Source organism: Primulina tabacum, chromosome 13 (genome assembly GCF_025594145.1).
Source record: "Primulina tabacum isolate GXHZ01 chromosome 13, ASM2559414v2, whole genome shotgun sequence".
Lineage (NCBI taxonomy): Eukaryota > Viridiplantae > Streptophyta > Magnoliopsida > Lamiales > Gesneriaceae > Primulina > Primulina tabacum.
In genome coordinates this window covers 3,378,216-3,445,016 of record NC_134562.1, presented here as the reverse complement: position 1 = coordinate 3,445,016, position 66,801 = coordinate 3,378,216, and the positions used below count along the sequence as shown (strand labels likewise).

The following is a 66,801-nucleotide window of genomic DNA, read 5'->3' as shown; positions in this document are numbered from 1 at the left end:
CCTCTCAAATCTCTCAAAGCATAATAAATAATCTTAAAAATCTTTAACTTAAATCATAAAGCTAATGCGAAATGTAGCGCTGGTCCTCGGGTTGTGCGCCTTCAGTCCAGTCAAATCACTCATCAAGTCCTCCCTCATACCACCTGCATCCTCACACCTAGTGAGTCTAAAGACTCAACACACCATAATCTTGATAACGATAATAGTAATACAGTCAACATATAACGGTGAAAAATACTTGTACTTAAAATATCGTTTTCATGAAGATGCATAAACATAACATTTCCGTAAACTACTTTTTTCATGACATGCAATCATAACATCTTAACTTTTTCCTTTTCCTCAACATGACTATGACATAAACCTTTAACTATCATAATCATTTCCTTTTTTTTTTCCTTTTTTTGAATTCAGATCGTTAATTGTGACTTTCCTGATCATGCTCATGATGGATCCACTACATAAAACCACAGTACGGGCGGCGGGGGACACCAGCAACACTCTCAACCGGTCAACTGGGCCCTGGCCTATCATGATTCGAATAGAAATACGATCGTCGGGGCTCTCCTCTGGGGCCTTTTCCCCCATAAATGGGCTCCATCTCTGGGGCCTTTCCCTCACGATATTCCCATTCTTTCCGTTACCACAAAACCGTTACCACTCGCAATGATGGAAACGACGATCGTCGGGCTCCCACTGGACCATAACCCTCACGACGTCGCCAACATTAACGAATTAGTCACAATTATTTCACATCCTTCACATTTTTCATTCACCACTTTAGAAAAATCATGAATATCATTACGTTTTTCATTTTTAAACCAAGCATCACATGTATTTAAATGTCTTCTTATCATAAAAATCCCTTAGACATTTAAAAATCATCATTTAATCATGAACAATCATAAACATTTAAAATAATCATATTTTCATAAAAATAGCATTTAGGGCACTGCCATGACCTTTACTAATTTCTAGGTGTAAAAAGACGTTTTACCCCTGGACGAATTTTACGTTTTCGACTTTTTTCTTGATTTCGACTCTAACATGTCCCAAATAATTATTTAAGCTTACGTGAATTTTTTCATAATTTTATTTGGCTTAAATGTTAGACTTTTTCATTATCTTTTCTTAATTATTTTGACGGTGTTTTAATCCCGAAAAATCCCAAACTTTAATATAAAATTCCTAATTCTAAATTTAGTCTTTTATATTATTTTAGCCCTTATGGACCCCGACTCGACCCCCGTGAGCCGTTTTCCAATTTTTTTCTTCTTTAAATACCCTATTTGACACCTAAACTTCGACCCGAGCCAACTTTCGATTTTCACGAGTTACCCCCGAACCATGTCGAGCCAAAAGGTGCCCAACATGTTAAATTAACCCACTGGACTCTAAATTTACCAAGAAACCACCCAAAACCCAAAAACAAAGCCCTCCCATGAGACCCATAGCTGGCCGAGAGTCCTTAACATACTAGGACTCTAGTTTCATGCACCTAAGGCCCTAGCCGTCTACCCGCACCCAGCCAACCCCTAGTGCTTCTTCCTAGGACCCTAATGAGTCACCCTAGCCCAGCCCACGAGCCCTGGACCGAGCCCCTATCCTATACTGATCGCACGAAGTCTGCACCTCAAGGTGCAGCTTCTCGGTGGGAGTCCTTGCTTGCAAGGACTCCTCCCTGCCCTTCCAGACCGAGTCCTAGCATGGCTAGGACTCTCCCCTTGACACCATCAGACCCTAGGCTAGCCATGAGCCCCAGCCCAGGCCAGCCCTCCCATTAACAAGAACACCGAACCCCTCAAGCTTCTTGACAGCAAAAAACCCGATTTTCTGTGTACAGCTTGTGTGTGCAGCAATTAACGTGGGTCTAGGACCTTCTAAATTCATGTAAAAACATCTCTTGATCATGTCATAACATCATGGCAGCCCCCTACATGCATTAAACAATTGTGGGATTCAAAGTCATGAGTTCAACATACAATAGTGCATAAATCCGAAAATTTCAGAAACTTTCTATATAATTTTCATGCATCCAATATTTAAGAGTTATATGATATGATGGATGGAAAAGGAGATTAAGGTGCCTTTGCGTAGTGTACGCTCGAATATACGTTGAGGACGAAGAACGGGACGCGACGATGGCTTGATCTTGCTTGCCTTTTCGAAATCCTCTCCAAATTGAGTGAAGTGCCGTGAGGTTGTGTGTGTGTGGTGGAGAGTTTCAGATTATTGAGAGTTGGTGGCCGATTATGATCATGAGTAGAATAGGGTTTTGATTTAATTAACACTTTAATACTAATTCATTAACTAAGTAGGCTTTAGGCCTATTAAGCCACAAATTCAAGCCCATTAGCTTTAATTAGGATTAATAAAATTTTAACCAAAGTTTTGATTAATTAAACATGTGAATTTATTAGCCGGGTTGCCAAAAAGTTTGTATTTTAGTTGAAAACCAACACCGATAAAATTTACGTCCCGGCGTATAAAATCACCTCAAAACCCTTAATTTCATAAAAATACTAAAAAGCATCGACCATCTTTTAAATAATTAAAAATAATTATTTAATAAAATATTTTACGTTTTCTTCAGCCCTCGGTCCCCGTTCCTCGATCGTCACTTGAATATTCCTAAAAATACATTTTTTTATGCATGATGACAAATAAATCTCATTTAGCATATAAACAAGTACGTCACATAATTAATTAGCAGCTAAAATCAATTAATTACTCAATTTTTCATAATTTCCTAGATTCGCATGCAGTTGGATTACGTCGTCTTAATTTTGGACCTTACAATTCCTCCCCCCTTAAATAAAATTTCGTCCTCGAAATTAGAACTTACCGAATAGATCCGGATAGCGACTCTTCAAGTCCCTCTCGTTTCCCAAGTAGCTTCCTCTTCCGAGTGATTCAGCCACTTGACCTTGACCATTGGAATGACTTTGTTACGCAATCGTCTTTCTTGTCTAGCCAGAATCTGGACAGGTCTTTCTTCATACGACATATTGGAGTTAGTTGAAGAGGTTCATAATTAAGCACATTGCGACGGATTAGACATGTACTTCCGCAGCATCCGAAATGTGAACACATTGTGAACTCCAGAAAGTGGCGGTGGGAACTGCCACTCTAGATAGCTAGTGTCCCAATCCTCTCCAAATCTCGAATGGGCCAATAAATCTAGGACTAAGCTTGCCCTTCTTGCCTAAGAACGCATAACACCCTTCATGGGTGCTATCTTACACAAACACGTGGTCGCTACTGCAAACTCCAAGTCCCTTCGTCTTTTGCCGCATAACTCTTTTTCTGGCTTTGTGCATTCTTCATTCTATCACGAATCTTTGACTACAAGCTCAGCTATTCTCTTCAATCACATCTGGACCAATGTCTCTTCTTTCCCCAACCTCGTCCCAATGAATAGGAGATCTGACATTTTCCTCCATAGAGTGCCTCAAAAGGAGCCATTCCTATTGGATGATTGATAGCTGTTAGTGTAGTGAACTCCACTAGAGGTAATTTTTGTTCCCAACTGCCTTGGAATTCAATAACACATGATCGCAGTAGATCTTCCAAAGTCTGTATAACTCTTTCTGACTGACCATCGGTTTGAGGGTGGAACGATGTACTGAACAATAACTTGGTCCCCATCGCTGCATGCAGACTTGTCCAAAAAGACGACGTGAACCTCGGATCCCTGTCAGAAACGAATGGATACAGGAATCCCATGCAGCTGAACTATCTCCCGAACATACAAGTCGGCATACTGAACCATGGTGAATGTCGTCTTATAGGTATAAAATACGCTGATTTCGTAAGTCGATCCACTATCACCCAATGGCATTGAATCCTTAACTGTCTTTGGGCAATCCCACAACAAAGTCCATGGTGATATTTTCCCATTTCCACTCGGAATAGGGAGTGGCTTCAATTTTCCCGCTGTCGCCTGATGCTCTGCTTTGACATTGCTGACAAGTCAAACATTCGGATACATATCTCATGATGTCTCTCTTCATGCCTGGCCACCAATATAACAACTGCAAATCTCTATACATCGTTGTATTGCCCGGATGAATGGAATATGGTGTGTCGTGGGCTTCCTTCATAATAAGATCTCTCAAAGAATCGTCACTAGGAACCCATAGACGGTCTCGATAACGGACTAAACCATCCACCACTGAATATAAAATTCCGGCCCTTGGCTTCATCTCTTGCTCTCCACTTTTGCATCTGCTCATCAGTAGACTGCCCATCACGAATTCTATCTCTCAAAGTCGACTGTACTGATAATGTGGCAAGATTAGGGTCTTGCCCCTAGCATACACTGTAAGTTCAAACCGCTGTATCTCGGACTGCAACGGTCTTGGAGTGATAAATGAGTGATAACTGCTGCTTTTCTACTCAATGCGTCTGCCACTACATTAGCTTTCCCCGATGGTAGCTAATGTCACAATCATAGTCCTTTACCAATTCAAGTCATCTGCTCTGTCTCATATTCAACTCCTTTTGGGTGAAGAAGTATTTCAAGCTTTATGATCGGTGAATATTTTGCACTTCTCCCATAAAGGTAAGTGTCTCCAAATTTTTAGTGAAAAGACTACTGCTGCAAGCTCAAGATCATGAGTAGGGTAGTTCTTTTCATGAATTTTCAACTGTCTTGACGCATAGGCGATAACTCGGTCGTTTTGCATCAGAACTGCACCTAAACCTAGCTTAGAAGCGTCGATATAAAGAACATACTCCCCTTGCCCTGAGGGCATGGATAACACTGATGCTGATATCAAGGGCTTGCTTCAACTTGTCAAAACTGTCTTGACACTCGGATCCCCAAATAAACTTAGCATTTTTCTTCGTCAAAGATGTCAAAGGCACTGCAATAGATGAACCCCTTGATGAATTTGCGATAATAGCCAGCTAGTCCCAAGAAACTGCGAATCTCGGTGACACTCTTCGGTACTGACCACTCTTTTACTGCCTCAACTTTACTCGGATCAACTTCTATGCCATCACTAGAAATGATGTGGCCTAAGAACGCCACTCTGTCAAGCCAAAACTCGCACTTGCTGACTTTGCATATAGCTTTCTCTCTTGTAATACCTGCAGTGCTGTCCTCAAATGGCGACTATGCTCCTCTCTGCTCTTGGAATAGATCAATATGTCATCAATGAAGACAATAATAAACTGATCCATATACGGCTGAAATACCGATTCATGAGATCCATGAAGATCGCTGGCGCATTGGTCAACCCGAATGGCATGACCATAAACTCATAGTGCCCATATCTTGTGCGAAATGCTGTCTTGTGCACGTCAGACTCCTTGACTTTCAACTGATGGTATCCAGATCGCAGATCAATTTTAGAAAAACATCGAAGCTCCTTGCACTGTCAAATAAATCCTCAATTCTTGGCATTGATACTTATTTTTGATAGTGACCCTATTGAGCTCTCGATAATCAATACAAAGACGCATGCTACCATCTTTCTTTTCACAAACAAAACCGGTGCGCCCCACGGAGAGTAACTAGGGCGAATAAAACCTTTGTCTAGCAATTCTTGAATTTGATCTTTCAATTCTTTCATTTCAGCGGGTGCTAGACGATAAGGTGCTTTAGATATAGGAACAGTGCCTGCATAAGGTCAATAGAGAACTCCACCTCACGATCGGGTGGGATGCCAGAAACGTCTTCGGGAAAGACGCTAGGATAATCCCTCACAACATCACATCCTCTAACTTCTGCTGATGGATTCATGTGTAGTAGTGACACAGGCTAAATACGCCTGACATCTATGCTTAATAAGCTTCCTCGCACATAGACAAGAGATAATGTGCGGCATTTGCTGGTTTCTTGCCGCCTCGAAAACAAAAGATTTACCACTTGGTGCCTAATAGATACTGATCGCTGACGAAAATCGATCGACGCTCCATTCGCTGATAACCAATCCATCCCAAGTATAATATCAAATTCGGGCATAGGAAGCACAATAAGATCTGCCCGAAACAACATCTCTGAATAAACGAAGCTCCAAATTCTTAACAATCTTAGATGTGAGCATCTGATCACCGGAAGGAATCGAAACTTTGAAACCCAAACCCATATCTTGAGGAGTAATATTCAGTCTTTTGATGAAGGTTTCTGATATGAAGGAATGTGTAGCTCCTGAATCTAGCAAAGCATAGGTAGCTACTCCTAGAATGATGATCCTCCCTGTGATGGAAAATGTCTTGTAAATCTTTTCATGTTGAAACTTAAGGATTTACTATCATTAATTCCCAAAGTTGAATGAAGATTTCGTGTTGAACTTAAACATTTCTTGGAGAAGTTTCGCTTTAGTCCCTCAATCTTTTAAGTTTGCATTATTGACCAATAATTTTCGAATTATTGCACTTAAGTCCCTTAAATTTTCGAAAATTGCATATTGGCCCCCTCCCCCAATAATTTCAAAACCCCCTTTTATGGTTTTCTTTAATTTTGGCCCTTAGAATTTTTATTCTGAATCATAACATCCTTCACATAAAAATAAGGCACAAAAATTCGAATCATTTTTCAATGGTTTCTAAAATCATCGCTTAAGTCCAACTAAGTAGAACAGGCAACCTAATTTATTCTAGGTTGAAACTTAATCACAATTCAATTCTAATAACCATTTAACATTTCATGCAGAAATAAGCAATATAAAAATGTTAAATGACTAGGTTACCCGTGATGAGTGTAGTGTCTGCCTCTTCCTCAGCTTCCTCGGCATTCATAACATAAGCTCGGGCCGTAGTAGCTGCTTTCCTCTTTGGGCAATCAATAGCTTTGTGACCGGACCTCCTTGCAGTAAGAACATTTATATGATCCCAACTCGCATTTGCCAGATGTAGACGGTTGCACTCCTTGCATGGTTGCCTCTCAGCAGGCTTGGTGCTCCCGATTCTGTGGCTTTGGTGGCGTTGGCTTCTTGACTTGACCTTGGGGCTTTTGAGGCCCTTGAGGTCTAGGAGGACCCGTATTTGGCTTCTTGTTGGGTTGATTGTTATTCTGATAGGTGCTGCCTCGTTGCGCTGAATCTCAAAGTCGATGTCCTTTAAGGACTGCTCATTCCTGAGATGCACAAGTAACTGCCATAGCATAATTCTCCCGCGGACTCATCATATAACTTTATCCGAGTGGTACGTAGGCCATCCTTGAAATGCCTAGAGTTTTCTTCCGCGTCCCCGGCAATAAGGGGTAACAAAGTGGGCCCAACCCCTATCAAACTTCTTCACCAAAATCAGCAACAGGTATGTTCTCCCCGACGGAGATTCATAAATTCCCTCTTTATATCCGGCTTCTGACGTCAGCAGTAAAGTATTTCTCATAGAATTTCGTCTGAACTGTGCCCAAGTGAGTGTAGCAGGTCAACACCAGGCTCGGCTCCTCCCACCATAAAGAAGCGCGTCCCTAAGCAGATAGTAGTGCACCTCACACGGTCGGCGTCTCCCATTTCAGATAGCGAAAATGTACCTCGAGTGATCGGATCCAACTCTCAGCGGCAAATGGATCGGTGGTGCCAGAAAATTCCTTCGGCCCTAGCCTCCGGAACTGCTCATAAATATCCTGCGGTGGCCTAGGTGGCTGCTGCTGCATCTGCTGTAACTGCTGCTGTAACTGCTGCTGCTGTAACTGCTGCTCGAAGAGGCGAGCCATGCCCTCTAATGCACGAGTAGCAGGATCCCCAGGTGGAGGAGGTTGGTGGTGGTGGTGCATTTCTTTTGACTATTCCCTCGGCGATTAACATTGTTCTCTGCCTGATTCTCGATAACGGGTACGCGTCTAGGAGGCATTTTATCTGAATGTTTTCCAAATTCTAACGTAACCAACATGCATTTAAATCTAAGTTATCTAATCATGTAACACATCCTGACTTAATTAGCATTTTATGCATGCAAGGCAATACTACTCAAAAAGCTATTAAACATGTATCATAAACATAATATCCATAACTTCATGCTGGTTAAATTATATAGAATCACATAAAGCAAGTAAATCTTACAACTTGAGGCTTGACGACTGATCTTCCCGGCGCTGATGGTGGCACAACCCCTTACAGGACCTTTGCTCTGATACCAACTGAAACGTCCTGCTCTTTTTATTGCTTTAAAAGTACTAGAAAATTTTATTTTATTTTTTTTAACCTCACTTAGCATCGGCCGAACCATAAAATATTTTTGACATCATTTTAAAAATAAACATCCAACTGCTATTTAAAAATCCAAAGGAAAATATTTTAAAGCATAAAATCGTCAAACATTTACCAAACCTAAAAAGCAATAATTTGAAAAGTAAGCACATACTAAACCTCTCAAAAATCTCTCAAAAGCATAAATAAATAATCTTAAAAATCTTTAACTTAAATCATAAAGCATAATGCGGAAAATGTAGCGCTGGTCCTCGGGTTGTGTGCGCCTTCAGTCCAGTCAAATCACCCATCAAGTCCTCCCTCAATACCACCTGCATCCATCACACCTAGTGAGTCTAAAGACTCAACACACCATAATCTTGATAACGAGTAATACGTAATACAGTCAACATATAACGGTGAAAAATATTTGTACTTAAAATATCGTTTTCATGAAGATGCATAAACATAAACATTTTCATAAAATACTTTTTCATGACATGCAATCATAAACCTTAACTTTTTCCTTTTTTACTCAACATGACATGACATAAAACATTTTGACTTGATCATAATCATTTTCCTTTTCATTTTCCTTTTCCTTCGTTGAATTCAGATCGTTAATTGTGACTTTCCTGATCATGCTTATGAAGGTCGATGGATCCATCTACATAAAAACACAGTACTGGGCGGCGGGGGACACCAGCAACACTCTCACCGGTCAACTGGGCCCTGGCCTATCATGATTCGAGTAGAAATACGATCGTCGGGGCTCCCTCTGGGGCCTTTTCCCCTCATGATATTCCCATTCTTCCTTTACCACAAAACCGTTACCACATATCCGTTACCACATATTCGCAATGATGGAAACACGATCGTCGGGCTCCCACTGGGACCATAACCCTCACGACGTCGCCAACATTAACGAATTAGTCACAATTATTTCACATCCTTCAACATTTTTCATTCACATCTCTTTAGAAAAAAAAATCATGAATATCATTACGTTTTTCATTTTTGAAACCAAACATGCAACATGTATTTAAATATCTTCTTAAATCATAAAAATCCCTTAGACATTTAAAAATTATCATTTAATCATGAAACAATTCATAAACATTTAAAATAATCATATTATCATAAAAATAGCATTTAGGGCACTGCCATGACGTTTACTAATTTTCTAGGTGCAAAAAGACTTTTTTACCCCTAGACGTAAATTTTACCTTTTCGACTTTTTCCTTGATTTCATGACTCTAACATGTCCCAAATAATTATTTAAGCTTACGTGAATTTTTCATAATTTTATTTGTCTTAAATGTTAGACTTTTTCAATTATATTTTCTTAATTATTTTGACGGTGTTTTAATCCCGAAAAATCCCAAACTTTAATATAAAATTCCTAAATTCTAAATTTAGTCTTTTTATACTATTTTAGCCCTTATGGACCCTGACTCGACCTCCGTGAGCTGTTTTCCAATTTTTTCTTCTTTTAAATACCCTATTGACACCTAAACTTCGACCCCGAGCCAACTTTCGATTTTCACGAGTTACCCCCGAACCATGTCGAGCCAAAAGGTGCCCAACATGTTAAATTAACCCACAGGACTCTAAATTTACCAAGAAACCACCCCAAAACCTAAAAACAAAGCCCTCCCATGAGACCCATAGCTGGCCGAGAGTCCTTAACATACTAGGACTCTAGTTTCATGCACCTAAGGCCCTAGCCGTCTACCCAGCACCCGAGCCAACCCCTAGTGCTTCTTCCTAGGACCCTAATGAGTCACCCTAGCCCAGCCCACGAGCCCTGGACCGAGCCCCTATCCTATACTGATCGCACGAAGTCTGCACCTCAAGGTGCAGCTTCTCGGGTGGGAGTCCTTGCTTGCAAGGTCTCCTCCCTGCCCTTCCAGACCGACTCCTAGCATGGCTAGGACTCTCCCCTTGACACCATAAGACCCTAGGCTAGCCATGAGCCCCAGCCCAGGCCAGCCCTCCCATTAACACAAGAACACCGAACCCCTCAAGCTTCTTGACAGCAAAAACCGATTTTCTGTGTACAGCTTGTGTGTGCAGCAATTAACGTGGGACTAGGACCTTCTAAATTCATGTAAAAACATCTCTTGATCATGTCATAACATCATGGCAGCCCCCTACATGCATTAAACAATTTGTGGGATTCAATGTCATGAGTTCAACATACAATAGTGCATAAATCCGAAAATTTCATAAACTTTCTATATAATTTTCATGCATCCAATATTTAAAGAGTTATATGATATGATGGATGAGAAAAGGAGATTAAGATGTGCCTTTGCGTAGTGTACGCTCGAATATACGTTGAGGACGAAGAACGGGACGCGACGATGGCTTGATCTTGCTCTCCTTTTCGAAATCCTCTCCAAATTGAGTGAAGTGCCGTGAGGTTGTGTGTGTGTGTGTGGTGGAGAGTTTCAGATTATTGAGAGTTGGTGGCCGATTATGATCATGAAGTAGAATAGGGTTTTGATTTAATTAACACTTTAAATACTAATTCATTAACTAAGTAGGCTTTAGGCCTATTAAGCCACAAAATTCAAGCCCATTAGCTTTAATTAGGATTATTAAAATTTTAACCAAAGTTTTGATTAATTAAACATGTGAATTTATTAGCCGGGTTGCCAAAAAGCTCGTATTTTAGTTGAAAAACTAAAACCGATAAAATTTACGCCCCGACGTATAAAATCACCTCAAAACCCTTAATTTCACAAAAATACTAAAAAGCATCGACCATCTTTTAAATAATTAAAAATAATTATTTAATAAAAAATATTTTACGTTTTCTTCAGCCCTCGGTCCCCGTTCCTCGATCGTCACTTGAATATTCCTAAAAATACATTTTTTTATGCATGATGACAAATAAATCTCATTTAGCATATAAACAAGTACGTCACATAATTAATTAGCAGCTAAAATCAATTAATTACTCAATTTTTCATAATTTCCTAGATTCGCATGCAGTTGGATTACGTCGTCTTAATTTTGGACCTTACAAAAGGAGTTGGGTGATCGTTGCTGGAAGGAAGAACGAGGAAGGAAAACTGAAGAATGAAAGAGAAAAAAATTCAAAACTTATTTGGCTTATAAAGAGGAATCGGCCGTTGTTCCTTCAATTCTTACGTGAATTTGTGTGTGTGTTTCGGGGTGTATGTGTAGGTCTTAAGGTTTTCTTTATTTTAAAAAACAAACAACACCTAATTTTACTTAATTAATAGACTTAATTAACCCTAATTTTTAATTAATAAATTAGCCCATTAAGATAAATAAAATTAATATGCCTCAATTTAAAAGATTTAAAACACCTATTTCCAAATAAAACTCGCTTATAAATTACATAAAATTCCTTGCCCCACAAATTAATTTAAATTTGACCTTAAAAAAACTAAAATTCTTAAAATATTTAAATTAAATATTTTCTTAACTATAAATAAAAATTTAACTTTTAAATCTTTAACATCTTAATCGTCTCCGATCCTTCGTCCCCGGCCAACCCTCGATATTCGCCTGAAAAAATCTTTAAATTATGAAATCAAGCAAAATTGCACAATTAATCATTTAGTCAATCAAAATATATCATTCAAGAATCCATAATCATTTAATTAAATTAATTTAGCAATTTAATAATTTTCATTCATGCGGTTTACATAACTGAATTTTTGGATTTTACAACTTCAGTGGTCAAAAGCGCAACTATTTTTGCAACTTAGATATTCAGCTTACTTCGTACCACCTCGTGTGAACACCATGTCGGCATCAAAAAAACCTTGTAAGCTCAAATTTGACATTCCGAAGCATAAAGATAAACTAGCAGTACCTTTCAAGTACATGAGAATCCATTTAACTGCTTCCTAGTGTTTTTTCCCGGATTGCTCGTAAACCTGCTCACAACTCTCACTGCATGTGCTATGTCTGGTCTTGTGCACATCATTGCATGCATGAGGCTTCCGACAACAGAAGCATAAGAAATCTTGTTAATATAAGCTTGGTCTTGCTCTGTCGATAGTTATTGTGCTTTGGTTAGTTTAAAATGACTAGACAAAGGAGTACTCACATGTTTAGCTTTATCCATGTTAAATCTGCTAATCACATTTTTCATGTACTCTCCTTGAGATTACTTCAAGATTCCATTCATCCGGTCTCTTAAGATCCTCATTCCAAGGATTTTCTTTGCAGCCCTCAAATATTTCATAGCAAATTCTTTTGATAACTCTTTCTTGAGTTTATCAATCTCCTTTAGATAAGCTCATGCTATAAACATATCATCTACATATAGCAATAGAATGATAAAAGAACCATCAAACTTTTTCACATCAAACTTCAGCGCCTCGAATCTCCTCATCGATATGCTCACCTGTATCATTCACATCTAGTGAGTCTAAAGACTCAACACATCATAAAAGTTATACAAGTACATATACATAACATGCAATAGTGAAAAGTACTGTAATCAACATACATTTCATGATCTTAAAAACGTTAACTTAAGCATATTGTAACAAAGCATAACTTGTCAAAACATATCTCAACATATCATCATATACATGTTTATTTTCTTTAATTGAATTCAGTTCATTAGTTGTGACTTTCGTATCAGCTCTATCGTATCATCTCTATTCGATGGATCCATCTACGTATAACTATGATACCCGGCGGCGGGGACATCAGCGATAGCATTACCCATCCACTGAGCCATGGCCTTATATGTCATCTATTCGTATTAGTAACAATCAACTCACATCCTTCAAAACATGTCATCATATTCATCACTTATAAAAATCATACATATACATAAATTTTCCTTAAAATCAAGCATGCAGCGTATTTTTCATATTTACATAAAAAGTCGGGCTCATGATAACATATACATTAAAAACGTGTAGTTTTGTGATCGGGGCACTTCCAGAACTGCTAACTCGACTCGAGTGCAAAATGACTATTTTGCCCGTAGAAACCCTAATTGACTATTTTACCCTTGGACCTCAAAATTTCGACCCGAAGTCAACCAAGCACCTTAAAGCACCTCAAAACATAATTATAATCGTTCCTTAGACATAAACTCGAGCTCATGCAAGAACTTCTATAATTCGTTTTAAAACTTGGACCAGAGTCCCGGTTTTAATCCGAATTAATCCGAAACTCAACCGAAACTTTCCAAACTTAAACTATGTCTTAACCATACCCTACCAGTCCCTAAAACACCTAGATCAGACCACATAAGACCCCCGAACAGCCCCTGGAAGTTACTGGATTTTCTACACTTTGCTTTCCTACAAACCCTAACGCGTCAAGCCTCCTATATTCCGATCCTATGGCTAACCGACTCGAACCAGCCTTGAGCCAATGCCAATTAGGACTAAGATCATGCCAAGGACACCTTACTGAATCAACCCTAGCCACGCATACTTCCCAAGCAAGCCGTTCCATGCTATTAACTCGTGACAAGCCCAACCTCAACTCTACTCGGCACAAGCGCAACGACTGACGCCTACAACAAGACCAGCCGCTGTTGAGCCCTTCTAGGCCACGTCTCAACCCCCTTAGGGACTGAATTGTGGCATGGATAGGCTCTCCTACAGCCGGTTCTCAACCCCAAGCCCAAACTAGCCGCAAACCTAACAAACATAGCCTATGTTCGATCGGACCCCACCATGGTTCATCCAACTCTCGACTCCAGCACTCACATACCTTAACCCTCGACGTGTTCACCCCCTAGCAACACAAACCGGCAGTCCCTTATATGACAACAAGAAAAACGTGAGTTACCAGCCAAAAATGTGCATATTTCATGTTAACCCTTAAAAAAACGCTACCACACTTGATTAAATAATTTCTCATGCAAACACACACACATCAGCAATAAGTAACGTGAATGATGAGCAAAACAAGATTTATGGTGTGCCTTTGCATTTCAAAGCTCGAAACCGTGTATTACTACGCGTAAGAGGAGCACCGGAAAGACGAGAATGAATTTCTTTGCAAAAACCAAGGGAGAACTCGAGTGGCTGCAGAAGATTATTTTGAAAATGATGCTGCTGCTGAAGGGGAGGGGTAGCCGAATGCTTGAAGTAGGGTTAGGGTTTGATAAGGTAGAGTTTAAGTAGAAACAATTATGCACTAATGGGCTTTAATGAAAATTAAAGGGATAAAAAGGGTTTTGAACCCATTAAGCAATAAAATAAATTCTTCCAGCCCAAAAACACTCTCGAAAAATATTTCGTTTTGGTACATCTTTGAAAATATTGTCCGAACGCTCAAAAAGTCCGTCGACTCGTTAAAATTTACGTACCGATTTTAAATACAGTCCGACGAGTAAAAATATCCAACCAAGGCCCATTTTCGAATCTCTCATTTAATTACACCACATATTAAAGAATTCTAAGTAATTATTTAATAAAAACATTTTTCCTGATTATCTTCGGTCTCAATTCCTCGTTCGAGTGAAAAAAGAAACTTAAAGCCCTAATGCATGAAACTTTAAATAAAACATGAAATGACATACATGTTCGAATTTCCAAGATCTTACACTGGAGTTTGTGGGTCATCTCATCTAGTGCAGCTGCTTCTTCATTTTTCTAGTTACTGCTTTTCGATTCAATCATAGAAATATTTGTCAATGACACTTTTTCAGTCTTCTTGTTTAGGACATCCATCTCCATCTCAAATGCTTAACTTGTCCTTGTATAATACTTTCTCATTGAAGATTGCATATATGTTCCGAATGATCTTCAGATTTTGGTCATCCCAAAAACAATAACCAAACTCATTATTTCTATAATCAATAAAGAAACACTTTTTGATTTCGGATCAAGCTTTGTTCTGATAGTTGAGTCAATATGAATATAGGATAAATACTCAAACACTTTCAGGATAGAATCCACTGCTACAGTGCCATAGGCTTGACTTAGTTTTAGAATCCACGGCTGCTAAAGTATCTCTGCAACTAGAAGTCGTATAAAGAGTCTCAGTTTTCTTCATCGAGCAACAATCATGGCTCCTTTGTTCACTTTCCATAAACTATCACCAAAAGTCACATTATGGCCTCTGTCATCGAGCTGTCACACTGAGATCAGATTATGTGTCAATTTCGATACATGCCTAACTTTGTTAATTATTCAAACAGATACATTTGAAATCTTCATCCGGACGTCACCCATACCAATTATTTTCAAAGATTTTCCATCAGCCAGGAAAACGTTTCAGTAATTGAAAGTGATTTAATTATTGTACATCACGATTATCAGTGGAATAAAACGAATATCTTGAGTACATAAACCAAGAATCAATCGGGCTTTCCATGGATAGTAATAAAGCATCATGTACCTCCTCAGTAATAACATTTCCATTAATCTTTGTTGATTTGCAGTTCTTTTTCAAGTGAGCAAATTCGACACAACTCCAACACTTCAAATGCTTTCCAAAGTTACTTTTGTCTTTTCCATTTTTTGGCTTGGACCTATCGCGCCATCAATTAGAAATCTTTTTCACTCCTATAACTTTCTCTGTTCTCGAGATTTAAAGCAGATCTCGATGATGTTCCTTCACCCGAATCCATCCATTGAACTTCTTCAGCAAAAATTTGATATCTGACATTATTGAATTGTATCTTTCTTTTTCCAATAGAAATGCTAAATGCTGCTCGCATTGGTTCCCAAACATTTGATAAAAAGCCAAAAAAATAAGTGCACGAATCTCATCATCAAAATTAATTTCAACCAATGTTAGCTAAGAAATAATCATAATGAACTTATTGATGTGTTTAACTACCGAAGCACATTCTCCCATTTTCAATTTGAATAACTTTTACATCCACTTTTTTTTTGTTGGTGGCTTTTCGTTCATGTCCGATAAAATGGACATCATCCCTTATGAAGTTTGTGACTCCGCCACATTATGTGTCACATTCTTCATTAGGGTCAATCGTATTACACCTAATGGCTGTCTGTTAAGGAGCTCCTAGTCATCATCCTCCATCTTTTTCGATTTTTTTCCTATAGAGGTTGATGCAACTTCTTGCTATACAAATAATATATAACCTGTAACCGCTAGAACGAAAATCTATTATGTTAAACTTGTTGATTCTCAGTCCCAATCCATCATCTCCGACATCGCTTCTCTAACCTTAGCAAAAAATCGAAAACATATTTTTTGATGTGGAAGAAAAAGCTGTAAACACAGAGCATACTCAAAATTATAAGAAATTTTACAACAAAGCTCTGATACCAGTTGTTGGATAATAAGCCAAAAAGATGACGATCACGATGATAATAATACTACCAAAAATGCGGAATAATCAACAAGAGTACAAAGATTTACATGGTTCACCCAATATAAGCTACGTCTATGAAAATACTACAAAAAACACTTAATATCTCATAATCTCAACCCGTGTATGACCGAGAAATAATTTCTCAAACTCACTCAAAAATAACATTCAATTTTTCTTCTCGCTTGAGTTGCTCTCTTGAGCTTGGAATGCTTAGAAAACTTAGATAAAATATCTAGCAAATGAGTAAATGAGTTGTATATATAGCAAGCTCTTCAAATGTGAAAGCCAAACATAAATTTAAACTTTGATATCCATCATTTGGAAGGCAGCGCGGACGTTCTCATTAGACGACATATGTGAACATAGGCACAATTTTATTGCTTACAATTCTGATTAAAAAAACACATATCCAAATCTTAACAGAACAAACTGGGTAAGAGTTACTTCACACGGGAAAAGAATCTGAGTAATAAAGTTTAACCATCAAATTGTTGAGCTTACTCTCCATCTATATGGTCAAATCTGCTGATCTTAAATGCCAGGGGTATCTTGTAGGGACTAAGAAATTAAAGGAGGAAACATGTCTTTTTAGTTTGCAAAAGGCCTCCATGGCATGAAGTATTCCGGGCACATGGTCCAGGAAGGAGCCAAACCACGCTCACATAATGATACCATATAATCAACGCACCCGCGGATTTTTTGTGATATCAGGCAGGGCGTTAGATTGTGACATAGGTGTGAATCGAACTCGAGTTCAAATCATTTTACCCAATAATGGGAGATATCAAATATTTTATGAATAAAATATAATTATGTATTAGATAAATATATGTCTGAATCTTTTGAGTATTTATTGTCGAAATCAAACTAGAATTTGAGCTAAAATTTTGAACTACCCGATCATATTCGGGATGTAGTGTATAGTTGGTTTGCACACAGCCAACAGCCGGGAGGACCACCAACTTCAGATGCAAACCTTAACACAAGATTTTTTTTTTCGAGTCTCGCTCGGGATGTCATTCTAGTTTCTATTACGAGAAAGTAGGTAAAATAATGTTCCTAATCTGCTATGAGATGAAAAAAGTATCGACAAGCCCTTCCAAAAGTTTGATTTGGCTGCATGCTCGATAATAGGTGGAAAAGAAAACAGCTGGCTTTCTTGAAAGATTCCTTGCTGAAACTTCCATCACTGTCATATCCAAAATTTGGGTGGATTACGGAAATTGAGACTCAAGTTAAGGTACATAGACCACTGATATGGAGATCGGAATGCCTCTTTTGGCCTGCGTTCTTGTCCAGTTGGTGTAGTGTAAATAACCGGTCCCTAGATATAAGGATTGTTCATAATCTCAGGCCCGTTTACATCTTTGGTGCTGGTAAGAACTTTAGCTGCCGATAGACATAGATCCAGTCGACCTATTGGTGCGTACCGAGTCATTGTATGGTCTTGATAATTGGTGCATTTATAATGAAACGTTAAGAGATATACATGTTTTACTGGAACTTGATAATGCCAATGCTTAAATGAGGCAAAAGCAGATTCACATACCTGGAGAAGTAAAATTTCTTGGTTCGTTCTTCTCATTATCAAAACTAAATTGATTCAACTTGCAGGGGACTGTAGTGTTGCTGTTTCAGCCGGCAGAGGAAGCTGGGAATGGAGCAAAAAGAATGATTCAAGAGGATGCTCTTAAAGATGTTGAGGTCGTATTTGCAGCGCACGTATCACATCTGCTCCCGACCTCTGTCATTGGGGCAAGACCTGGCCCTTTTCTGGCAGGTTGTTGCTTCTTCAAGGCAGTTGTTACCAGCGAAAAGTGCACTTCCGGGAGCTTCCATGACTCAGTCAACCCTGTCTTAGCTGCCTCAGCAGCAGTGATCAGCCTACAGGGCATTGTGTCCCAAGAGATGAATCCGTTGGACTCACACGTAGGCACATACTCAAACAGTTTCACATTACATCGAATCAGCTTCCATTTTCGAGAAACGTCATTTAAAATTATTTGTCAAGTATTTTTATTTCCCATCTTAGGTGATCTCTGTAACTTTCTTCAAAGGAGGCGATGATCTTGATCCGATGCCAAACCGGGTTGAATTTGGTGGCACTTTGAGGGCTTTTTCTAATAAAAGCTTCGACCAACTTCTTACAAGAATAGAAGAGGTAAGACATTTCATTACTAGTTATGTCTACCTCTGTTATCCCTTGACTAAGCAAACAGGATCGATCATTAAATACCTTGAACATTTTAAACAGATTATCGTAGCTCAAGCTTTGGTTTTCAGATGCTCGGCAACAGTTGACTTCTTCAAGAACTCAGATTCGATTTACCCACCTATGGTAAACGACGAGAAAATGTACACACACTTGAAGAAAGTTGTCGACGATCTAGTAGGACCCACAAATTTCCAACTTGTCGAGCAGATAATGGGGGCAGAGGACTTCTCATTCTTCTCGGAAGTGATTCCTGCAGTCTTCTTCTTCATCGGAATCAAGAAAGAATCTCTAGGATCAGTACACTCTGCCCACTCGCCTCATTTTTCTATAGATGAAGACGCGCTTCCTGTAGGTGCGGCAACTTATGCTGCCATTGCTGAGAGATATCTACTCGTGCGAGTAGTCTCACCATTATAACTAAGGAATTCACAGAACTGAAAAGGGATGCAAGTAAATAAATCTTCCTTTTGTAGTAGAAGTATTCCACACACAGAAGAATGAACATTAGTTCATCTATGTTTTAGGAGAGAAAATGAGAATATTCTTTCCTCCTCTTCTTGTATATACATGCTATCAAAGAGAAATCCACAACAATCGAATGTGATGCTCAAATTGCTATCCGAAGACTCAGATTTGTAATATTACTACTTTGAAATTGTTTTTAATACAACTAATTTGAAGTTCAACAGGCATTATAATGGAACTTAAATTCAAGATGAATGTATCTCCTCTCCACACCTGCGTTGCAGAGCAAAATAAGTGAGAATAATATTTGCACCTACCCTGCGAAGACAAATCAGACTCCATCATCACTTTCTCCTCGTCAATCATTTCAACAACACCTCCAGCCTTAATCATGGAGTGTTTACCAGAAACCTATGTAAAATAGAACAAAAATGTTAATTCAATCAATCAAATGTTAAAAATTGGTGTTCCGAGTATTTTCCCTCCACCAAGTTAAGAGGCTCAAGTTTAAAGTTTCTTTTTCCATTTCAAATCAGAATATAAACAGTGTCTCGTATTTATGCACAAGATTCTAAGATCATGTATGGTGGAGAAGGATGCTAGGTAGAAAATTGGTGCCCAATAGTCTCCTACTGCGTTTTTCTCTCAACTAATTACATAATAAAGATAGCAAATGCGTGTAAGATTTATTACAACAGAGAAGCTCCACGTGGCATGATTTAAAATGTATCATTTTGGATTTGTCATTTGTAGGATCACTCATGTACCTCATTACCAAGCTAGCTGGCAGTCACAATTTAACAAAAATGTTTATGACCATTCAACAGTCCAAACTCCAAATGCTATTTCTAATATGTGTTACATATATTACTGCACATGACAGTGTGGCCAATTGTTCCTTCTCAACAATGTCCATTCCAACAACTGTACCAACTTGAAACTCATATAAACCGACACACCGACATTTAACTTTGTAACAATCACAGCAGCCTCAAACACATTCATCACTCAATCCCATCTTAACAGGCCTGTATTTCCTTTGTCACAGGTTCTTAGTACCAGCACCCGCCGCACATTTTGGTTGGACGAGGGCCAACACAAAAGGCATCCCAATGCACCTGGTAGTGATGCTTTACTATCCCTGCAATTCCATGAATTTAGCATCGTCGAAGCCATAACCACAATCCTGTAAGGCTGTAATGATCTGAAAGTACCTGAACAATGTGTAAAAGAAATGGGGTCCAAAACCATTGTTTAATTCAAGAAAATAGTTCCAGTAAACTGTTGGGACTTTAATATAAAGGTGAATGCTTGAAGCTTGGAGAAGGAATAACTTATTAGTTATTCAAGGAAATGAAGATATCGTACCATCACATATGAATAGCTAAGGTAAAGAAATTTATCACAAATCTAATCTAACTCCCCAAACATGTGAAATCAAGAAAATTCTGACTCAATGATCGGAGACTTAACTAAGATGACCAAAACAAAAATCATATTTTTTCGACCAGTCAAGACAATCAAGCGAAAAGTATCCACAGCATTGATTTTCAGACAAAAACAATAACATTAATTACAAATAACTTGCACCCCTCGCTCCATCACGGCACAGCTTCGAGCCTCGCAACGAACACGAATCCTCGGCAAAGCCCGTCTCCATCGAAGGGAACGCCTTTCGCCCACCTCCACTCCGCCTTTCTATCCGCATTATGTTTCCACAGAGTCAATCTCCAAACCCTTTTCGCTAAACTTACTACTCTTCAAGAAACACCGGTACATCTCCACCTGCATTCGGCTCGCCTCCTCCCACTCGAGGCCCTCCAAGTCCAACCTCGATATCAAGATGGCCGAGCATCTGCAGCACGTTGGAGCTCTTCAATCCCCCAACCACGTACAGTTTCCTCTCATTCCCAGCATTCACCATCCGGGGGCGTCTCAAAATGTCGAAAATATCCCCCCATTCGCGCTTTTCCAACCGGTCTTCGCTGCTTCGACGGCAGACTAGAGGAAAACTTGAGCCAGTTATTCAACACACTGGAGCTGAAATTGTTACACTTCAGACTCCGATTCTCTGAATAATGCAGAACCGCAAGCTCTGTGAGGACTAGGACAACACTAAGCGAGCTGGCTAGCACAGATCCATGGCGGGACCAAGCGGATCCGAGCTGAGGAAGGATCTTGTACTGACTAGTCAAAGGGTTGCAGACCACAAGGGCTTTCTGCGAACTCTACGCGAGGGTGGCACAGGGTTCCTGCGACTTGGGTTGCGAACACCAGAGGTAGAGGAGCCCACGGGAGGAGGTAATGGGGTGGAACGAGGAGAACCTGAGCCACTGCTTTGACGAAGGGTTGGGTCGACAGCAAGATTTAAATCAAGCCCAAAAAATTTAAATTAACAAATAAAAGCAAAGATGGAAGCGTGCGAGTACGAGGACATCGTGTGAAGATCGTGACTGGAGAAATCGTTCAGAATTTAGAAGAAAAATGAAAGACACACAACTCAAACACGTCAAACTCAAAAAATGAAACAACATCAACTTTACAAATTTTAGTCCGTATTTTCAAGTTTTTTCATCTTTTTATTCTCATAAAACTGTGCAAACAAAATACAATGAAATCTGAGGGGGATAATACCCATTTTCTTCCTTTTCGTTAACCGTTTTTCCCATTTCAGTCCTTCATGATTTTTGACTGCTAAAATAATCCTTCATGTTTTCAAAATATTCCCGAATTGATCCCTACCGTTATCCTGACGTTAAGATTAACGTTGACTCATATCACGTACCACTCACATGATCATTTGTTTATGAAGGCAGTCAGTCGAGTATTTCTTTTCAAAATTACTCCCCCACCTGTACAAGAACCCTAATCCCCAAATCAAACGATGGAAGGAAAGGGAATGTCGAACTCGAAGAAAATGTAGCAATTCCAGATTCATTGATTCCATTACAACATCTGCCATGGTAAAGGCTTTTAATTATTTTCCATGATTTTGTTGTAGCTTCTCGATTATTATGTTCGTAGCATTCGTATTTTGTGAACTTTTATGTAATTTTGAAATGGAATATGTATGTATATACTGTATCTCAACATTTTCGAATTTAAATTTTGAAGGTGGTTTATCAATATTTTGGTAAATTGTTAGGATAATGATGAGGACCAACTCGAAGGTGGTTTATCAAATATTTTAGGATATTTGTTAGGATATTTTTCTAATTTCGAAGGTGGTTTATCAAAATTTTTGAACAGAGTAGTAGCATTATTATTTTATTACAAATTTAGTTTGTATTGTGTAACTTTCTCTGTGATTTTCTTACGTGATTTTCATGTTTACTTTATGATTTTTTTTTTTTTGCATTTGAAATTTCTTATTTAATGTAGAGGAAAACATATGTTGTATTTGTTGGACGAAAACCCGGTGTTTACGAGAATTGGGAGGAGGCTCAACTTCAAGTGAATAAATACAGTGGAGCTTCTCACAAATCCTATTGGAGTAGAGAAGAGGCAATGAAATCTTTTGATGAGTACATGAAAAAACAATCTGGTGGAGCTGCTACTTTTAACTCTTACGAGGCAAAATGTTCAAGTTCAACATGTGATGCAAGTTCGAGCGGAAAACCGAAAGAGTATGAAAGAATAGCCCACTTAGTGGAGGCTCAAATGGAATCAGAACGTGAGAATCGAAAAAATGCATTGAAAATGGAAGAGTTGTCTAAAGAGCTCAAAGAAATACTACAGTCTCTACACCTTGGTGAAGATAAATAGAGTTGTTGTTGCTTCTGTTGGTGGCGCAGCTAGTGAGGCACAGCTAGTGATGCATGTGTTTGTATCATTTTCGATTATCCTGCTCTTGTGTAAACACTGAAGCTTCTTTTATGTATTATGGGATTTGAATTAACAATGCAACAATCTGTCTTCAACAATGACTTGAGTAAGATGTATAATATTCATCTTGTGTTTGCAAGTGTGATTGTTAATTATTTGTGTCCAAATTTTAGATGTATGAGTACCAGCACTATTACGAATAGCAGTGTCAATTCAAATGCAAGCACAACCAGCACCATTAAAATGCTGGATCAGCACAACCAGCACCATTAAGAGATTTACCAATTCAAATACCAGCACCATTAAAATGAAGAGATTTTCAAAACTACAACATTTACTTCCACAACCATTAAAATCCAACAAAAAATAAATAACGTATCCACAACCACTACTTCCATAAAATGTAGAATCCAACAAAACAAGATAACATGTCATCAACCACTTGTTCCAAAACCATCCTAGATTTTGATGATGATCCAGTACTTTCAAGATTTTGATGATGATCCAGTACCCTTTTCCTTTGCGGCATCTTTCATTGAACGAGATCCATTTGATTCTGTCGGTGTTTTTTTCTTTGATCATCCAATGAAGCTCTCAAACTAGACACAGTTACGAAGTTTCTTCCGCCTTTCACAATAACATGTGTTTGTTTGTTGAGTACTTTATCGACCTGAAAAAAAGATAAATAAACTCAAACATATCCAACTCACGAAAATAAATGTAAAAGGTTTATTTGCACTTATATTAACTGATGAGATTCTGTTAGAGCTGCCAGTAATTGTTACTCCACTTGCTCGTTGTCGTACTACCTGAAAATAAACATTTAAATCCAAAAACTTTTACATAAATTATTGTCACTTAAAATAAACATAAATACACAACAAGTAGTTTATAACTGTAATTTTTTCCTTTTTTTGAATGCTGCTTCAGCACGTTCAACAGTTTTATTGGAAATGAATCTTTCGCTTTCATCTGACGTTGTGTTGCCTTGTCCAGTCGCAACAAACTCGGCTTCATTGCATGTTTGTGGTGCAGATTCAATGTGACCTATTAAATGCTCAATATTATTTAGATAAAAATTAAAATACGAAACTTCAATATCATAAAAGTAACTCCAGAACATCACCTATATCCATTTCATTATAATTTTGGAATCGTGCTGAAGTATGCCTTGGACCAGTGTTGTTCAGGTTTTTTACTCAACCAGATATAGGCATCATGATTGATCTTCTTCAAGTCTTCCATCCGCCTTTTGAACTCTTCAACTCTTGTTGCCCTAGCCGCAGCCCAAAGAGCATTTTTAATCCCCACACCTATGAAACCATCGTGTTTCATGTTGGTGTATAGATGCCTAACACAAAATCTATTTTCGGCATTTGGAAACAAATTCTCAAAGGCAGGAATCAAGACTTTTTTCTTATCAGACATGAAGGTCCAACCATCTTCATTCTCAAAGCCAATATCGTTATTCAACAACTGCAGAAACCACATCCAACTATCCTTTGTCTCTCCTTCCACCAATGCATAAGCAATAGGAAAAATGTTGTTATTTGGATCTAGGCCAACTGCTGTCAACAACTGCCCACCAATATTGGTTTTCAAAAAACATCCATCCACTCCAACCACAGGTCTACAAGACTCCTTAAAACCTTGTTTACAGGCCGAGAAGCACACATACAGCCTCTGAAATCTTGGCGCTTCATCTCCATCAGTCAGTTTCAGAATCACAGATGCACCTTCATCGGACCTTCTCAGTTCAGCACAGTAATTTCTTATTTGGCTAAATTGTTCCGCTATGCTGCCATCAACTAGCTTTAATGCTTTTTTCCAACCCAAATAAGCTTGTTTATATGTGAGGGATACATTCAAAGTAGATTTAACCTCTTCTCGGAACTCTCTGGTACCTAACTTAGGATTTGATTTCAATTTACTCACAAAAGTTTCACCTAACCAGCTTGACTTGATGTTTTTGTTCTTAACATTCCAATAGCAGTTTTTGTGCTCATGTTTAAATGTCTTTATCTGCCAGCAACTGTCCTTATTCACTGGTGACACATGAATAACCCATTCACATCCTTCATTTTTGCACACACCTCGATGCATCTATCTCATTTATTGAAACAAATTCATCATGTTCAATATAAATTTCCACTTCAAAGTTTTTGGGGACGTGGTTCCTAATTTGAACCACATCAGCATCACTTTCCAAATATCTACCATTGTTCAAAGATTTACCGATTTTGTGCCAAAATCTGAACTTATCTTTCTCCACGCATCCTACTTGCTCAGCATAATCCCAGAGTTCAATCAAGTCTATCTTATCCATAACCACAAAATCAAAGTATTCAGTACTCCCATCTTTGTACGTTTTCCTCTTGCGATTGCTGTCCTTTGAACCATTGTAGTACAATTTAATTGTAACAAGAGTGGGTTCTCGCATCCAGCCTAAAATGCATAAGAGTAACATAAGTAAATGTGATAAATCTCAAAACATTTTTCCTCAAATTCAGCACATTAAATAAGAGAAACATTACCATAATTCGGGGTGAATTCAAGAGACATTATACTTCTTTTAGCCATTACCGACTTCCACATTAGCAAATATACCAAACTGTAATTTCAAAAAAGAAATCGGTGGTGTTTCTTCGAGTTCGCCATTCCCTTTCTTCGAGTTCGCCTTTCCCTTTCCTGCATACGTCTAATTTGGGGATAGGGTTCTTGTAGAGTTTGGGAGTAAAAGGTAAAGGAATCAACGTTAATCTTAACGTCAGGATAATGGTAGGGACCAATTCGGGAATATTTTGAAAACATGAAGGATTATTTAAGCAGTCAAAAATCACGAGGGACTGAAATGAGAAAAGCGGTTAACGAAAAGGACGAAAATGGGTATTATCCCAAATCTGAGGGGAGTGAAAGTTCTACCAAACATTAAAAAAGATATGGTTGAAGAAAGTGTACAAAAATATCTGTTCAAGGCATAATTTAACAGCTTGAATGCCAACATCATATTCATGGTACATTCAATAAAATTCACAAGCTTGAAATGAGTGTAGGAGGAGGTACTGTAATTGAAGTGAAAGAATCATCAAAGCTTGTGGTTGATGGTATTTGTAACGTCTACTAATTTAAAAGTGTGGAAATATTTTTTTTAATAAAGCTCACATTTTGAAAATAAGAATTTGATTGAATTGCATTCATGCAGTCCTATTTAAAATATCTTTAAAAAAATAATCATTAGTAATTGCCAATAAAAATTTAACGGAACATAATCGAGTAAAATCTTAACATCCAACAGTGAAATAAATCAGCTAATATAAATACTCATATCCTCTCAACATCATAAAATCATAAATATGCGGAAAACATGCGGTCTCGGGTCGTGTCGCCCCACCAGGTTTGCCTACTCAGAGTTCGACACCTCCAGTCCCCTCAATATCATGCTCACCTGCATCACACATGCCTAGTGAGTCTAAAGACTCAACGCGCCTGTACTAGAAATAACAAGTACATATACATCGCACACAACAGTGAAAAATACAATACACCATATGGATCGAAACATTTACATGCATTAACACACATTTCTCATAATTATGGCGTGAATGATACATAAAAGAGGATACATGTGTGCATTGATGAATTATACGCAAGAAGATCGAAGAACGAGCATCGGGAAATTGCCGGGTGAATTTTTCTTGCAAGAGAAGAGCTTGGCCAAATCTCGCTTCTATGGAGGTGCTGAAACCGAGAGAATATTGCTGAGTGGAGGGGGTGTCAGCTGGTGGGGGAATAGGTTTAGGTTTAGGGAGTGTTTAGGTATTATTAAATAGATAAAAATTATGCTAATGGGCCCTAACTTTGTTTTAAAAGGGATTAAAAGAGTTTTGAGTCCAATTTATTGCATGTGTCACATATTAGAATTAAGTCGCAGCAAGCCTGGGAACGATCCAACTCATCCGGTAATAATAAGGCTATAATTATATTACGTGCATAAAAATATAAAATGTTTATTTTTGAGATATATGCGATATGTCTTGTGGCCACCTTAAGTTATGGGTTTGGAAGTCGGTAGGCGCAACCGAGGACCTCTCCACCCGGTGACTTACGACCGGTTTGTGATTATGTATGGGTACGGACATCCAGTCCAAGGGCTGTGATTGATCTCTACCGCCCAGTATACTGTGGTTTAGTCTAATCAGGCACTCACGTTATATTATGGGCCACTTGCTTAGAAACATTATCTCTACCACAAAATTATGATATGATACGACAGAGCTCTATTGAGCAAAACTTTTACGTATGATTTTCAGATATGCACGTAGATATAATTATTCATGATACGATTTTCATCATAAGCTTTACGATACTTTAATTTTTACGTCGCATGCGATTTTATGATATATTTACTTGTTATTCACGATATATACATGTTGAGTCTTTAGACTCACTAGACTTGATTGTTGTAGGTATTGATGAGGTCAAGACCGCGGGCGGAGACCAGTGAGCGATCTTGGGACAGCAGTAGTAAACCCGAGGACCTCATGATTTAATTTATGCACCTTTTATCATTCAAACTCGATTTTAACATGTTGGATTATTTTTAAATTGTTGTTTGAAATACAATGTTGACTTCCGCTGTTATTTTAAAGTTAAAATTATTTACATGTTTATTTTATAAATTGGGCAAGTTATTTATTTATTTAGAAAAATTTTAATAATTCCGCAAAATGATGAATACGAAATACGGGTCTTTACAGTTGGTATCAGAGCCTATGATCTTGTAAAGGGTTGTACTACTACTGCTCTCGAGAAGCTCATGAAGTCACGTCTTCGGTCTGTAAGTTTTACGATTACGCATTTATTTTAAAGCCTGAAATAATTCTTACATCATGATTGCATGAAAGATTTTATGTCAAGATTACGATTATGCATTATTTATTTAAATTTAAAGAAATAGTGAAATTATGCATGTTGGTTACGTATGGGTTATAATTATGGAACAATATGCCTCCTAGACGCCGTGTTGGACGCCCGAGAGGTGATGATGAGCGCTGTCATGAGGACGGTGAGGATCAGAGACAAGGGGAGAACGAGGAGAGAGATTTACCACCACCCCCTCCACCAGACATGAATGCACAGATGCTAGCTGGGATGACTCAGTTCTTCGCAACGTTTGCGGGGAACAATGCAGTGGGAGCCAGACAGACGGGACCGGAGGCTATCTATGAGCGGTTCATGAAGATGCTACCAAAGGAGTTCTTAGGGACGTCCGATCCTATGGCTGCCGAGGGCTGGATTAAGTCCCTTGAGGTTATTTTTGAGTTTATGGGGCTTGGAGATGGAGATAGGGTTCGATAGGCGACCTATCTGTTCGGAGGAGACGCTCGCCTATGGTGGGAAGGAGCATCAGTGGCTTTGGATTTGACTACTTTGAGCTGGGCGCGCTTCACCGAGGTATTCTACTCTAAATATTTTACTGAAGAGGTGCGTTCGAGGTTGACCACGGAGTTCATGATCCTGAGGCAGGGAGACTTGACTGTTACGGAGTTCATCCGTAAGTTCGAGAAGGAATGTCATTTTATACCCCTAATTGCTAATGATGCTGGAGCCAAATTGAAGCATTTTCTGAATGGTCTGCGGCCGATCTTACGCCGTGATGTTAGGGTGGCTGGCCCTACTACCTATGATGTTGCTGTTTCCAGAGCTCTAGCGGCAGAGCAAGACCAGCATGATATTGAGAGTGATCGTCAGGTGATACGAAACCTCGTACGAATGAAAAGCAAGCACGAATATTGAAATCGCACCCTCAATTCAATAATGAACAAGAATCGATTATGTTGTCCCGATCTTTTGAAACAAGTAACGATTTGTGATATTCACCTATAAACGATTATAACTTAGCAACAAATATCAACGATAATAACAATCGAATTTCAAACGAACCTTCAAAGAACTTGTTTTGACAATCCGTGCGAAAAACAATCGACAAACGCCACAAATATACAATCTTTGATAAGTTTGATTTGTGTTGAAGATCAAAGCAAAATGCCTTGAATATTGAGAGAAATCTCCAATAATATGTTTAAAGTCTGAAATTATTTCGTTCATGGTCTGATACAATGCATATATAATCAATAAAGCATGAAAAAGTAGTGTAAAAAGACTTAATTAAGATAACTAGCAAATTTGACACGGAAGTGAAGACCGCGGATGCGCTGATGATTCGACCGCGGGTGCGGTGCAGCTTCGGGAATTTTTTTTTAAATTCGATTATCATGGACCGCGGGTGCGGTCCTTGTTTTAGCGCGGGTGCGCTGGACCTTCGGCAATTGCACTTGAATAACATTCCAAAGACCTCCAATATTGTTCCCATGATTCCCAACCTCCTCTAATTTAATCACCCAATTTGTAGATCCTCCTTGGTAGTTCATCATGAGTCCTTGAAGTGATTCTTTAAACTTTTTGCTACGTCCCCTCGTTATAGGTCCTTCGGGCAACTCCAACGACTCCCATGCTTTTTTTGGTGCTTGATCAACCACGTTTGCATCATTCTCCCCTTCTTGAAAAGGATTTGTCCTCAAATCTTGATCATCTTCTACATCAAACAACGAAAGATCATTAACATTAAAAGTAGAACTGACATTGTACTCACCTGGTAGGTCTAATTTGTAGGCATTGTCGTTGATCTTTTCAAGCACTTGAAATGGTCCATCACCCCTAGGTAAGAGTTTCGAACGTCGCTTTTTTGGAAATCTTTCCTTTCTTAAATGCAACCACACCCAATCTCCCTTTTCAAAAACCATCTTTTTCCTCCCCTTATTGGCTTGCTTCGTATATTGTAAATTCTTCTTCTCGATGTTATTCTTGACCTTCTCATGCAAACTTCTAACGAATTCAGCTTTCTTCTTGTCATCCATGTTCAACCTTTCACTCACAGGCAAAGACATCAAATCCAAAGGAGTTAAAGGATTAAAACCATAAAAAATCTCAAATGGTGAATAATTTGTAGTAGAATGCACGCTACAGTTATAAGCAAACTCAACAAATGACAAACATTCTTCCCAATTTTTCAAGTTTTTGAGTATATCACGCAAAAGTGTTCCTAGAGTTCTATTAACAACTTCAGTTTGTCCATCCGTTTGAGGATGACATGTAGTAGAAAACAACAATTTTGTGCCAAGTTTAGTCCACAAAGTTTTCCAAAAGTAAATCAAAAATTTAACATCACGGTCAGATACAATAGTCCTAGGCATACCATGTAACCTAACGACTTCCTTGAAGAACAAATCCGCAATATTTGATGCATCATCGGTTTTATGACAAGCAATAAAATGTGCCATCTTAGAAAATCTATCAACAACAACAAATATTGAATCCCTCCCCTTCTTAGTCTTTGGCAAACCTAAAACAAAATCCATAGAAATATCAATCCAAGGTTCACTAGGAACAGGAAGTGGCGTATACAATCCATGTGGTTGTGTTCTAGACTTAGCTTGTCTACAAATAATGCATTTTTCACAAACACGTTCAACATCACGTTTCATATGTGGCCAATAAAAATGCTCATGCAAACAACTCAAAGTTTTAGCCACACCAAAGTGCCCCATCAAACCACCACCATGTGCCTCCCTCACAAGTAATTCACGAATTGATGACTTAGGAATGCACAATCTATCTTCTCTAAATAAATACCCATTATGCAAATAAAATTTATCATGTGGACCATGCATACATGTTTCAAATACTTCCTTAAAATCCTCATCCATCGCATACAATTCTTTCACATGTTCAAATCCCAAGATTTTTGAATCCAAGGTAGATATTAGTACGTACCTCCGTGATAGCGCGTCGGCCACTACATTATCCTTACCTTGTTTGTACTTGATTATGTAGGGAAATGTTCCTATGAATGCCACCCACTTAGCATGCCGCTTGTTCAGTTTCTGTTGTCCCCTAAGGTACTTTAGAGACTCATGATCCGTATGGATCACAAATTCCTTAGGCCTCAAGTAGTGTTGCCACATCTCCAAAGTCCTCACAAGCGCGTACAACTCCTTGTCATACGTTGGATAGTTCAGCGCTGCTCCATTGAGTTTCTCACTAAAGTACGCCACTGGTCGTCCTCCTTGCATCAAAACTCCTTCAATACCTACACCTGAGGCATCACATTCAATTTCAAAAGTATTAGAAAAATCAGGTAAAACAAGTAAAGGCGCATTAATTAATTTTTATTTAATAATATTAAAAGACTTCTCTTGTTCCTCGCCCCAATGAAATGGAACGTTTTTCTTAATCACCGCCGTCATCGGTGCCGCCAGTGTGCTAAAATCTTTTACAAACCTCCTATAGAAGCTTCGTAGACCATGAAAGCTTTGAACTTGACTAACATTAGCAAGCGTTGGCCAATCTCGAATAGCACTTATCTTGTCCTCATCCACTTGTATCCCCTGTGAACTTACCACAAAACCAAGAAAGACAATTTTTCTTGTACAAAAATCACATTTCTTAAGATTAGCATATAAATGTTCATCCCTAAGTGTGATCAGTACAAATCTCAAATGCTCAACATGCTCTTCTAAATTTTGCTATACACAAGAATATCATCAAAATAAACCACAACAAATTTCCCTATGTAAGCACGCAAAACATGATTCATCAACCTCATAAAGGTACTAGGAGCATTAGTTAAGCCAAAAGGCATGACCATCCACTCATATAACCCATATTTGGTTTTAAATGCCGTTTTCCACTCATCACCTTCCCTCATTCTAATTTGGTGATAACCACTTTTTAAATCAATCTTACTAAAAATACATGCACCATGCAACTCATCTAACATATCATCTAGTCTAGGTATGGGATGCCTATACTTGATGGTTATATTATTGATTGCCCTACAATCTACACACATTCGCCATGATCCATCTTTCTTAGGAACTAATAAAATAGGTACAGCACAAGGAGACATGGACTCACGCACAAAATCCCTATCTAACAATTCACTTACCTGTCGCTGAAGCTCCTTAGTCTCATCCGGATTGCTTCTATAAGCTGGACGATTTGGCAATGCACTTCCGGGCACAAAATCAATTTGGTGCTCAATCCCCCTCAATGGTGGTATACCTTGAGGTAGCTCCTCCGGAAATATATCATCAAACTCCTGCAAAAGGGAAACAACAATGCTCGGAAGATTTCCGGCTATATCACTTGTGTTAAAGAGAATCTCTTTGTAAAGAATCAACACAAGTGTATCATGTGTGTGCAACAATTGTTTCATATCACTCTTTTGGGCCATATATGTTTTCTTTTTGACCTCTTTCCTCTCATTTTCTTTTCCCTCTTTTTTTATCTCTATGGTCATCTCATCATTTTTTTATCACTTATTTTTTTGACCATATCTTTTTCTTGTTTGTTTAAGGCCACCTCACTTTTCTTTTCACTCTTTCTTTCGGCCTCATCTCTTTTTTTCTTTTGTCGTTGGTCTTCCATGATTTGTTTTGGGGACAAAGGAAGTAAAACAATGGGTTCTTTCTTGAGTACAAAAGAATATCTATTTTTAAACCCATCATGTGTCACTTGCCTATCATATTGCCTTGGTCTCCCTAACAAAATATGACAAGCATGCATTGGCACCACATCACATAACACCTCATCAATATACTTCCCAATCAAAAACGCAACCAAGACTTGTTTGTTCACTTTCACTTCAGCACAGTCATTCAACCACTGTAGCCTATATGGTTGAGGATGTTTCAAAGTAGGCAAGCTCAATTTTTCAACCATCTCAAAACTAGCAACATTGGTACAACTTCTTCCATCTATAATAAGATTGCAAACCTTGACATTGACAAAACACCTGGTATGGAATAAGTTTTCCCTTTGGTTAGTTTCTTCTTCCTTGACTTGGGTACTCATTATACGCCTAGTCACTAATGCTTCACCCACAACTGCCTCATATCCCTCATCAGGATCCTCTAATGTAGGCATCTCATCTTCATCCTCTCCATCATCTCCCTCACTATGAGATTCATACTCCCCATAATTATTCAACACCATCACCCTTTTATTGGGACATTGGCTAGCAATATGACCAACTCCTTGACACCTAAAACATTTAATATCTCTAGAACGATTAATAGGAGTTTCAGGTTTACCTTGCACTCCCTGCTTAGGCGCCTCCTGTTTAATGTCAACTTTGGGTTTGACCACTACCTTGTTTTCTTCACGTTTAACAACGTTGGAACGCCAAAATGTTGATGTATTCCCATGTTGTGTGGTACGGCCAACTCCTCTCCTCTTGAGTTGTTGCTCCACTTTTATCGCCATCTGCACCATTTCATCTAGATCCAAGTAATGTCTAAACTCCACTTGGTCTTGAATTTCCCTGTTCAAACCACACAGAAAACGAGCCATAGTAGCCTCACTATCCTCATCTATATTTGTTCTAATCATGACTACTTTCAACTCTTTATAGTAGTCCTCAACACTCTTCACACCCTGTCTCAAAGTTTGTAACTTCTTAAACATTTCTCTATAGTAGTGATTTGGTATAAACCTCTTCCTCATTACGCTCTTCATCTCAGCCCAAGTTTCTATAGGCCTCTCATTGCATCTTCTCTTAGTGGTTACTAATTGATCCCACCAAATAAGTGCATAATCAACAAACTCAACCACGGCCAACCTAACCTTTTTGAGTTCAGAATAATGGTGACAATCAAATACAAATTCAACTCGCTTTTCCCATTCTAAATAAGCCTCTGGATCCGACTTACCATGGAACGACGGAATTTTCATCTTAAAGCTACCTATGTTATTATCTTCCTTATTCCCATCATCGTACCTACCCCGTAAGGCTTCTCTTCTTCCCCTACCAAATCCTCTACCTCTTCCGCTCCTACCCCAGTTCTCGTTTTGACTCTCCTCTTCTACTCCTAATTCATAATCATCATCTTCTTCTTCGACTGTACCCAAACCTTTAGGTTTAGATTTATTTTCACTAGTGCTAACTTCAAGCCTATCCAACCTCTCATATAGAAGATCCAACTCGGCCCTCATCATTCTACTAAAATGCCCAAATAACGCCTCCATTTGAACCTTAGATAACACCTGGTTCGAACTTTCTCCTACTTCCCTCTCCATTTTACTTTCAGATTTTGTACCTGCAAGAAAATTTTAGTAGAAATAAAAGATGTTGCTCACCCAAATTCTCACAATCACTCCAAAGAAATAATACTCGCACTCAAATATTTTCACTCGAATGTGATAGTTCTCTCAAAGATGTGATCAATCTTTATATTTGTATACCAAACTATCAAGATTCAACTCGTGACACTTGCAACTGTCTCACTTGGATTGCACAAAGCCAAGAACACTAAAATAACACAGATTTGAAAACAGAACAAAGGATTACACAGATCTGAAAACAGAAACGAAGGAATAACACAGATCTGATAACAGAATGAAATTTATATTTTTCTTTTCTTATATATATATATATATTTTTATATATAGAAAGATTTGACAAAAGAAACGAAAGGATACCACAGATCTGATAACAGAACAAAATTTTAGACAGATCTGAAAATTAAGATCAAGATACTTACTTGAATTCAATGAGCCAAAGCTCTGATACCAAATGATACGAAACCTCGTACGAATGAAAAGCAAGCACGAATATTGAAATCGCACCCTCAATTCAATAATGAACAAGAATCGATTATGTTGTCCCGATCTTTTGAAACAAGTAACGATTTGTGATATTCACCTCTAAGCGATTATAACTTAGCAACAAATATCAACGATAATAACAATCGAATTTCAAACGAACCTTCAAAGAACTTGTTTTGACAATCCGTGCGAAAAAAAATCGACAAACGCCACAAAGATACAATCTTTGATAAGTTTGATTTGTGTTGAAGATCAAAGCAAAATGCCTTGAATATTGAGAGAAATCTCCAATAATATGTTTAAAGTCTGAAATTATTTCGTTCATGGTCTGATACAATGCATAAATAATCAATAAAACATGAAAAAGTAGTGTAAAAAGGATTAATTAAGATAACTAGCAAATTTGACACGGAAGTGAAGACCGCGGGTGCGCTGATGATTCGACCGCGGGTGCGGTGCAGCTTCGGGAATTTTTTTTAAATTCGATTATCATGGACCGCGGATGCGGTCCCTGTTTTAGCGCGGGTGCGCTGGACCTTCGGTAATTGCACTTGAATAACATTCCAAAGACCTCCAATATTATTCCCATGATTCCCAACCTCCTCTAATTTAGTCACCCAATTTGTAGATCCTCCTTGGAAGTTCATCATGAGTCCTTGAATTGCTTCTTTAAACTTCTTGCTACGTCCCCTCGTTATAGGTCCTTCGGGCAACTCCAACGACTCCCATGCTTTCTTTTGGTGCTTGATCAACCACGTTTGCATCATCAGGGTAAACGACCATTTCAGGCACCACACCGCCCTCCTCAGCAGCAGCATCAGAATAAGAGAACTTTCCACGGCCCGCCGAAGAACAGAGGGCCGCCGCAGCAGCAGCAGTGACAGGCAGTCCCGAGGACAGTGGAGTATCCAGTATGTGCCAAGTGCTCACGTCGTCATGCTGGGACTTGTATGTATGGTTCGGGAAAGTGTTACAAATGTGGTAGTACTGACCACATATTGAAGAATTGCCCTCAGAAGAATCTGCCCACCCAAAGCAGAGTTTTTGCTCTCCATGCTGTGGCAACTAACCCGGAGACGATGCTCATGACAGGGAGAATCTTTATAGCCGGTTCAGCTACGAAAGCATTGATAGATTCAGGGGCTACTCATTCGTTCATTTCAGAAACTTTTGCAAATTCTATCAAGATCAAATCAATTGGGCTAGACATAGCGTATTCCGTAGCATTGCCTTCTGGAGAGGAGATGACAGCTACTAATGTGATCCGAGATATAGACCTTGAACTTCATGGTAATCTTGTGTATGCAGATCTTATCGTTCTGCCGATGCCAGAATTTGATATCATTCTAGGGATGGACTGGCTATTGAGGAACAGAGTTTTGATTGACTTCCAGCGGAGATCTGTTCTAGTCCGACCGCCTGGGATGGAACAATTCTTATTCGAGCCAGACATGTATTTTAATTTACCGCGTATGATATCTTGCATCCAGTCTAGGAAACTCATGCATCGAGGGTGCCGAGCATTTTTAGCTACTCTTGTATCTGTTCCCGAGATGCCCAAACAGTCAGCATCCGATGTTCCTATTGTCCGGGACTTTCTAGACGTTTTTCCTGATGACGTCTCTGGTTTACCATCTGTCAGAGAGGTGGAATTTTCTATTGAGCTTATGCCAGGTACAACACCGATATCGAAAGCACCATACCGATTAGCACCGACAGAGATGGCAGAACTCAAGAAACAAATTCAGGAACTTCTTGACAAGGAGTTCATTCGCCCGAGCTTTTCGCCATGCGGCACACCGGTCTTTTTTGTGAAGAAAAAGGATGGTTCGATGAGGCTCTGCATTGATTACCGGGAGCTGAACAGAGTTACAGTGAAGAACAAATACCGACTCCCGAGGATTGAAGATTTATTTGACCAGTTGCAGGGAGCTTCAATATTCTCCAAGATTGATCTGCGTTATGGTTATCATCAGCTGAGAGTGAAAGACGCCGATGTTCTCAAGACTGCTTTTAGGACTTGTTATGGCCACTTTGAGTTCTTTGTGATGCCGTTCGGTTTGACAAATGCGCCAGCGATTTTCATGGATCTCATGAATCGCGTATTTCAGCCATACCTTGATCAGTTCGTGATAGTATTCATAGATGATATCCTCATCTACTCAAAGAATCAAGAGGATCACAACAGACATCTGACCATAGTATTGCAGACCTTACAAAAGCATAAGCTATTCGCGAAGTTCAGCAAATGCGAGTTCTGGTTAGAGAAAGTGGCGTTCTTAGGCCACGTCGTTTCTAGCACTGGGATCGAGGTAGACCCGGCGAAAGTTTCAGCAGTCAGAGATTGGGTTGTGCCGCAAAATGCATCAGAGATCCTTAGTTTCCTGGGGCTAGCAGGATATTATCGGAAGTTTATTCGGGGATTCTCCTCCATTGCAGTTCCACTCACATCATTGACGAAGAAGAATCTTAAGTATGTGTGGAGCGAGGAATGTAAGAAAAGCTTCGATACCTTGAAGCAAGCTCTTATTTCAGCGCGAGTGTTGGCCATGCCTTCAGGACCCGGAGATTTTGTTCTGTATACCGATGCTTCGAAACTCGGGTTAGGCGCAGTATTGATGCAGCATGGGAAGGTGATAGCATATGCTTCTCGTCAGTTGAAGATTCATGAGAAGAATTATCCTACCCATGATCTAGAGTTAGCAGCCGTATTATTTGCATTGAAGATTTGGAGGCATTATTTGTACGGAGAGAAGTGTCAGATCTTCACCGACCACAAAAGTCTCAAATACTTCTTTACACAGAAGGAGTTGAATATGCGGCAGAGACGTTGGTTGGAGCTAGTGAAGGATTATAACTGTGACATTAGCTCTCATCCTGGCAAAGCTAATGTAGTTGCGGATGCGTTGAGCAGGAAAGTCACAGGGATGGCTCATTTGGTGGTTTCGAGACCTCTTCCGTTTGAGATGCAGAGGTTTGATCTAGAGACATGTCCTCGAGGTAGAGTTCCTCATCTATTTACTTTGACGATCCAGTCTTCTCTCCTAGATCGTATTCGCAGTGGGTAGTTAGCAGACGAGCAATTGGCTAAGTGGAGACAGAGAGATGAAGCCAAGGGCAGTATCTTGTACACAGTTAGAGACGATATTGTCAGATATCGAGATAGAATGTGGGTTCCGAGTAGCGATTCTATTCGAGAGGATATCTTATCTGAGGTCCATATGTCGTCGTACTCTATTCATCCAGGGAGTACGAAGATTTTCAAAGACCTGCAGTTATTATATTGGTGGCCATGAATGAAGAGGGATATCAGACGATTTGTATCCGAGTGTCTGACGTGTCAGCTAGTGAAAGCGGAACATCAGAGACCAGCAAATATGCTCAAGCCTCTTCCTATTCCCGAGTGGAAGTGGGAGAATGTTACCATGGACTTCGTTGTCGGTCTGCCAAAGTCAGTCAGAGGGTCGAATACTATATGGGTGATTGTTGATCGTCTTACGAAATCAGCTCATTTCTTGCCTATTAAGACGACTTTCTCCATGATCCAGTATACAGAGTTATATATCCGGGAGATCGTTAGACTCCATGGTATTCCCGTTTCTATAGTGTCTGACCGAGATCCTAGATTCACTTCATCATTTTGGAAGAGTCTACATTCAGCTATGGGTACGAAGTTGTTGTTTAGCACAGCTTTTCACCCACTGACAGATGGTCAGTCCGAGAGAGTTATCCAGATTTTGGAGGATCTTCTTCGTGCATGTGTTCTTGATTTTTCCGGGAGTTGGGAATCAAAGCTACCGTTGGTGGAGTTTACCTATAACAACAGTTTCCAGTCGTCTATAGGTATGGCACCATATGAAGCACTGTACGGTCGAAAGTGTAGATCGCCTATTCATTGGGATGAAGTAGGGGAGAGAGCAGAATTGGGTCCGGAGATTGTGCAGCAGGCTGCTGATGTAGTAGTCAAGATCCGTGATAGGATGAGGACTGCTCATAGTAGACAGAAGAGTTATGCGGATCAGAGAAGGAGAGATTTAGAGTTTGCTGTTGGTGACCATGTTTTCATGAAGATTGCACCGATGAAAGGTGTCATGCGGTTCGGGAAGAAAGGAAAGCTCAGTCCGAGATTCATTGGACCATTTGAGATCCTCGACAGAGTTGGGACGTTAGCTTATCGTGTTGCTCTTCCGCCGAATTTGGCGGTTGTACACAACGTGTTTCACGTCTCCATGTTGAGGAAGTATATGGCGAATCCATCGCATATCTTGAACTTTGAACTGTTGCAGCTTACTCCGAACTTGTCTTATGAGGAAAGACCAGTGCAAATCCTAGACAGCCAAGAGAAAAGGCTTCGGAACAAAATGGTCAAGCTAGTGAAAGTCAAGTGGTTCAATCATTCGGAGTAGGAAGCTACGTGGGAATCTGAGCCGGAGATGAGGAGTCGTTATCCCGAGTTATTCGCTGAGTTTTAATTTCGGGGACGAAATTCTTTTAAGAGGGAGAGTTGTAGAACCCGAAAATCAGATTACGTATAAGTCATGCATAATTGCTACTATTTAAATTAAAAATGAATTTTTATGAATATATTAGGTGTTTTAATTGTTTTAAAAGTAGATGTTTAGTTTTATATTTTTAAGATAAATACGCGAGGTCGGACCGGAGTTTGGAGATTAGAGATAAGAATAATAATAAAAAAATATTCCTAAGTTTAATTTAAGGCAAAGAATAATTTAATTTAAAGAAATAGAATATTTTAGGATTCATTTAAATTAATTAAAGCTAAGTTATTAAATAAAGTTCTTTAGGTTAATATTTAATTAAAGCTTAAATAAAAATATGTAAACATATGGGGATGAATTAGTATAATTTATTCAAGAAATTAATCATAGAATTTGAATATTTAAATTTGAGGTCATGAATGCCATGCAATAATCTATCCTAAATTTAATGTGTAAATTCACTAAAATATATAATGAGAGTGCTAAACTTTAAGCAATTAAAATACAAGATTTAAACAATAAAATACCATGAAAATTAGTAATAATAATAAGTTTGGGTCCAACATTTAAAATAATTCAAAGGTTGATAACTCTCCATTCAAACCATTTCTAATTACAATTCATGGAGTATTCATTTCTCATTTTAAATTCTCTAATGGGTTGCAAATTTAAATGCAATAAAACACCTCATTTCTACTCAACCTATTAAACTAAAAACCGTTGAGAAGGCAGCAAGAATGAGGACAAGGAAATCGGCAGCTAAGGGAATGAAAATGCATCTCAAAATTCCATTCAAATTCTCACTTGTAACCTTCAACTAAATGCACTTCAAGACCCATTAATCCCCACTTATAACATTCATCTTCATTACTTACATATCCTACACTAATATGCTCGAAAAATCAGAAGGGAACAGCTGAGCAAAAATCGTGAAAGGCAACGGCAACAAGAGAAGAAGAAACCATTCCACTCCTTGACTTGTAACTCCTAACTAAATGCATATTATTACCCCTTAACACCTCCTATATCATACACCTTCGTCCCTAACATCATCTATACCCATATGCTCGAAAAACATCAGAAAGGATAGCAGTTTATGATCGAGAACAGCAGCTGTAACAAAGAAAAGAAATCCAACTCAGTTCCGTCGCGTCGTATTGTTGTTTTGATTTGTTTTTTTTCAAAAAAAATTCCAAGCATGTATATGTTGTTTCTTTTCTCTTCAATCAAGTCCTATAGATATTGTTAAACCTCCATATGTTCATCATTCATGAAGCAAAACATGAAATTTGACAGTAAACACAAGTGCATAATTCGAATTTTCCATTTCCTGTGTTAGTGTGTTTTCGATTTTGGGGTGTGTTTTGGATTATGGTTGGCTCCTAGCCCATAGACATGGTTCATACAACACTCCATCATGTCTAGATCGAGCCATGGTTGATCAAATGACCATTGGAACGACCCAAGACAGTAAAACAAGTCAATACATCACACTAACAACAATGGGTGCTCTCGGGTGGGAGCTGTGATTGCATCAGAAAATGGCTTGGTTTGTGGTTTGCTTTTAGCCCTTAGCCATGGTCCAAGCCATGCCTTAGGATGTTGGTAAGAGTCTCTGGTTGGTGGTTCAAGCCCCAATGGCCATTAGTTTCATAAATTGATCAAAACAAGTACAATAGTTGCTGCTGCTATTTCTGGTTTTTGACAGCAACTTGAGCTTCGGTTTTGGAGGTGGGTTGAGTTCTTGGTTGGATTTTAGCCCATGGACTTGGACTAGACAGTACCTCAATGAGTTAGGAAAGTCATGTTTTTGGCCGTTCGTGATTTGGTTGAGTTTAGAGGTCGTACGAGAATTTACGGTGAAAGGTGCCAAAATGACTCTCGAAAGAGTGTTTTATGTTTTTGGATTCCCTTCACCCATTTTCGTGTTTTACCATTATTATGCTTATTTTTCAGTATGTTTGGGGTATTTTAATCATGGTTAAACGTCGGTTTAATGTTGGTTCGGGTTTGTACGAAGCCATGATTAAAAATCAAGTTATTAGTTCTAATCGTCTCGTTTTTAGTGCGATTGTTAAGTTTTTTTTGTCAAGTTAAGATTTATTGCATGTGTCACATATTAGAATTAAGTTGCAGCAAGTCTGGGAACGATTCAACTCATCCGGTAATAATAAGGTTATAATTATATTACGTGCATAAAAATATAAAATGTTTATTTTTGAGATATATGCGATATGTCTTGTGGCCACCTTAAGTTATGGGTTTGGAAGTCGGTAGGCGCAACCGAGGACCTCTCCACATGGTGACTTACGACCGGTTTATGATTATGTGTGGGTACGGACATCCAGTCCAAGGGCTGTGATTGATCTCTACCGCCCAGTATACTGTGGTTTAGTCTGATCAGGCACTCACGTTATGTTATGGGCCACTTGCTTAGAAACATTATCTCTACCAGAAAATTATGATATGATATGACAGAGCTCTATTGAGCAAAGCTTTTACGTATGATTTTCAGATATGCACGTAGATATAATTATTCATGATACGATTTTCACCATACTCTTTACGATACTTTAATTTTTACGTCGCATGCGATTTTATGATATATTTACTTGTTATTCACGATATATACATGTTGAGTCTTTAGACTTACTAGACTTTATTGTTGTAGGTATTGATGAGGTCGAGACCGCGGGCGGAGACCAGTGAGCGATCTTGGGACATCAGTAATAAACCCGAGGACCTCTTGATTTAATTTATGCACCTTTTATCATTCAAACTCGATTTTAACATGTTGGATTATTTTTAAATTGTTGTTTGAAATACAATGTTGACTTCCGCTGTTATTTTAAAGTTAAAATTTTTTACATGTTTATTTTATAAATTGGGCAAGTTATTTATTTATTTAGAAAAATTTTAATAATTCCGCAAAATGATGAATACGAAATACAGGCCTTTACACACCCACATTCTACCTCTGTATCTCACAATACCATCGGACATGGTGTAGAGTACACTGCTCTTAGCCTCATTCTTCAGTCTCTATTTCTGCAACTGCTCATCTGAAAACTGACCTTTACGGATTCGGTCAAACAACGAAGACTGGACTATCAGATTAGACATTTTAGGAGCCCTGCCCTTAGGATAAACCTCTAATCCAAATCTCAGAATCTCTGACTGAAGAGATATCTGTACTGACAACTGTGCTACGACTGCAAATTTACGGCTCAAGGCATCTGCCACAACATTAGCTTTCCCTGGATGGTAGTTAATTTCACAATCGTAGTCTTTCACCAATTCTAACCACCGTCTCTGTCTCATATTCAGCTCTTTCTACGTGAAGAAATACTTGAGACTCTTGTGATCAGTAAATATCTTACGTTTCTCGCCGTACAAGTAGTGTCTCCATATCTTCAACGTAAAGACATCGGCAGCTAACTCAAGATCGTGAGTCGGGTAGTTCTTCTCATGCACCTTAAACTGCCTGGAAGCATAAGCTATCACCCGACCATGCTGCATCAACACTGCGCCTAACCCGAGCTTAGATGCATCGGTGTATAACACAAAATCTCCTTGCCCTGATGGCATGGCTAACACCAGCGCTGAAATAAGAGCTTGCTTCAAAGTATTGAAGCTCTTCTGGCACTCGCCACTCCACACGAACTTAGCATTCTTCTTTGTCAATGAGGTGAGTGGCACTGCTATCGACGAAAATCCCAGAATAAATTTCCTGTAGTAGCATGCTAGGCCTAGGAAACTGCGAATCTCAGACGCATTCTTCGGCTCAACCCATTCCTGGACTGCTGCTACCTTAGCTGGATCCACCTCAATACCACTGCTAGATATTATATGGCCCAAAAACGCTACCTTCTCCAACCAAAATTCACACTTACTGAATTTCGCGAATAACTTACGACTCTGCAGAATCTGCAAAACTGTACTCAAGTGCTGACTGTGCTCTTCATGGCTCTTGGATTATATAAGAATGTCGTCAATGAACACTATGACGAACTGATCAAGGTAAGGCTGAAATACTCGGTTCATGAGGTCCATAAAAATTGCTGGAGCATTCGTCAGTTCAAACGGCATCACTAAGAACTCGTAATGCCCATACCTGGTCCTGAAGGTTGTCTTGTGCACATCTGCATCTTTCACCTTCAGCTGGTGATACCCTGATCGAAGATCTATCTTAGAGAACACTGTAGCTCCCTGCAACTGATCAAACAAGTCTTTGATTCTAGGAAGTGGATATTTATTCTTGATCGTCACCTTGTTCAACTCTCGGTAATCGATGCACAGTCTCATGCTCCCTTCTTTCTTTTTCACAAAGAGCACTGGTGCGCCCCACGGTGAGACACTAGGGCAGATAAATTCCTTGTCAAGAAGCTCTTGAATCTGTTGCTTGAGTTCCAACATCTCAGCTGGAGCTAATCGGTACGGTGCCTTAGAGATTGGCACAGTGCCTGGCATAAGATCGATTGCAAACTCTACCTCTCTCTCTGGTGGGAGACTTGTGACGTCGTCAGGAAAGACGTCTGGGAAGTCTTTGACTACTGGCACATCTGTTAATGACGGAGTGGGTATTTCAGGTGCGGAAACAATACTGGCCAAGAAAGCCTGACATCCCTTGGAAATAAGTCTCCGTGCCTGCATGCAAGAGATCATGCGAAGGAAACTTCTCCATCTGGCTGGTTCAAATAGAAACTGCTCCATGCCCAACGGTCTAACCAATACTGATCTATTCTGAAAATCAATCAGGACTCTGTTCTTTGTCAGCCAGTCCATTCCCAGAATGATATCAAACTCTGGTACGACAACACAATCAAATCGGCATACACTAGGTGGCTTTGCAGCTCGAGATCGATGTCCCTGACCACGCTAATAGCTGACAACTCTTCCCCTGATGGGACTGTCACTGAATAGCTCACGTCGAGTCCAATAGACTTGACGTCCAGGTGACTAGCGAACGTATCCGAAATAAAGGAGTAGGTGGCTCCTGAGTCTATCAGGGCCTTCGTGGCTAGTCTCTTTATGAATATATTTCCTGAGAGACGTTAGCACAACACAACTTATATCCCAAAAGTTCTGATATTAACCTTAAGCAATGAAGGGCACCAAAATACTAGCTAGAACACTAACAATCCCATAACACAATAAAAATGCATGCATGGCAAAATTTAATACTGCTGAATTAAATGTGTTACCTGTCAACAATGTCGTGTCTTGGTTCGTCTCCTGAGCATGCATGGCGAACACCCTGCCCTGGGTCGGCTGCCTCCACTGAGGGCACTCTTTTAGCATATGGTCACTTGCTCCACATTTGAAACATTTGCCCGACCCATACAAACACTGTCCTGGGTGCTGGCGGTTGCACTTCGGGCACACCGGGTGCTCTCCCGGCCTCTGTGGCGCCTTCTGCTGTGGCATAGGACCCTTGCCCTTTGGCGGTCCCTGGTAAGGCTTCTATTCTGGCTGCCCCTGGAACGGCCTCTTAAACTGAGGTCGCTGCTGCTGCTGCTGTGGAGCCTGATAGGGCCTCTTGCCCTGCCTGTCAGCCTCAATATTCCTCTGATCTTGCTTTGCCGCCAAAGCTCTAGACAAGGCAATTGCATAAATAGTAGGACTAGCTACTCGAACATCACGGTGCAAGATCGGCCGCAACCCATCCATGAAATGCCTCAACTTCCCTTGGGCATCATTAGCTATCAGGGGCACAAAATGACACCCCCTCTCAAACTTCCTGACAAATTCTGCAACACTGCTGTCTCCCTGTCGCAGTGTCATGAATTCCCTGGTCAATCTGGATCGTACTTCTTCAGTGAAGTACTTGGAGTAGAATACCTTCTTAAAGCCTTCCCAAGAAAGGGTTTGCAAATTCGCTACTATGGACGCGCTCTCCCACCACAGTCTGGCGTCCCCGGTCAGTAGAAATGTGGCACACCTGACCCTATCTGCATCTTGCAACTCCATAAAGGCAAAAATCACCTGGATGGATTTAATCCATCCCTCGGCTATCATCGGGTCGGTGGTCCCCAAAAACTCCTTTGGGCTCATCCGCCTGAACCTCTCGTATACTGCTTCTGGTCTGGGTCTCGCCTCTGTGTTTGCCGCAGTCGGGTTCCCCGCAAACTGTGCGAAGAACTGCGTCATACTTGCAAGCATCTGCGCCTGCATATCCGGAGGTGGAGGTGGGGGATTGGCCCTCCCCTCATCTCGAGGCTCTCGGTCCTCTCTGTCCTCATCCCTTGCTTCTCGGTTAACCATACGTCTAGGAGCCATACTGTTCCAACAATTTACCCAACACGTAAACCAAATATGCATGAACATGACGTCAATAGATGCACTTAATTTGAACTTGAAACATCAACATGCTGAAATCATGACTTAAGGCTTAATACATGAAAAAATTCAAAAACTTAAAACTTACAGACTTGAGGTGTGACTTCGTGAGCTTCTCGCAACTGGCAGTAGGCGTAACCCTTTACAAGAACACCGCTCTGATACCAACTGTAACGTACCGTACTTTTTACTACTTAAAATTTGCGGAAAAATTTAAAATTTTCTTAAATAAAAAGTAAACCTTCAAAATTTTGATAAAGTAAACCGTTCATCCCACAACCATTGTAACAAAAGATCTCAAAGTAAAGTTCATCGAAATATTTGCTTAAAATTTCATAACCAGTAACGTAACTCAAAATATTTTAAACATTTATAAAAATTAAAACATGGCGGTCCTCGGGTTTAGCCTCCCGCTCAGTCCAAGCCAGCTCCTTGGTCCCCACCCCTAGTCTCCTCGAAATCATCCTCACCTGCATCGATCAAGTCTAGTGAGTCTAAAGACTCAACACCTATAAACTGGAAGTAGCAAGTAATACGTAATAAAATCACATTCAACTTTAAAATAGAACGTATATACTGGAAATTAAACCTGCATACCCAAAGCTTGAACATACGTGCATACATACGTAGACGTGCCATATCATGAAACTTTTCTTAAACATGCTTGCGTACTTGAACATACATAAACTTCATCATTTTGCGTAGAGGCGTGTTTCAAAGCAAGTGACCCATAACATAAATCGCCTGATCAGACTAAACCACAGTACTGGGCTGACAGGGAAAAATCCACTGCCACATACATGAGATCCCCGTTCATGCTTTAACGGGTGGATTGGTCCCCGTTCATGCTTTAACGCTTTCCAATCCTGATCTAAACCCGTTCATGATTTAACGGGGTGGATTGGTCCCTGGTCATGCTTTACCGCTTTCCAATCCCATACATAAATTGGTCACAAGATATTTAGCATACCTAAAAAACTTAAAATATTTTCTTTGCACGTCAAAAATACTTACTTGGCGTTGAGGGATTCGTTGGATCTCGTTTGGGGCCACTGCTGCACATACCACATACTAAAATGATTACAAGCACTTAACTTTCATAGCTTAGACGTAGGTACTCGTGCTCACCACCGAAGTACAAAAATAGCTTATGACATTCTAGATCACTCGGGACTTGACCTCGTTAAATCATCGTACTAACCAATGACATCGAACCCCGAACAATCTCTAAAATGATGTGCGAATATTTCCCAAAAAATAAAAGACAGGAACTCACTATTGAACTTGAAAAGAAGAAAGAACCAAACATTTTTACAGATGGGGTCACGCTCAGGCGGTAAAACTTTACCGCTCGAGTGCCATGTCTTCTGGAGATTACCCTCGGATAGAAAGAGTGGCGCTCGGGCGGTAAGAAACTACAGCTCGGGCGCCGAGTTTTCTGGACTCCGCGGAAACTGAAGGGGAGGGGCGGCTGCTCTCTTGTTATAAACCCTAGGTTTTTTTTCCTTCAAAATTTAGAAGTGAAATGAATAAGGGGAAGTGTGTGTGTGCAAGTCTATCGTGTGTGTGTGTGTGATACAATTGTAACGTGTGTGTAAAGGTGTGTGCGTGTGTTATGCTAGTAATTAGGAAATAAAAATTGGCTTAATTCTACCATTAAGGTGCTAATTAAAAGTTAACTCAATTAACAAATTAAATAAAATACCATCCCTACTAATCCTTAAATAAAAGTCCCCGAATTGAAATAAAAGGCACAAACACTAAGTCTTTAAAGGTTGTAAAATCTTAAAATCACCTAATTAATAAATTAGGCTTTTAAAAATTTACTAAAACTAAATAAATTATTTAAAATGTTTCATCCTTAACTTAAAATAAAATACCACATTAAAATTGCCAAAATCGTCACCGGTCTCTTTTCCTCGATCTCGCATCGAGTAATCGCCTGAAACATGAAACTCGAGAAAATATTTTATGTGCATCACATAAACATCATTAATTTAAAATAATGCATTTAAATAAATCATGACTAGCTAAAACTCATTTTTAAATTAAAATAAATGATTTAAGAAATAAATAAACGTGTACTGAAATTGGGCTCTACAATAATCCTGGATACCAACCTTTAGATTTTGAAAATGGGATCATGTATGGATACCAGGAAGTAAATGCCGGTGCAAAAGCTTGAGGGGGCACAAGAAAACAAGGAGAAATCACAAGGCATAAAGTATTGTAAGTACCATCATGCGTTTAACCATAATGCCAAGAATTGTTGGACGTTCGAGAATATTTTTCAGAAAACAAAGGAAATAAAGAAATATTGGATACAAAATGACCAAATGTTTGAAGTCACTATGAGAAAAAATGATGAAAGGTTGAAATTTATTCAACATAAATATTCCAAAAATATTGACAAGTCCACGGTCTTTGGGCCGACGAACCGATACTTCTTGACAATTTCAATTAACAAAAACCAGTGATTTCAAGGGGAGTCATCTCATCAAAGATTCAGAAACTACCAGGACAGTAGGAATCCATCTTACTTCAGTATCTAGAGTGTTAATTGGCAATGGCTCAACATTGAATGTCTGGTTGGTGAGACTTTGAGGAAGTTTGGGAAAACCTGAAGAAGACTTAAACCCCACATAAGTTTCAGTTGCTGCATTTACGGAGAAAACCACTAAGACCATTATGGAACTCCCCACTGATGTTACTGTCAGGAGTACATCGTTGAGCGCTTTTTTGTGGTAAAATAATCTGCCAACTTCCAAGTATTGTTAGGCAAATATTAGATCCATGCAAACCAATGCATCCCATTCTCGATGCACCAGCTAATATTATTTTGGAAATGAGATGATGTGGAGATCGAGGAACCCGATTAACAGCCTTATCAAGCTAGTGCAAGTGAAGTTGAGTCTAGATACTATGATGGGGATTTGGGGGCCATTAAGATTTGTAGCAAGAGTAAAAGAATGAGTCAAATGTACATGCAAACACCAAGCTTGGTGTTGGAAAGAAATTTCAAGCATACTGTTATCTTGCCGCCTAGGCCGATAATTCAACCATTTATTGAGGAACTTCATGCTTGAGTTAAACCAAAGGGAAAAAGTGGTAGTTGCAACCTCTATGTGGAGGGTACCATGTGCAACAAATACTGAATAAACTAGAAGATGAGAAAGTATGGGACACCCATTGTAACGTCTACTACTAAACTACTGAATTTTTTTAAAAAAAAATCACTAAGTCTCGGCCGAATATATATACACAAAATACGTATAATATTCGAACCATGAATTTTATAACAATCCAACTACTAAATAAAATAATTATAGTTAAAAACCTTAAAATTGTTAGAGTAGGTGCCCAGCAAGCCAACTTGTGGCTCCGGCTTTATTGACTCTGATGTAAAGCAATCTTTATTCTAATAATATTTTACGATTTTATTCGATTATGGTATTATACTTTATCTTTATACCCATGCAAACTGCATAAATAAAGTCATTGAATATACAATAGGTACCATGAGGTCTGTGTCACAACGTAAGATAATGGAACTCATTAGAAAGTGTACCATATATTCTAAACAAATTCTTAGTCGAATCAGCCGCCTAAAATAGGGATAAAGGTCGCTCGAGTTTGAGACTAGCATATGTGATGTAAACATCATGTTTCATTGGCAAGGGCATGAAGATGTCCATTCACACAGATGCGTGATCATATGATGATGCACCAAACAACCTTCCATCGGACTATCCAAGTGGTTCTCACTTATCGAGTGGAATAGTCCGCAGTTATGGTTGTACACCATTAGTCCTTTGACCCGGCACAATGTTGGGGCTATACGTACTAGCATGCACTTTGATCCGTTTACCGACTTCATCAAGAGTCATCAAGTGGAGAGCTTGGGTGTAGTTTTAAAATACGTAGGAGCAAATGCATTGTAGTCGGAGATTTACCGTTTGCCTACATGCAAAGATATCCTATGTTGTATGATGAGTCAATAGTGCAAGAAATCTCTGGCCTGAGTAAGACATGTGCAGTTTGGAAAAGTGTTTCCTCAGTGCGCACACCATGACACTATTACTCAAAGATAAATTGCATCGTTATCGAATTCATATGCAACTCTCGATAGATCAATGGTTGCAAATTCGATCAGGATATATTTGTTGAAGGGACCGTACTGTACGCTAAGCATGACTAAAGGTTCTTTCAGGCACTATCAGTGATAACTAGGAAATCATAGGACGATGCTACTAGACGATCTTACCATGATCCGATGGGTACAATCAGAAATGAGTTCTGACAATCTTGATCAATGTGTTGATGAAAATAATAGGGCTAACTAGGATAAGCTCGAATAAGAATAAATGTTATTCTGAATCACATGAAGATGTGAATCCACAACTAGCTGTATCTATGAATCATTGAGGGTCACACAAGTATCGGATTCTGTGTTCACATTGAGATTGTCAAATTTCAAGGAGTTGTAATTGACGACTATCATTTGATGGAGATCAAACAGGAAGTTTATAAAGGAGTTTATGAGCAGATTTCACAATATGGAACAAATGGAAGTTGGCATGATTGCTAAGGAAGAAGAATGTAACCGCTTATTTTGTGAAGAAGTTCACTAAAACTAGCAGCTGCCAAATATGGTAACTGCCATATATGGCAAGTTCTAAATTTGGTAAGGGAAAATTTTGATATTCGAAATTTTCGATTTTCATTATATGACCAAGATTTGTATTCTTGGTACATCGGAGCTCTCGGATCGTTTATCGGGGTTATAATGAGTTCGTAATCATTTTAAGTGAATTTGAAAATTTCTAATTAAATGATTGTGCTAGTAGTAGTGACTACTAAAATGCACAAATTTCCATAAATATTCTAGAGCAGTTTAGAATTAAATTAACCAAGGAGTTAGTTTATAAATTAAATAATTGTTATTTAATTTAATATACATATACATGTATATATTTTATATGGTGATATAAAATTTATGTATATGATATTGTTATATCATGTATTATTAAAGGTTAATAGATACATTATATATTAATTATATGAGAGCTTAAATATAATGTAATTATTTGAGTCCTTGTGGGAGATGGACTTCTAATTAGATTAAGAGTCTCACTCTATATATATACCACTAGGACTCATAATACATGACCAATTTTTGCACAACAAATACAAAAAATTCTCCTCCCTCCTAGACAAGCAAAGTCACGGCCACCTTGAAGAAAATTGAGAAAAAATTTCGGCCAAGTACCTTCTTCCACCGCCGCGCAGCCGACGTTGCACCGTCTCCGGATTTTGGAAATTCGGAGTACATAATTTCATCGCATAAATCTGTTTCAATTTCTAGTGCAATCCAAGCGAGGACGTCAGTCTTTGATCGTGGACCCAATTAGACGATCAAAGGAGAAGAGCTGTTCGTAGAGAATTACAAAAAAGGCTATATCCCCTAAACACCGGAATAGTTTTGAGTCCAGCGTTAAGAACACAAATGTATAGTTCTGAACGCCATATGAATGTTTTGTTAAACACACGACGCCCAAGAAAAATTTTAAACTTTCACTGTGTCTTGGGCACGAGAACACGATACACCAACAGTGGTAACAGAGCAGGTAATTCTCAATCGTGTGTTTTAATTAAATTGTGTTGAGTTTATTATTTCTAACCGCATAAGAATTTTTAAGAAAAATGCCCCGAAAAATTATTTTAAAAAATAGATTTAAAAAAAAAATTGGGGGTTCCAGGCAGACGCGCGTGCGCGCGTCGGTGACGCATGGCATGCGGCGCAATGTTCACCCAGTTACGCTCGCCTACGCCCGATCGGATCGGACATTGGGCAAGCGACGCAGGCGGGTTACCGAAAACTTCTCGGGCATCACGCTGGGTCGTGGGCTTGAATTGTTCAGGCATAGAGACGATTTTCTGATTTTTCAAAATTTTGTGTTGAATTGATATTTTATGAAAATACAGACGATTTTACCCATACAATAATTTTGATAAAATCAATTTCTTACAAAATAAATAACTGAAATATTATTTTAATTATTTATGGTAAAATGTGTTTTACAAGAAATTATTTGAAATTAAACAAAAGTTTTTATTTAATTTGATAATTATGGCGGTTAGTGATAATTTACGAGATACACGATTTATTGTTAATATGTGATATTATTGGATTTATATAATATATGATATTATATGATAAAAAGATGATCAAGAGCTATGACAAATGTGCTACGTGTATGTTAAGATATTTAACGTGTTTTAATTTAGATTGTTTGATAATTATAAGTAGAATTGGTTTATGGTCCGTTCTCATCCCCTAAATTTGTATCCCAATGTGCCATAGATATTTTATGTAAATATTAAAATTAGTGGGAGATCAAGATTTGAAGAGGGTGGGCCCGATCCTCGGAAGAAGTTTCGAAGATCGAAAACATGTAAAATATTGGAAGTTTATGTAATATTGCATTTATATCCCTGCATTTACCTAGGTTATGGACATGGATCTGTATGCGGCTCGTACATATCAATTAGCTTTCGGTTATCGATCATCCTTTATTATTTATTATGTATGTGATATATTATAAATAATCAGTATGTGCGTTATTATTAATACAATAACAAGAGTTGCATGAATCCGAAAATCATACAAACAATCATGAAACAAGTTTTAAAATTAACGATGAAATAAATTTTAAAATTAAAATCCCTCATTTTGGATGAGATACAAAATTTAAATCAAGCCCATAAACATATAATTAAAACAAAGTTTAATAATTCATTGCCTTCCATCAACGGTGGTTGCATGATGAACGGTACCCGCGGTCAGTGTCTGGCTCATATTATTGGGGAGACCTGGACGCCGGAAAGCTGTGACTTCCACCGACATATTTGATGTGAACTATGTGGAACTCCCATAACTTCGACTCATATTATTGGGAGATCTCATGGCGACCGTCCACTAAGGTTCAACATTGATGGGTCGGGCTCGACACGTGAAAAGAAAGGAGATCATATTATTGGACTCTCCTCAAACATGAGGCAAAATTACGTAAGGGTTACAAGGAGTTGCAATTAGGCTCTACCTTTTGGAAATTTTGGTTAGCTGATATTATTCGAGATCATAATTTTGCAATTGGGCCTTTCGTACTCACTAAGGAAATTGTACTTACCGTTTGTCATATGATGGGAGGTAATTCATAAAAACAAAAGTTCATATTTTACGTCTTACAAAATATTTTAAAATAGTCAGTAACGTTTATTCTGTTTCCATATCAGAATATTTATGATTTCGTCACGTAATTCATTTCTGTTATTAAAACAAGCTAACCGAACACTAATTTTCAATATTGGCTGGGAAATGGTTCTAAATTCGAAGAAAATAGCATGCATACTAATAACAGTCTCGCTGAACTGACAAGACATGTGATATGAATCTGACCGAGCGTGGCGTGCAAATGATTGGAAGGAGATTTAGAGAGCGTCGTTATTCCGGACCGTCAAACTCAATAATGATTAATCAAGCATATCCAAGCAAGTGGTGGAGTTCAACAAATAATATAATGAAGGAATCCCGAACAACTAAGCATATGAGTGCAAAATGGCCCGAGAGAAGCAGCGCAGCAGCACGCGCTAGCGCAGATGTGCAGAACTGTGCGCACGCCAGATGCAGAAGCAGCAGCACGCACTAGCACAGATGTGCAGAAGCAACAGCGCGCGCCCGCGCACGCCAGGCAGAACCGCGCGCGCGCCCGCGCACGCCAGGCAGAACCGCGCGCGCGACCGCGCCAGAAGCCGCGCGCACCGTGCTGCCTTTGTGCAGAATATCGCGCGCGACTGCGCGAGTTCATGCGCCACCGCGCGTACTGCTGTGTCAAACTTGCTAGACAACTTCTTTATGACTTTTTACACTACTTTTTCATTTTTATGTATTATATAATGATTATATGAGACCATAAACGAATTATTGAATGATATAAGAAAAACTTGAGGTTCTCTCAATTTTCAAAGCTTTTAGCTTTGTTCTTCACAAGAAGAAAACCAAATCAAACTTATCAAATATTTTCATCTTTGTGGCGTTTGTCGATTGTTTTTCGTACGGATTGTCAAAACAAGATCTTTGAAGGTTCGTTTGAAATTCAATTGTTCTTATCGTTGATGTTTGTTGCTAAGTGTTAATCGCTTAGAGGTGAATATCACAAATCTTTACTTGTTTCAAAAGATCGGGACAACACAATCGATCCTTGTTCGATATTGAATTGAGGGCGCGATTCTAATTATCGTGTTTGCTTTTCATTCATACGAGGATTCTCATCAACATGTAAGATGGTAGGACCATAGTATGCAAACTAAAGTGTAATCTGTTCGCTTCTATGTCAAATGAACTGTAGAGACAGTTTGAGGAAATGTTGAATGCTGCTGCCTTTCGAATAACACATGCAAGACTTGCATGGTGCATGAAACTCGAACAATGATGCACACTACTTTCAAGGAGCTCATGACCATACGCATGTAAGATAGAGCTTTGGCCCATGAGCGTGATATACATATGATTGAGCTTATTGAGAAGGTGGTAGGCCTCGAATAGGTGATTCCTATCGAGTTACTTCATGACATCAATTTGTTGTCATTATCTTCCTCATTTGAAGGTTTTGGTGAACTTCAATTTGAATAAGATAGATGATAGCTTGAAGAACAAGTCAATACGCTTACGACTTATGAAGCCACCACAAAGCACGGAAATGTTTTTCCTAGTGGGCTCCCTGTAAGGGATGAAAGATGGCCTACAAGGTAAGGGAAAGAAATTTTATGCCCCTTACAAGAAAAACAAGCCCAATGAAAGGCAAGCTCCAAAAGATACCTAAAGGGCCCAAAAGGCCCGATAAGTCAGAACATGTATGTTTCACTGCAATAATCTGGACATAAGAAATTATCTTGGCAAAAAATGTTTTGGCAATGATAAGTGAATGTCCAAGTAAACACGATTTTAACAACAAACAAAAGAAAACATGATAGTCTAAACCAAGCACAATTGTGGCACGCTAGGCTAGGACATATTTCCCAAAGAATGATGCACAAGCTAATGGGAGAGGACATGTTTGACTCGTCAGACATAAACTCTCTAGAGACATGTGAGTCCTGTCTGAAAATAAAAATGACCAAGGCCCATTTCCTAGGGAAAGTGGATTGTGCACATGATCTGTTAGATTTGATCCAACAGATGTGTGTGACCCGCTAAGTGTTAGCACAAGATATAGTCATTCCTACTTCATCACCTTTACCGATGATCATTCGAGATTTGGGTATATGTATTTGATGAAATAAAGGTATTAAGCCTTTGAAAAGTTCAAAGAATTCATATCAGAAGTAGAGAAAAATTTAGGAAAGAGTATTAAAACACTACGATCAGATCGAGATGGAGAAAACTTGAGTACTGAGTTTCAAGACTACCTTAAAGAGAATGTGATTCGCTCATTGTGGACTCCATCTACAACACAACAGTTGAATGGTGTGTCAATACGTCATATCAGACATTGATGGACATGGTCCAATCTATGATGGGATTCACTGAGTTGCCGCCATCCCTTTGGGGATAGGCGCTTGAAACAGCGACAAGGTTGTTGAATCTAGTCCATAAAAAAGTAGTGGACAAGACACCATTTGAGATATGGATGGGAAAACCGCCCAAATATTCCTACATGCTTACGTGAAATAGGCAGTGGGAGACAAATTGAATAGTAGAGCTAATTTGTGCTACTTTGTAGGATATCTAAAGAACTCTGTTGGATATTACTTTTATTATCCCAGCGAAACAAAGGTGTTTGTTTCAAGAAATGCCACCTTCTTATAGAACGAGTTTCTATTAGATAGAAAAGGCGGGATAATAGAACTTGATGAAATTTGAGAACCACCCACTATACAAGTAGTAGAACCCACACCCCAACAACCAATCATAGAAATATAAGCTCCTAGGAGATCCGAAAAGATTTCAAGACCGCCTAATAGGTTGAGCCTGCTTCTTGAAGAGGGCCAAGATGAGCCCATTCCTGGATGTGATCCAAGAAATTTCAAGGAAGCATTGTCTGATGCCGATTCATCTAAATGACTTGAAGCCATGCAGTCCGAGATGGACTCCATGTATTCAAACCAAGTGTGGTCCTTAGTAGATCTGCCTGAGGGAATTGTTCTCATAGGATTCAAATGGATTTACAAAAGAAAACTTGGAGCGGGTGGGAAGGTGGTGACCTTCAAATCTAGATTGGTAGCAAAAAGATATACTCAAAGACAAGGTGTTTTCTGTGAGGAAATCTTTTCTCCAGTCGCGATGTTCAAATCTATTAGGATACTGCTAGCCACAGCAGAATGGTATAATATGAAATATGACAGATGGATATGAAGACATCGTTCCTTAATGAGGATATTAAGAAAGTTATTTACATGTCTCATCCTGAGGGATTCACATCAGTAGAAAGTGAGCATAAAGTATGCAAACTTCAAAGATCCATTTATGGACTTAAGCAGGCATCGAGGAGCTGGAACCTCGTATTTGACAACAATATCAAAGAGTTTGATTTTGCCAAAAATCCCGTGGAACCTTGTGTATATAAGAAGGTTAGTGGAAATGCAATGACATTCATAGTGCTTTATGTTGATGACATACTACTCATTGAGAATGATGTGGGGATGTTGCAGTCAACTAAAGTATGGTTAGCCGGTAAGTTCTCCATGAAGGATATGAGTGAAACATCATATGTATTAGGAATACAGATCTATTAGGATTTATAAAAGAGGATGCTAGAGCTCACCCAATCCACATATATCGATACCATACTGAGGAGATTCTCTATGAAAAAGTCCATGAGATGATATCTCCCAATGTCTCATGCTGTGACTCTATCCAAATCTATGTGCCCTAAGACTGATGAATAGATAGAAACCATGAGCCTCATTCTATATGCATATGGCATAGGCAGTATTATGTATGGTGTGATATCTACTCGAGATTATATTACATATAAACTGATTGTTGCAAGCCGATATCAGTCGAATTTCGGTCCACTGCACTGGAAAGCAATGAAGGACATTCTTAAGTACTTGAGAAGAACTAAGAATTTATTCTTGATATACGGGAGTTGAGAACTGAAATTAGAAGGCTACACTGATTCTAGCTTCCAATCAGATGTGGATGATTCAAAATCGACCTCAGGATTTGTATTCAAGCTCAATGGTGGTGTTGTCTATTGGAAGAGTTCCAAGAAAGACACCACAGCGGATTCAACCACTGAGGCCGAATACATAGCTGCATCGACTGCATCAAAAGAAGGTGTTTGGATGAGCAATTTCATCGAAGAGTTGGGGTGTCATTTCTCAAATAGTTGATCCAGTCCCAGTCTACTGTGAAAACATCTGTTCCGTAGCGCAAGCAAAGGAACCGAGGTCTCATCAGCGATCTAAACATATACTGAGAAAGTTCCACATAATCCGGGAGATTGTGGGAAGAGGAGACATAGCGGTTGAGAAAGTCACCTCGGCATATAACGTTGCTGATCCACTGACGATGCCTCTGCCAGGACCATTGTTTGAGAAGCATCGCGAAGTAATGGCTCTAAGATCTATGGGTTGTTGGCTATAGGGCAAGTGAGAGATTGTTAGAGTAGGTGCCCGACAAGCCAACTTGTGGCTCCAGTTTTATTGACTCTGATGTAAAACAATCTTTATTTTAATAATATTTAACGATTTTATTTGATTATGACATTATACTTTATCTGTATACCCATGCAAGCTACTTAGATAAAGTCCTTGAATATACAATAGGTGGTACCTTGAGGTATGCGTCACAACTTAAGTTCTTGGATTTCATTTGGAAGTGTGTCGTATATTCTAAACAGGTTCCTAGTCGAATCAGCCGTCTAAAACAAGGATAAAGGTCGCTCGAGCTTGAGAGTAGTATATGTGATGTAAACACCATGTTTCATTTGCAAGGGAATGAAGATTTACATTCACACATATGAGTGATCATATGATGATGCACTAAACAACCCTCCCTCGGACTGTCCAAGTGGTTCTCACTTATCAAGTGAAATAGTCCGCAGTTATGGTTGTACACCATTAGTCATTTGACCCGGAACAATGTAGAGGCTATACGTACTAGCATGCACTTTGATCCGTTTACTGACTCCATCGAGGGTCATCAGGTGGCGAGGTTTGGTGTAGTTTTAAAATACGTAGGAGCAAATGCATTGTAGTGGGGGATTCACCATATGCATATGGGTAAAGATATCCTATGTGGTCTGATGACTCAATAGTGGAAGGAATCTCTTGCCGAAGTAAGAAATGTTGAGTTTGGAAAGCTATTTCCTCAGTTGAGCATACCATGACACTATTACTCAAAGATAAATTGCATCATTATCGAATTCATATGCAACTCTCGATATACCAATGTTTGCAGATTCGATCGAGATATATGTGTTGAAGGGACCGTACTGTACGCTAACCATGACTAAAGGTTCTTGCAAGCACTATCAGTGATACCTAGGGGATCATGGGACGATACTACTAGACGCTCTTACTATGATCTGATGGGTGCAATCAGAAATGAGTTCTGACATTCTTGATAAAGTTGTTGATGAAAAGAATTGGGCTAACTAGGCTAAGCCCGAATTAGAAATAACATACCTACAACTAGCTGTATCTTTGAATCATTGAGGGTCACACAAATATCGAATTCTGTGTTTCCGTTGAGATAATCAGACGATTATAGTTTGATGGAGATCAAACAGGAAGGTTATAAAGGAGTTTATGAGCTGATTTAATAAGATGGAACAAATGGAAGTTGTCATGATTGCTAAATAAAAAAGGAGAATAGAACTGTCTGTTTTGTGAAGGAGTTCACTAAAACTGGCAGCTACCAAATATGGTAACTGCCATATATGGTAAGTTCTAAATTTGGTAATTGAAAATTTTGATATTCGAAATTTTCGATTTTCGTTATATTAACAAGATTTGTATTCTTGGTACATTGGGGCTCTCGGATCGTTGATCGAGGTTATAATGAATTCGAAATCATTTTTTAGTGAATTTGAAATTTACTAATTAAATGATTGTTCTAGTAGTGGTGACTACTAAAATGCAAAAATTTCCATAAATATTCTAGAGGAGTCTAGAATCATATTAATCAAGGAGTTAGTTTATAAACTAAATAATTTGTATTTAATTTAATATACATATACATGTATATATTTTATATGGTGATATAAAATATGTGTATATAATATTGTTATATCATGTATTATTAAAGGTTAATAGATAAATTATATATTAATTATATGGGAGTTTAAATATAGAAATTATTAGAGTCATTGTGGGAGATGAACTCCTAATAAGATTAAGAGTGCCACTCTATACATACAACACTAGAACTCATAATACATGACCAATTTTTGCACAAAATACAAAAAGTTCTCCTCCCTCCTAGCCAAGCAAAGTCACAGCCACCTTGAAGAAAATTGAGAAATTTTTTGGCCAAGTACATTTATCCACCGCCGCACCGCCGACGTTGCATTGTCTCTGGATTTTGGAAATTCGGAGTATGTAATCTCAAGGCATAAAATCTTATGCGATTTCTATTGCAATCCAAGCGAGGAAGACAGTCCACTCAGTCCTCAGCACCTCCAGTCTCCTCATAAACATGATCATCTGCATCAATCACACCTAGTGAGTCTAAAGACTCAACACACCTGAAACATTATAACAAAGTACATATACATATCATACAACATTGAAAATTATTATAATTAAAATAACTTTCATGATATTCAAAAGTATAACAAAAAACTTAAACATATTCATATTATGTCATTGTAAACGTATATATTTTCCTTGATTGAATTCAGATTATTAGTTGTTACTTTCGTATCAGCTGTTAGTCGATAGATTTATCTATGTATAACCATGATACTAGGCGGCAAGGACATCAACAACACTCTCACCCGTTAACTGACTATTGGCCTTACATGTTTCGTGTTCGCGTTCGTATTAGTTACAACCAAATCATCTTCTTCAAACATATCATCATATTCATCACTTATAAAATTTCATGCATATACATACATTTTCTTGAAAACAAGCAAGCAACGCAGTTTCAGCATTTTTCGTAAAATTCATATTAATTTCAAAATAAATATTTTAAACATACATTTTCATTTATCAGGGCACTACCAGGATTTCTAACTTGACTCGGGTGCAAAATGACAATTTTGCCCCTGAAACCATTTTGCCCTTGGACCTTAAAACTTCGACCCGAATCATCCAAACATCTTAAAACATACTTATAATCATTTCTTAAACATAAACTCGATCACATGCATTAAATTATATAATTCGTTTTAAAACTTGGACTGGAGTCTTGTTTTAATCTGAATTAACCCGAAACTTAATCAAACTTTCCCAAACTCAAACCATAGCTCCCTAAAACCCAATCAACCCTTATACAGCCACATACAAACAAATTGGGACCCTTGAAACTTCGACCTAACCCGCTGGAATTTCTGCACAAAAACCTGAATCCCTAACTTGAACCTTAGGCTCTAACTGTCGGCCCTAGCCCCAAGACATCAAGACCAAGCCCTAAACAATCAACCTCGGACCAAGACCAAATCCACGAGTACCTGCCTGGGTCACCCAAAGCAAGCCAAGCCCGCAGGACCGCAACAACTCGCCCGAGCGGCCCAACCCTCAACTCGTGCGACCTAGCCTCCAACCCACGGCCATAGCCCTTGCGACCAACAACCCATCGACCACCTAGTCTTCGACTCGTACCCACCAGGACCTGAACCACCGTCTCGAATGAGCCCATGCACGGCTGCCCCTTCACCATAACCAAACGAAAAAAAATATCCTCAAATTAATGATTTGATCGGTCCTCCCCACAACACTGATTCCATATCTTATCTAGTACTTAAACATCTTCCGAACTTGCTGTAAATCGAGCCTCTATCTACGAGAACCCGACAGCCCTTCAAACCATGCAAAAACATGAGAAGCAAGTGAAGAAAACAAGATATTTCCATGCATATCCAATCAAAAGTGAACAAAACAGTATATCTATCATATACCAAGCAAGATCATTCAAAATTACATAATATGGTGTGAATGGTGAGAAAAGAAGGGTATAGAACGTGCCTTTGCATCTAAATGCTCGAAAATTCTCCAAACGATACGAGAGACGAACACAAGAGGGACGAGATCACAATCTTTAAGGATTCCCTTGAAAAACGAGTCCAAAAATCCTGCTAGAGACGTGGATGTGTGTGACCGAGAGAGGAGTGGGGGAGGGATTGAGTGAAAAATAAAATAGAATAATGATGAGATAATGGGCCTTGGCTTTAAAATATTAAAAGATAGAGGTCTTGGCCCAAAATCATACTATAACTGACTCAACAAGCCCCATAACGTGTACGTAAAATATTTCGTTTTGATAAGTTTTCAAAATAACATCCAACCCTCAAAAGTCCTTAATTTTGCCAAAAATCGAATACCAGTTTAAAATATGACTCGACGTGTAAATATACCCTAAAGAGCCTATTTTCGAAAATTGCAATATAAATATGTCATATATTAAATAACTGAAAATAATTATTTAATAAAAACATTTTCTTTAACTGTCCCCAGTCTCCGTTCTTGATCGATCATCGAATACTGTCAAAAGCCCAAATTTATGCAATTCTAATAAATCATAGAGTAAAACACATAATCATGTCATAAACATGTATTAAATGCATTTAAAACAATTAAATAAGCATTTTTTTGTGAAACCCCAAATTTGCATGCAGTTAGGTTACGTCGTTTGAATTTCTAGACCTTACAGTTCCTCCCCCACCCACCACGAAATTTAGGACTTACCAAAAAGCTTCGGGTTGCGACTCTTCATCTCAGTCTTGGTTTCTCAAGTAGCTTCCTCCTCATGATTTAACCACTCGACTTTGACCATTTGAATCACTTTGTTCCGGAGTCTCTTTCCTGTCTATCCAAAATCTGGGTAGGTCTTTCCTCGAAATTCAGGTTCGTTGTCAACTGCAGAGGCTCATACTTAGCACATGTGCATGATTCGACATGTGCTTTCGCAGCATCGAGATGTGGAACATGTTATGTACTCCAGTCAGATTCGACGGCAATGCAACTCTGTAAGCTAGTATCCCAACTCTCTCTCAAATGGTCCTATGAATCTAGAACAGAATTTGTCCTTTTTTCCAAATCTCATCACACCCTTTACAGGTGCAACTTTTACAAATACGTGGTCGCCCACTGCAAACTCTAGATCTCTACATCGCTTATCTGCATAACTCTTCAGTCGGCTCTGAGCAGTCTTCATCTTATCCTAGATCTTGGCTACTAGCTCTGCAGTCTGTCTGACAATATCTGGACCCAACCTTGCTCTTTCACCTACTTCATCCCAATAAATCGGTTACCAACACTTCCTCCCATAAAACGCTTCGTATGGAGCCATACCTATAGCTGTCTGATAGTTGTTGTTGTAGGTGAACTCCACAAGAGGTAACTTCGGTTCTCAGTTGCCCTGGAAATCAAACACACAAGCCCTGAGTAGATCCTCCAAAATCTGAATCATTCTCTCAGACCGACCGTCGGTTTAAAGATGAAAAGCTGTACTGAATAGCAACTTGGTACCCAATGCCTGATGCAGGCTCTTCCAAAAAGAAGATGTAAATCACGGGTCTCTGTCTGAAACAATAGACACTGGGATCCCATGAAATCTGACTATCTCTTTGATGTACAGCACCGCGTACCGAGTCATGGTTAAAGTCTTCTTAATCGGGAGAAAATGTGCTGATTTCGTAAGCCGATCGACTATCACCCAAATTGCATTAAATTCCTCAACTTTCCTTGGTAGCCCTATCAAAAAATCCATAGTGATGTTTTTCCATTTCCACTCGGGATAGGGAGTGGCTTAAGCTTTCCTGCAGGTCTCTTATGCTCCACCTTAACCTGTTGACATGTCAAACACTTAGACACAAAACAAAAAATATCTCCCTTCATGCCCAGCCACCAATACAAGGACTATAAATCTTTATACATCTTCGTACTCCCTGGATGGATAGAATACGGGTACTGTGAAATTCCTTCATAATGTCTTCCCTCAGTGAATTGTCCCTAGGAACCCACAGTCGGTCACGGTAACGGACAATGTCATCCTCGATAGAATACAATCTCAGACCCTTGGAATCGTCTCTCAGTCTCCACTTTTGCAACTGATCGACAAAAGACTGACCTGCTCGAATCATGTCTCTCAATGTCGACTGAACTGTCAGGGTAGAAAGATTAGGAGCATCGCCCCTAGCATACACTGCAAGCTCGAGTCTCTTAATTTCTGCCTGCAATGGTCTCTGAACTGACAACTGAGCTACCATTGCATTATTCCTACTCAAAGCATCTGCGACCACATTAGCCTTCCCCTGATGGTAGCTAATGCCGTATTCATAATCCTTAATCAGCTCTAACCATCTCTGTTCCTCATATTCAGCTCTTTCTGGGTGAAGAAGTACTTCAAACTTTTATAATCTGTGAAAATTTCACTTATCCCCAAATATGTAGTGCATTCAGATCTTCAGCGCATAATCTACTGCTGCAAGATCGAGGTCATGAGTAGGATAGTTTTTCTCATGCACCTTCAACTGTCTAGACGCATAGGCTACCACTATGTCATGCTGCATCAGAATTGCGCCCAAACCTAGCTTCGAAGCATCTGTGTATAGCTCATACTCTCCTTGTCCTGATGGCTTCGCTAGAACTGACGCTAAAGTCAAAGTTTGCTTCAGCTTCTAAAAACTCTCCTGACACTATGATCCCCAAATGAACTTGGCATTTTTCTTCATCAAGGCGGTCATGGATAACGCAATAGTCGAGAAGTCCTGAATAAACTTCTTGTAGTACCCAGCTAGACCCAAGAAACCGTGGATCTCTGTCACACTGTTAGGCACTGGCCAATCTCTGACTGCCTAGACCTTGCTAGGATCAACCTCAACTCTATCTCTGGAAATTATGTGGCCTAAAAACACCATTCTCTCGAACCAGAACTTGCACTTGCTGAACTTTGCATACAAATATCTTTCTTTCAATGTCTGCAACTGTTCTCAAGTTCTGATTGTACTCCTCCCTGCTCTTCGAGTAGATCATTATATCATCTATAAAAACTATGAAAAATTGATCTAAATACGGCTGAAATACCCGATTCATGAGATCCATGAAGATCGCTGGCGCGTTAGTCAAACCGAAAGGTATCACCATAAACTCGTAGTGCCCATATCGATTCCTGAAACCCATCTTGTGAACATCTGCCTCTCTCACTTTCAGATGGTGATATCTTGAACGAAGATCTATCTTCGAAAACATTGATGCTCCCTGCAGCTGATCAAATAAATTTTCGATTCTAGGAAGGAGATACTTATTCTTGACGGTGACTCTGTTCCTTTTTTTTCACAAATAATACAGGTGCGCCACATGGAGAAAAACTCGGGTGAATAAAACCCTTGTCCAGCAACTCCTGAATATGATATTTCAATTCTTTCATCTCTGCATGTTCTAGACGATAGGGTGTCTTAGAGATTGGCACTGTACCTGGCATCAACTCAATAGAAAAATTCACTTCTCTGCCTGGTGGAATTCCCAACACGTCCTCAGGAAAGATGCTAGGAAAGTCTCTGAAAACTCGACATCCTCTATTCTCTGACCGACTAACTCAGATACTAACACAAAGCTCGTCAGAAATGCTTGGTAGCCTCTCTTCATAAGTTTTCTCGCACAAATACAGGAAATAATATACGGCATCTGCTTGTTCTTCGCTGTCTCAAAAACAAAAGATTTCTCGCTGGGTGGTTGAACAAAAACCGACCTCTGCTGGAAATCTATCGAAGCTCATTCGAAGATAGCCAATCCATGCCAAGAATGATGTCGAACTCAGGCATCGGTTGTACAATCAAATCTGCATGTACAACGTTCTTCTGCAATAGAAGCTTCGAACTTTTCACTATCTTTGAAGTAAACATCTGATCACCAGAGGGAATCAAAACTCTAAAGCCCAAATCCATGTCCTCTGGTATAATTTCCAGTCGTTTTACCAACGTCTCGAATATAAATAAATGTATAGCTCCTGAATCTAGCAGTGCATAGGTAGCTACACTTGAAATAAATATCATTCATGCGACAAAAATACCATCAAAACCGTTCAAGCCTAATAAATTCAAGAAATTCTAACAACAATAACCTATATTTCTCGGAAAGTTACTCAAATTTATTCAAAAAATTTCCGAAATTACACACTTTGCCCACATAAAGTCTCGGAAATTGCATTTCGATCCCGATTTTTCTCGAATTTATACAATTCTCACCACAAAATTTCTAATTATTTCATAAAAGCCCTTAATATATTTCGGCTTTCCTTAATTCGGGCCCTAAGTTTTCGGAATTCACAGGTTTGGCCATGAAATTACATAAATTCGTGAAACAGTTCCTGCATTTCTCAGGTTTTTTGCAATTTAGTCCCTGAATTTTCGAAAATTCAAGATTTCACCCTAGGAATTTTGGTTAATTGCAATTCCACCGTCTAAATTCTTAAATTAATTCAATTCGACCTTAAGCAAAATAAAGTTGACATTTTAAGCCTAAATTATCTAAAATTCAATATTGTCCCTTAACTCCATCTAATTAGAACATACAACATATTTTCTTCTAAGTTCTTGATTTCCAAAGCAATTATACTAACCAACTCAACATTTCATGCAATTCAAGCAATATAACAATGTCAAGTAAATATGTTACCAGTAATCAATGTCGTGTCTGGCTCCGCTTCTGCTTCTTCAACGTGCATCACATAAGCCCTGCCAGTAGAGGGTCCCTTGTTCATTGGGAAATCAACAGCCTTGTGACTCTCTTCCTCGTAGATGAAGCACTTAAATATTCCCCACATGCATTTATCGTAATGAAAAAGGTTGCATTGTTTGCATGGCTGTCTCTCCTCAGGCTTGGAGGTACCTAAGTTCTGAGGAGGTTTTTACTGCCCCGGCCTCTTAAACTGACTTTGGGCCTTCTGTTGCCCCTGATTTATAGGAGGCCCTGTGAACTGCTTTTTGTTGGGCTATGAACTCCACTGAGTCTGATATTTCTTCCTCTGCATTTCCACATCAATGTCCCTCGGTGTTTGCTCCGCTTCATAGGCGCAAGCGGTGGCAGCCTTGTAATCTATCGGCCTCATCAGCATAACATCTCTGCGGATCATGGGTCTGAGGCCATCCATGAAGTGCCTCAGCTTCTCTGCAACATCTCTCACAATAAGGGGAACAAAGTGACATCCCCTATCAAACTTCCGGATGAACTCTGCAACAGAAGAGTCCCCCTGTCGGAGACTCATGAAGTCTCTAGTCAGAAGCCCTAACTTCAGTAGTAAAATACTTGCCTTGGAAGAGGTCCTTGAACTGGTTCCATGCGAGAATAGCTAGATTCACCGCATGCGCTGGTCCTTCCCATCACAAGGACGCGTCGTCCTGCAGCATTTAGGTGGCACATCTTACCCTGTCAGCATCTCCCATGTCTAAACATTGAAAGTGCGGATCTAGGGACCTGATCCAACCCTCAGCCACAAAAGGGTCTGTGGTGCCACTGAATTCCTTCGGATTCAGCCTCCTGAATTGTTCATAGATATCGGGATGCTGTTTAGGAACCTGCTGAACTCGCGGGGGAAAAGCTTTGTCACCTCCAGGAGTGACATTCTGCCTATCAGTACTAGGAGTTCGTCTGCGAGGCATATTATCTTAATACAGTCCAAATTCTAAACGTTAACCAACATGCAATTCAATCTAAATTTTAAATCATTTAACCTCAAAACATATAAAAATATCAACATGTACTTAAACATAATAATCATTTAAACATTCAGGTGATAGAAATAAAACATTTAAAACTTACAAACTTGAGGCTTACGACTGAGCTTCTGAAGCTGGCTGTGGCACAACCCTCTACAATAAACCTTGCTCTGATACCAACTGTAACGTTTACAACTAAACTACTGGAAATTTTTATTTTTTATTTAAAAACAATCACTAAGTCTCGGCCGAATATATATACACAAAAATACGTATAAAATTCGAACAATTCATTTTATAACAATCCGACTACTGAATAAAATAACTGCACTTAAAAACTTTAAAAGTGTAATAGACTGAAACGTTTACTTTTAAACGTAAAATATCAAGCATAATAAAATTTGCCAAAAACTCCCAACACGGTAAAATCATCAACCTTTTAAAATTGTTTATATAT

The 66,801-nt window shown here is 39.0% G+C and overlaps 2 protein-coding genes and 2 pseudogenes across 5 annotated transcripts; 1 reads left to right on the top strand and 3 right to left on the bottom strand.

Annotated features, from left to right (window-relative positions):
- Positions 1–17,454: 17,454 nt before the first annotated feature.
- Positions 17,455–19,280, top strand: LOC142523454 (IAA-amino acid hydrolase ILR1-like 6). Of its 4 annotated transcripts, none has more exons than XM_075627266.1 (4): positions 17,455–17,686; positions 18,061–18,375; positions 18,479–18,607; positions 18,701–19,280. In XM_075627266.1, the coding sequence occupies exons 1-4, from the start codon at positions 17,567–17,569 to the stop codon at positions 19,076–19,078; spliced, it is 942 nt and encodes a 313-aa protein (XP_075483381.1). In that variant the 5' UTR covers positions 17,455–17,566; the 3' UTR covers positions 19,079–19,280. The 4 variants fall into 4 exon arrangements, with proteins under 4 accessions (XP_075483381.1, XP_075483383.1, XP_075483380.1 ...); XM_075627268.1 differs by having other exon boundaries at positions 18,730–18,861; XM_075627265.1 differs by having other exon boundaries at positions 18,479–19,280.
- Positions 19,281–19,286: 6 nt separating this feature from the next.
- Positions 19,287–21,563, bottom strand: LOC142521787 (SKP1-interacting partner 15-like; annotated as a pseudogene).
- Positions 21,564–24,091: 2,528 nt separating this feature from the next.
- LOC142521786 (uncharacterized) lies at positions 24,092–25,531 on the bottom strand. The gene is made up of 3 exons (XM_075624972.1): positions 25,486–25,531; positions 25,140–25,396; positions 24,092–25,054 (listed from the first exon to the last, which is right to left on the bottom strand). Exons 1-3 carry the CDS (start codon positions 25,529–25,531, stop codon positions 24,092–24,094), a joined length of 1,266 nt encoding a protein of 421 aa, XP_075481087.1.
- A 14-nt stretch (positions 25,532–25,545) lies between these two features.
- LOC142521785 (uncharacterized) lies at positions 25,546–32,866 on the bottom strand (annotated as a pseudogene).
- Positions 32,867–66,801: the final 33,935 nt, after the last annotated feature.

Bases quoted from the DNA above. Each gene is read 5' to 3' on its own strand.
- LOC142523454 (XM_075627265.1), top strand. From the start codon at position 17,567: ATGCTCGATAATAGGTGGAAAAGAAAACAGCTGGCTTTCTTGAAAGAT. The intron at 17,687-18,060 runs GTACATAGACCA...TTCAACTTGCAG, and splicing joins AAATTGAGACTCAAGTTAAG to GGGACTGTAGTGTTGCTGTT. The intron at 18,376-18,478 runs GTAGGCACATAC...TTCCCATCTTAG, and splicing joins TGAATCCGTTGGACTCACAC to GTGATCTCTGTAACTTTCTT.
- LOC142521786 (XM_075624972.1), bottom strand. From the start codon at position 25,531: ATGGCTAAAAGAAGTATAATGTCTCTTGAATTCACCCCGAATTATG. The intron at 25,397-25,485 runs GTAATGTTTCTC...TATGCATTTTAG, and splicing joins TGAATTCACCCCGAATTATG to GCTGGATGCGAGAACCCACT. The intron at 25,055-25,139 runs GTTCAAATTAGG...TAAATGAGATAG, and splicing joins TGGAAAGTGATGCTGATGTG to ATGCATCGAGGTGTGTGCAA.